This window comes from Tachyglossus aculeatus, chromosome 21, assembly GCF_015852505.1.
Source record: "Tachyglossus aculeatus isolate mTacAcu1 chromosome 21, mTacAcu1.pri, whole genome shotgun sequence".
NCBI classification, from domain to species: Eukaryota; Metazoa; Chordata; class Mammalia; order Monotremata; family Tachyglossidae; genus Tachyglossus; species Tachyglossus aculeatus.
In genome coordinates, this window is record NC_052086.1 from 576,535 (window position 1) to 647,243 (window position 70,709).

The following is a 70,709-nucleotide window of genomic DNA, read 5'->3' on the forward strand; positions in this document are numbered from 1 at the left end:
TTGTATCTACCCCAGTGCTCAGTACAGTGTCTAGCACATAGTAAGCGCTTAACAAATACCATCAACCCCACCCCGCCGACCCAAACCCAGCAGGAAATACTTCTCTTAACACAGGGTAAGCACAGGGAAACCATGTCTACAGGGAGCTCTGCAGCTGAGATAGAGGAGAGTCAGAGGTGTGCTAAGATCCGTGCTGGGTCACTGGGGGGAAGAATCAAAGATGGAGTGGAGGGAATCAGTGGTCGTTGGCTGGTCTGTGCTGGTTCACTGGGAAGAGTCGGCCATGCGTGGAGAGGGGAGTGTCAGAGATGGAGCGGGATGTTAGATGGTCCACGCTGGTTTACCTGGGGAGAGTCAGGGGTGGCGAATGGCCTGTGCTGGTTCGCTGGGGGAAGAGTCAGAGATGGAGAGGGATGTTGGATGGTCCATGCTGGTTTACCTGGGGAGAGTCAGGGGTGGTGAATGGGCTGTGCTGGTTCGCTGGGGGAAGAGTCAGAGATGGAGGGGAGAGTCGGCCGTGTGGGAAGATCCATACTGGTTCACCTGGGTAGAATCAGAGATGAAGAGTTTACAGTTCCCTCATCAGTCAAATGGGGATTAAGACTGTGAGCCCCCCGTGGGACAACCTGATCACCCTGTAACCTCTCCAGCGCTTAGAACAGTGCTTTGCACCTAGTAAGCGCTTAATAAATGCCATAAAAAAGAGGCCTCAGAGACTCAGGGGTGTGGAACGGTCCATCCCTGACCATTCAGATAGGCGTCCAGGAAGGCAACAACCACCGATTCCTCCGAGCGACGGGTTCCCCGTTGGAGACAGAGTTTTGGGTTGGCCAGGCTGTGGGATTGACTCGGGGCTGGGGTGGGGGGGACATTGCTCAAGCTCCTGAATTTACAACTGTTGGAAAAACAAGAAGTGGGAAATTACAACCCTTTAATTTAACCTCTCCCTTTTTTCCTCCTCCTCCTCCTCCTCACCGTATCTCTTCCTCCCCCGCCCCACGAACCGCGTGCCCTCCCCGAATCTATTCCCCGACTCCCCGCGTCACTCACCGGTGCTCCCCGGTTCCAGGAGAGCTCAGTGGCTGGGCTCCAGGCTGCTCCTGCTTTTCGGGGTGTCCTGGACGGCCTTCTACATCCTGATCGTGCAGCCGGCGCTGTTGGAGGGACTGATCCCCCCGCTGCTCAGCAAAGGCACGGTGTGGCGAGTGCGGGGCTTCTTCACGCCCTTCCTGCGCCTGGAGGTCGACGACCTCCTGCCATTTTAGCGCAGGGTGGCCGGCGTGAGGTGAGCCGAGACCACCCATACCCCACCTATAAGAGCGGGGCAGGTCACTTGGCCTTCCACTGACGGGGAAGCTATTCCCGCTAACTTGGTCCCTGTGCTTAAACCTCAGCCTCCTAAGGAGATGGGAACTTTTTACCCCCCTCCTTACCTCCATCCCTGCCCCTCAGGCTGTCTCCAGGGCAACCTCACCCCCTCGTTCCTCTGCTGCCCCTGATCCCTCTCCTCTCCCGGTGAGACAGTTGGGGATGGGTGAAGAGGGAAGAGTCAGGGGTGGGAGACAGCCCGCGCTGGGTCACTGGAGGAGAGAAAGGGACAAAGAGGGGAAGAGTCAGGGTTGTGGGGTGGTCCGTCCCTAGCCAGAGGATGAGGGTCCAGGGGGGCAACAAGGACATGGCTCCTCCAGGCATCCTTCGAGTCCAGGGCTGGCTGGAGCTGACGGGGATTAGGGCACCGATCAGGGTACCTCTCCTCCTTTAGATCCCCACAACGATTTAAGGTACAGGGGGGTGGTTGGGTGAGTCCGAGGATGGAGAAAGGGGCTTGACCCCTGACCCCAGCCCCTCCCTCTCTGTCTGCAGGGCCACCCGGGCGCGTGAGTCCCTGAAGACGGCACACGAGAGAGAACAGGATTATTGGGCGGAGGGGGGGTAGGAGGGGCAAGGGGGTCCCAGAGGGGAGGGTGGCCGGTCCTCGGCACCTGAACTTGGCTCTGGACCCCGGCTCACAGCCTCCCAGCAGCCTGCAGAGCAGCTGGACTGGAACATGATGGCAAAATCCACCCTCCCAGGGGACGTGGCACGTATGTGTTTGTGCGTGTGCGTGCGTGCACACGCGTAGCTACGTGTGCGTGTTCTACCGCAAACAGCCCGTAAGACTCCTGTGCTCCGGGTGGGAGTTGGGGGAGGGCAGGGGGTGGGCTTTGGGCACAGCTGTCTCCCCTCACACCCTCCCCGGCCCCTGGCCCCACTGTGTCCCGGGCGTGGTGAGGAAGGAAAGGGAGCAAAAATGGTGGAGAAGATGAGACCCCAGTGTAGAGGGAAAAGGAAGGTGGCCCAGAGAAGGCTGAGGATGGCAGCAGGAAGAAAGCTGCTGAACATGCAGTCTGAGGGATTTCCGTTAGACTCAAGCAAGGAGGTCAAGGCCACAAGGCAGGGGACTGGACCACAAGTCATCCCTCTGGAGACCCTCCAACTCCAGAGTTCCACGGCTCCATCTCGCACATCTCTCTATCCCCCCCGCCACTCCCCAACCCTCTGGGCCCGACCTGCGGCATTCGTGGCCTTCACGGGGCCGGAGGTCTGGCCTGGGCAGAGTGAAGCCACTTAAAAACCCTGTCCCCCCGCCGCCGTCCCCCTTTCCCGGCAGCCTGTGCATTCTGTCCTCCCCCCATCCCACCGTGGATAAGCCCCACCTGGAGGGAGGGCAAAAGAAGCCATGGAGGTAAAACACCAGAAATTTATTGGGAGGGGAAGAGGGAAGGCCTTAGAAAAATACGCTTATAGAACAATATAATCGTTTGTTTTAAAAAAAAATGGGAGGGGGGCGTTCCAACAGCAACCGGGATATATTTTCTCCAAGGACTTGGTCTTTGAAAGAGGGGGCCGCTCTGCTTCGACACAAGTGAAAATAAATAGATTTGGCTTTTCTTTTTTAAATCTCTTTACAGTTAAATAAACTCATGCAAGTTGCGGGCGCAGCCCCTTCTCCTGCACGCTCAACCTAAGGCCCCGCCGCCTCAGAGACCCCCTGTCAGGAAGACAGGGCGCAGAGGGGTCATGCGGGGGGCCGGGGTGGGGGTCGGAGGCCCATCCTGCAGGGAAGGGGGTGGGAAACACGACAGGGGGAAGTGATCAGATGGGGCAGGGAGCACCCCAAGGTGCAGGACCCGGTGGGCCCCTCCCTACCCACTACCCAGACCCCCGGTCAGACCGGGCAACATGGGAACTGCTCAGGGCCACAGGCAGTGCAAGGAGTCTCACAGGCCCCACTGGAGATCCAGAAAGTCCGGTCCCGTTGGCATTTATCGTCTGTCTCTTCCCCTCGCCTCCACCCCTCTGGGGTGGGCAGCGGTTGGCAGGGGAGAAGGGGGAATGTGACCCGGGAAGATCCCAAGGGATCTTGGGCTCTTCGACTTCCGAGCACACGAGCGGTAAGGGGCCCGCCGGTGTAACCACGTACCATCTCTCGTGCTTGGCCGGGCAGTGATGGAGTTTGGGGGAGAGGGGCAGGAGGGAGGTGGGGAGAGAAGCAGGATGGAGCTGGGGGAGAGGCGGGATGGAGGTGGGGAGGAGAGAGGCGGGATGAGGGGGTGGAGAGAGACAGGATGAAGCGGGGGAGGGACAGGATGGAGGGCGAAGTGGGGAGTGGGAGAGTCCATCCTTCATCATGAGGGTGAACCCCCCTGGCCGCGCTTTCGGGGACAGAGTTCCGGCTGGAGGTGTGGGACGACACAGAACCGCTACCCGCCCCACACAATCCAGCCCCCGACCCAAGTCCGGGCCCTTGGCCGGGCCGGGCCTCTCCATCGGGACGGGGCCACGACGCTCCATTGTCTTCCCTGGGCGGTGGGAAGAAGCGGCCGGCCCTGACCTGTGGGCCCTCACCTGTGACCAGGCCCTGTCCCCCGCCTCCCAAGAGGGTGGACAAGGGAGGGTGATCCGGGCTGCTCTGCGGGACCTCCTGCCGAGCCCTCCCTAGGGTGGGTCGGGGGCGTCCCGGGACCGGAGCTGGGCCGAACCGCCAGGCCCGGGCCGGGTCCTCGCCTTCCGGGTGGACGTGCCGGCCCCCGGCGAGCCGCGGTCACTTGGAGTCCCGGTCCGACCACGAGAGGCTCGGAAAGAGGCTGGAGGCGACCGAGTGCAGGCGGCACACCGCGGCCAGCTGGGGGGCCGCCACCGGCGGGCAGGGGCCGGAGGCCGTCAGGCGGGCGGCGCCGTCGGGGTGGGGGCGGCACGGGGGGACTCCGGGGGGCCGGGCGCCCACCGGACCTCCAACGCCACATCCTCGGCTGCAGGCCCCCGTCCGCCCTCTGGGCAACGGTCAGCAGAGGAGAAACAAATGGAGGAGAAGGAAGTCAACCTGGGATGCCCCCAGGGACCACCGCCCCGTACCCCTCCTGGGATAGATCCATACCTCCGCCCCCCTCCCCTAGCCTCACCTCTCCCCTGGGGACACCTTCTCCCCCAAGTCAGGGGGGACCCTCCGCCCTCCACTCAGGGCAGGAGTGACTGAGAGCCCAGGGGTTGGGGGAGGCCCAGACCCCAAACCCACCCGAGCCCTACTCTGGTCACCCCCACCAAATGCACATCACCTGGGCGGGGGGACCCGCAGGCCGGGGAAAGGGAGTGAGCAACACCCCTGGGCTCATAAATAAATACGATTGATGATGATGATGATAACCCAGGAGGGGGGCCACCCCCACGCTCCCGCTGCTCCCGTCTGACGAGCGCGAAGACCCTCCCTCTCCCCCATCCTCCCCGCCGATCCCCAGCGCACATGGCTCCAACAGGCCAGGAAAGGAGAGCAGGGGGTGGGGGAGGGCTTTTTCTGCATGTTTTTTTAATAAAACTTATAAAAATAACCCGAAGCACACGGCGGCGGCAGCGGAGATGGGGGCGGGTGCTGGTTTTCACACCTCTCCCCGTTGCCAAGCGCGCAGGGCCACCTGGGAGCCACCTCCAGGCCCTAACCCCTGCCGGGTGGAGGGAGAAACTGGCCAGCCCCGGGGGCCGGGGTCACGCCCGGCAGGGCCTGAGATATTCCGAGAACAACACAACCCGACTCGCTGACCACCAGTTCTGAGTCCACGAGCCCCGCCACGTCCTGCTCCGAGAAATGCGGGGGGCAGCGAGAGCCTCGGCGCAAGAGAGGGTTCCTCACGGGGATCCGGTCCCCCGTGAGTCCGAGATGTCTGGGAGCCACGCTCGACGGCGGAAGGGCGCCGTCCGGGGTAGACCGTCCCCACGGCACAAGAGAACGAGAACCGAACTACCGCTCATTCCTCCTGGCCCGCGGAGCCCAAAGCCCGAGATGGACAGAGGAGGGGCTGACCCAGTGGGCGCCGCCGCTCAGGCTGAGCTGTCGGAAGAGTTGAGACCGATCCATGGGTGGGCATCCACGCTGGGTCACTGGGAGATGGGGAGTCAGAGCGGAGAAGGGACAGTCAGGAGCTCGGGATGGTCCGTGCTAGGTCACTGGGGGAGAGTCTGGGATGGAGAGGGGAGACAGTCAGTAGTGTGGGGTGGTCTGTGCCGGGTCAATGGGGGAGAGAGTCAGCGATGGAGAGGGGAGAGTCGGGGACGGAGAGGGGAGACTCAAGGACGGAGGAGGGAGAGGCAGGGGTGTGGAATGGTCCGTGCTGGGTCACCGGCGGAGAGTAAGAGATGCAGAGGGGAGAGTCAGAAGTGTTGGCTGGTTCATGCTGGGTTACTGGGGGAGAGTCAGGATTGGAGAGGAGAGAATCAGGGGCACTGGACGGTCCATGGTAGGTCATCATCGGGGGAGATTCAGGGGCCCTGGATGGTCTGTGGGGTCACTGGAGGACAGCCAGGGGCCCTGGATGGTCCATACGGGTCACTGGGGGAGGGTCAGGGGGTGTTGGACGATCCATCCCCGACCAGGAGAATGGGTTACCAGGAGGGCATAGGGTGATTGAGCCAGGCTCTCTGGTTCCCAAACAAGAAAGATCGCAATGTCCCACCAATGAACTTTCATCGGAAAGCGTTATGCCTTCCTTCTAAAACGACACCAAGAGAACTGAAAAATCAAATGGAAACCTTGCGCGGTTTGGAGCTCGACCCGTTCCTGATAACCCAGAGTCTCAGGCTGGGGATTTCTGGGTAGCTCCTGATGAGTGGCATCTTTCCCTCCACCGCAGGAGCGCCCTGCTATAGACGTCTCATGGAGGTCCACCCCTTCCCTCTCCTCATCTGATTAGGGACGTCAGGTTGACTCAATTTTGACCTCCCAAATGTCCGGGGGTCCGCAGGCTCCTCAGGTTTGGGGCTGGCGGGGGGTGGCGTGTAGAGTGGGACATTCTGGGGATGGGGGGGAGGACGCTGGTAGCAATAAAAACAGGTTCTGCTCGGGAATCCCCCCAGCCCGATGAAACTCCCCGCCTGCGCGGCCCTCGCTGCTTCCCCTTTCAGCGGTTTTGGGGTTCCAGGGTGGGAGCTCTCTTCCAGGGGTAGCCCGAAGAGCCCGGTGAGTCCCCACACCCTACCCTTCTCCGGCCGACAACAAATACCCGCTCCACACAGCGGTGGGGGGATTCACACGGACGGCAGCTGGGAAACGGACACCATCAACGTCCACCTGACCTAGCCCAGGGCCCGCGTGGAAGCGGCATTACAGTGGGGCAGAAGGAGGAGAGACGGGGAAGGGAGAAGGGGAGACGAGAGAGGGTTAAAGAGGACAAGGAGGGGAAGATGAGGAAAGGAGGGAGGGGATAAGGAAAGGGACGGAAAGGAGGGCGAGGAGGAAAAAGGGGGAAGGGGGGAGGAAGAGCTGGGAAGGGGAAAGGGGGAGGAGAAAAGCGGAGAAAGGGAGAGGGAAGGCGGGGGGGAATATTGGCAGTTATCCCTTTCAGTGCAGAAACCACTCCCGTCCTGCGTTTCCCATTCCAGTCCTTCCCTTAAACCACTGACTGTGAAAGAGACCACTGGATTTGGGGATGGTGGAAACGGTGGGGTATAAACTCCCCCCTCCAGCTTAGAAACCGGACCTCCCTTTCCTCTTGGGGGGATCAGAGACCCTCTCACCCCCCCGCCTCAAATGGAGCGCGTGGGGAAATGCCACGACACACGCACAGAGACGGATGGACGGACGGACGGACGGACGGACAGACGGACTCCCCCCGACCTGGGAGGAGGTGCGAGTGGGGACCGCCCCCTTCCTCGACACTCCCGGGGCCACTGTGGCCCCCGGACGCCGGGGCGGGGAAGCTCAGGGTCCGAGGTCACGATTGCGGTCGCAGACGGGGGCGCCCGGTCTGCTCCGCCTCCCTCCAGTGCTCTCCGCAGGCCTCCGACCACCTAGCCCGGATCTCCGCGTCTCAATATGACAATCGCTAAGTATTTATAGGCACTTACTCTGTGCTAAGCTCTGGGGAGGCTACGGGCCAGCCTCCCGACCACTGCGCGACTCTCGGCCCCTCCGCGCCTCCCGGTGACACTAATTACGGTATCAACGGAAGCCTCGCTCTGCGCTACGCGCCGGGGAGGCCAGGAGACCATCGGTCTCCCCAACCCTCGGTCTGTCGAGGTGGGTCTCCTCCTCGACGGGCAGACCGCGCCCCCGCCCCCCCGTGCGTCTGTAGTCCCCGACCGGGCCGTTCGGGCCGGGAGGCGGCCTGGGAAGGGGTTGGGGGTGGTGGGGGGCACGGGTCGGAGGAGATGGGGCGGAGAGACCCTCGCCCCCGGTGTCCTCGGTCTTCGCGGCGCGCGCGCGCGCCGCACGTGCAGCCTCCGCGTGGGGCCCGGGCGGCTCTTCACACGGAGATTTCATACGTGGTCCCGCCCACGCCGGACACCTTCTTGACGCTGGAGGGCCTGGCCGGGCTGGCCGGCGGCCCGGGGGCGCCGGACGCCGACCCCAGCCGGGCAACGCCCTTCGGCTGGCCGTTTAATTTACCGAGGGCCGTCTTCGGCGGCAGGCCGTCCCTGCATCGGAAACAAACACACACACGGATACACGCACGCAGGCACACACGGACAAGCGCGGGTAGCAAGTGCATACGCACGGAAACACGCGTGCAAACGTACGGATACGAGGATGCACGCACGCACACGCACACGGATGCACGTGAACGGACAGATCGGGGCCACGGGCCACAAACGGCGCCCCAGGCCTGACCCCTGTTCCACGTCAAGGCCGCCCGGCGCCGCTCGCTTTCTCTCTCTCTCTCTTTGCCTCCCTCCCACTCCCACTCCGACGCCTAGTCGGGCCCCCGCTCCGAGGCCGCCCCCTCCGCCTCTCCATCCCCTTCCCGGCAAGGGCCCCCGTCCCCAAACGCAGACACGACACGGGATGGAGAGAAGAACCGGACACCGGTCAGGGGTCGGAGAGCCGCTGCCGCTCGCCCACAGCATCGGGGGTGAAGGGGACCCGACATCCCCACTCCCCATCCCCGCTGCCGTGAAGTAGGAGCGAACCGGCGTCCGCCCCCAAAACCCCAAATCCCCCCCAGATAGCGACCGTTCCCCCGCGGTCGGGTGGAGCCGAGGGAGCGGCTGCCGGCTCCGGTATTTCTCGGACCGTTCGCCACGAGCGGAGCCACCCTGCCATGCGAGGCCCGCTGCTGGCTACCGTTTTTCTCAGACCGTCCGCAACCGGGGGGCCGCCCTGCCACCGTAGACCTCGGGACCCTCCACAAACGCAGGAGAAGCCCCACCGTGCGAGGCCTGCCGCTCGCTACCGTACTTCTGCTACCGAGCCCCGCCACCGTTATCTCTCAGACGGTCCGCAACCAGCGGGGCCGCCCTAACATGCGAGGCCAGCAGCCCGCGACCGTGTTTCTCAGATCTCCGAGCCGAGGGGCCCCGCGAGTCCGTTTCCTGCGCTGCTGGGGGTGGGCGCCAGAAGCGGAGGGGAGGCCCCGGGGATGAGGAGGAAGGGATGGGGGGCATCAAAGGTACAATAAGTAGGGGCAGGGGAGACCCCGGGGATGGGGAAGTGGGAGGGACGGGCGCCGGAGGGACGAGAGCTTTTAGTCCCTTTTAGACTGTGAGCCCACTGTTGGGTAGGGACCGTCTCTATAGGTTGCCAACTTGGACTTCCCAAGCACTTAGTACAGGGCTCTGCACACAGTAAGCGCTCAATAAATACGATTGATTGATTGACTGATCGAGAGGAGACCCCAGTTCCGGGGGAGGGGAAGGAGGGGGTACCCGAGGACGGACAAGGGGGAAGAGGAGGCCCAAGGAGGGAGGATTCAAGGTGGCCCGGGATGGCGCTCTGATCCGGGGTCAGTGCCCCGCGAGAAGCCCCCTACCCCTCCCCATCGCCCCGGCAGAGGCGGAGGCCAGCGCCCTTACCTCTGGGCCCCGAGGGGCTGGGGCTCGGTGGCATCCACGGTGCTGACGAAGGAGACGGTCTGGGCGGGCCCGAAGGCCGGGGAGCGGGGCCCGCCGGGCGGGGACGGCGGGATCGGGGGCCCGGGCGCCGGGCAGCCGCCGTTCCTCAGGCGGCCCTGGAGCGCCGGGTGGGCGCGGACCAGTCCGGCCGCCAGCTCGGCCTGCAGGGTCCGGGGGCCCGGGCCCGAGAGCGGGGCCAGCGAGGCCGGGGGCAGGGGGCACCGGGCGGCGAAGCCGGCGGCCGCCAGCAAGCTGTCGCGGGACGTGGCGGGGCGCAGGGCGAGGCCCCGGGGGGGCTCGGGGGGGCGGGGGCGAGAGGGGCCGCAGGCCATAGGGGCCCGGCGCCTCAAACGCCCCCGGGTCGCTGAACAGGGAGTCCGTGTGCGAGCGCAGCAGCCTCTCCCGCTCCTCGCGGTCCTTGCGCTCCTGGATGGAGGCCATGATGGTCTGGGACAAGTTGTCGTAGCGCACGGGCGAGGGGTCGCGGGGGGCCGCGGCCGCGGCCGAGGCGGGGCGGGAGGGCACGGGGCTGAAGGTCCGCCGCAGCTCGCCCGCCCCGCCCAGGCGGCAGGCCCTGGCCGTCGGGTAAGGCGAGCGGTGGCCCGGGCCGAGCCCGCAGCCCACGCGGCCCGCCGGCGAGGCGGGGTTCAGCAGGCTGTCGTAGGAGAGGCTGCCGCCTCGGCCGGTCAGCGGGGCGGAGGCGAAGCCGCGGTGGGCCGGGGTGGCGGGGGCCCCGTCCGACGGGGGCGCGGGGCCCAGCGGCGGGCCCGGGTGGTCCCCGCCCCGGCGGCCGGCCGACTTGAGGCTCAGGGAGCGCGAGTTGCCGGCGAAGGGGCCCGCGTGCGGTGGCGAGGGCCCGGGCGGGCCGCGGGGCCGGTAGTCGGGGAGGTCCAGGCTCAGCTCCGACTGCGAGTCGAAGCTTCGCCCGCGGGGTCCGCCCAGCGCCGTCTCCTGGACCGTCACCTGGGGAGGGAGGAGGCGGCCGTCCGGAGCGGGGACCGGCCCGGGCGCGGGCTACCGCGGGACGGGGAGGTGAGGGACGGGAACCGACGGGATCCCTCGCTGCACAGGCGGGCCGGACAAATCAGCCCCCGGAGCAGAGACCCACCTGGTCCCCTGCGGCGTGGTAATGGACCAGAGAGGAATTCCCGAAGCCCGGACGGTGCTTGTACATGGCTGGTGTTGGGGGGCTGGTCAGCTGGGGGTGCAGACAGCTCTCTGTAAGCAACAACAACAATAACATCATCATCAATCGTATTTATTGAGCGCTTACTGCGTGCAGAGCACTGTTCTAAGCGCTTGGGAAGTCCAAGTTGGCAACATATAGAGACGGTCCCTACCCGGCAGTGGGCTCACAGTCTAAAAACAGTACAATAACGATAATAGTAACGGTACTAAGGGCTTAGAAGCAGCGGGGCTAAGCGGAAAGACCCCGGGCTTTGGAGTCGGGGGTCACGGGTTCCTTTCCCGGCTCCGCCAGTCGTCAGCTGGGTGACTTTGGGCAAGTCGACTTCACTTCTCTGGGCCTCGTTTCCCTCATCTGGGAAATGGGGATGAAGACTGGGAGCCCCAGGTGGGACAACCTGATCACTCTGTAACCGCTCCAGCGCTTAGAACAGTGCTTTGCACATAGTAAGCACTTAATAAATGGCATTATTATTATTATTATTATTATTATTATTGTACACAGTTATCAGGTTGGACTCGATCCCTGTCCCACGTGGGGCTTAGAGTCTTCATCCCCATTTTACAGAGGAGGGAACTGAGGCCCAGAGAAGGGAAATGACTTGCTCAAGGTCATACAGCAGGCAAGTGACAGAGCAGGGATTAGAACCCGGGTCCTTCTGACTCTCACGCCTCTGTTCGACCCTCTAGGCCGGGACGCTTCCCCGGAGACCCCTGCTCAGGAATTCCCGGTCCACCCCACGCAGGTCTTTGTCCCCCATCAGCGATATGGGGGAGCCAGGAGGAACCGGGGGCTGGTTGCCCTCCTGGACACCGGAGCACTTACTGGGTGAAGAGCACTGTACGAAGCACTTGGGAGAGTACGATATAACAGAGTTGGTAGACGAATCCCCAGACCACAGTCAACTTACAGTCCAGAGGGGGTTACAGACATTAATAAAAAAAAATTTGTGGATATGAGGATGGTATTTGTTAAGTGCTTACTCCGTGCCAAGCGCTGTTCTAAGCGCTGGGGGTGGGGGGGTACAAGGTAATCAGGTTGTCCCACGAGGGACTTAAGCGCTTGGTACAGTGCTCTGCACACAGTAAGCGCTCAATAAATATGACTGAATGAATCCCCATTTTCCAGACGAGGTAACCGAGGCCCAGAGGAGTTAAGCGACTTGCCCAAAGTCACACGGCAGACCAAGTGGTGGAGGCAGGATTCGATCCCACAACCTCTGACTCCCAAGCCCGGGCTCTTTCCGCTGTCACCCTTACTTTTCCCGTTTGGGTGTTAATCAATCAATCAATCAATCGTATTTATTGAGCGCTTACTGTGTGCAGAGCACTGTACTAAGCACCACACGGCAGACCAAGTGGTGGAGGCGGGATTCGATCCCACAACCTCTGACTCCCAAGCCCGGGCTCTTTCCGCTGTCACCCTTACTTTTCCCGTTTGGGTGTTAATCAATCAATCAATCAATCGTATTTATTGAGCGCTTACTGTGTGCAGAGCACTGTACTAAGCACAAGTTGACAAGTACAGTGTCAACACTGGGAGCCCACAGAGGTTATCCTTAAATAACCACTGTTCCAAAGAACAGTGCTTTGCACATAGTAAGCACTTAATAAATGCCATTATTATTATTATTATTGTTATTATCCCACTTTCCAAGTTGCCCCAGCGTAATGGTGGGTGGCAGGTCTCCTGGGACGTTCAAATAATTGTGGTATTTGTTACGTGCTTACGACGTGCAAAACACCGTACTGAGAGTTGGGGAGCAGATACCATCATCAGGCCCTCCATGGAGCTCACGGTCCAAGTAGGAGAGCAAACAGGTACCGAATCCCCATTTTCCAGATGAGGGAACTGAGGCCCAGAGAAGTAGTGGTATTTGCTAAGCGCTTTTGTCTGTCTCCCCCTTCTAGACTGTGAGCCCGCTGTCGGGTAGGGACCGTCTCTATATGTTGCCAACTTGGACTTCCCAAGCGCTCAGTACAGTGCTCTGCACACAGTAAGCGCTCAATAAATACGACCGAATGAATGAATGAATGCTAGGCACTGCACTAAGCGCTGGGGTGGATACAGGCAAATCGGGTCGGACGCAGTCCCCGTCCCCCGTGGGGCTCACGGGCTCAATCCCCATTTTCCGGATGAGGTAACTGAGGCCCAGAGAAGTGAAGTGACTTGCCCAAGGTCACACAGCAGACAAGTAATACCCACAACGATGACTTTGGATAAAGTGCTGTGGGAGGGGAGAATAAAGGGGGAAAATCCAAGGGCGACGGTGACGCCGAAGGGGGTGGGAAAAGAGGAAACCAAGGCTTAGTCGAGGAAGGCCTTTTGGAGGAGACGTGCTTTCAATCAATCAATCAAGTCGTATTTATTGAGCGCTTACTGTGTGCAGAGCACTGTACTAAGCGCTTGGGAAGCACAAGTTGGCAACATATAGAGACAGTCCCTACCCACCAGTGGGCTCACAGTCTAGAAGTCAATACGGCTTTGAAGGTAAGAATAAGAATAATAATAATGATGGCATTTGTTAAGCGCTTACTATGTGCAGAGCACTGTTCTAAGCGCTGGGGGGGATACAAGGTGATCAAGTTGCCCCACGTGGGGCTCACGATCAATCCCCATTTTGCAGATGAGGTAAGTGAGGCTCAGAGAAGTTAAGTGACTTGCCCAAGGTCACACAGCCGTCACGCGGTGGAGTCGGGAGCCGTAGAGAGTGATCGTCTCTTGGATACGCGGGCAGGTTGTGGGCCAGGGGTTGGTGATGAAATAGGACAAGATCAAGGTATAGTGAATAATTAAAATAATAACTGCGGTATTTAAGTGCTTACCCTGTGCCGGGCACTGTACTAAACCCCAAGGTGGACTCAAGGAAATCAGGTTGGACCCAGCTCCTGTCTCACCTTCACTCATTCACTCGTTCAATCGTATTTATTGCGCGCTTACTGTGTGCGGAGCACTGTACTAAGCGCTTGGGAAGTACAATACAGCAATAGAGAGAGACGATCCCTGCCCACCCCGGGCTCACAGTCTAGTGGGGCTCCAGGTCTTAATCCCCATTTTAGAGATGAGGGAACTGAGGCACAGAGGCGTGAAGTGACTTGCCCAAGGTCACATTCATTCATTCATTCATATTTATTATTAATAATAATAATAATGACGACAGCATTTATTAAGCACTTCTTATGTGTAAAGCACTGTTCTAAGCGCTGGGGAGGTTAACAAGGTGATCAGGTTGTCCCACGGGGGGCTTACGGTCTTCCTCCCCATTTTCCAGATGAGGGAACTGAGGCCCAGAGAAGTGAGGTGACTTGCCCTAGGTCACATTCATCCATTCATTCAATCGTATTTATTAATAATAAGAATAATGACAGCATTTATTAAGCGCTTCCTCTGTGCGAAGCACTGTTCTAAGCGCTGGGGAGGTTAACAGGGTGATCAGGTTGTCCCACGGGGGGCTTACGGTCTTCCTCCCCATTTTCCAGATGAGGGAACTGAGGCCCAGAGAAGTGACTTAAGTCACCCAGTTGATAAGTGGTGGAGCCGGGATTAGAGCCCGTGACCTCTGACTCCAAAGCCCGCGCGCTTTCCACGGAGCCACCCTGCTTCTCCGAGCGCTTTATTGAGCGCTTACGGTGTGCTGAGCGCTTGAAGACTAGGGGCTGGGCTGGGATTAGAGAACCAACCGTCGTGGTTAAGGCTAAACACCACACATCCCGTAGGTCCCCTCTCCGTCCGTGACTCCCCCCAGCGCGGCCCACCCCAAATCCCCCTCCATCCCTGCCTCTCCCGCCTGTGACCCAGCAGTAGCCACCCCACACCCCCCCAATTCTGTCTCTTCTCCATCCCCGACTCTCCCCGGGTGAAGCGGGGGAGCGGCGAGCTTACCGTCACTGCTCCCCAGCTGGGCGATGAGCTCGCTGTACTGGCGGGGGTCTCCCTTGGGGGGCAGGGGGGGCTGCAGGTCCAGGGCCTCATCTTCCAGCCCATCCAAGCTGGTCCTGGACTGAAGGAAGCACAGCGCCGACCGTCACTCACCCCTGCGTCTGGCCCCACCGGCCACCCACACCGGCCCAGTGAGGGAACAGCTGCTGGTCCGCGTGGGTGGCCTCATAATGATGGCGTTTATTAAGCGCTTACTATGTGCAAAGCACTGTTTTAAGTGCTGGGGAGGTTACAACGTGATCAGGTGGTCCCACAGGGGGCTCACAGTCTTCATCCCAACTTCTATGTTGCCAACTAGCGCTCAGTACAGTGCTCTGCACACAGTAAGCGCTCAATAAATATGATTGACTGATGGATTGATTCATCCCCATTTTCCAGATGAGGGAACAGAGAAGTGACTTGCCCAAAGTCACTGGCGGAGCTGGGATTTGAACCCACGACCTCTGCCTCCAAAGCCCGGGCTCTTTCCACTGAGCCACGCTGCTTCTCATGTGGCCTGTACACGTGTGCACACACATATAGGTTTATGTGCGCATAGTGGGTGCATGCGTGAGCGATCCCCGACCCCGCTGGGCAGGCGTTCCCTCCCGTGACCGGCCCGGGCCTCTCACCTTGCTGCGGCTCATCTGGGCCTCGATTCCATTGTCGGCCCTCTTCCCGACGGCAGGCCGGTCCGGGGGCTCGGGGCGGAAGAAGGGGGGCCCCAGGCCGGCCGCCAGCTGCTGCCTCAGCGGTGACGGCTCGGCCATGTAGCGGGGACCCAGGGGGCTGCACAGCACTCGCTCCACGTTCCCGCAGCAGCCGCGCGTGAAGGGGTTAACGCCCCCACGGAACTTCCCCGTCACCTGAACACGCAAACCGCGGGTGGGGAAAGAGTCGCCGCCGCCAGTGAGCGGCCTGACTCGGCCCCCCTTCCCACCGTGGGGACCCCCCACCCCTCCGCAGCCCTCCTTTCTCCCCTGGACCGCGGGGTTGGGGGTCAAGAGTAGGGGGAGGGTGCCCGGAGTGGGAGGTGGGGGGCCGGAGGCGTTACCTGCTCGTTGGTGGTCCGGCCCCGGGCCACCAGCACGATGTGGAAGCCGGTGAGGCCGATGACGGGGATGAAGAAGAGACTGGCCACACACATGACACCCATCCTAGAGGGTGGAGTCAAGGCGAGCAGGAGAAGAGAGAGGGGTTGGGAACGGCGGGAACGGTGGGCTTGGCGGGAGTCAGCGGCCCAGGACCCCCAACCTCTAGCCTCTCTGTTCACCACGGCAGCCCGGGGAGGAGCGCCGCGGGTAACGTCCCTGCCCTGCCCCGGACAGACCGGGCCCGGCTTCCCGGTAGACGCACTGGGGACGGCCTATCTTGGACTGTCCGGCCACGGGCTGCCACTGGTCAGACCTGGTGGGCATGGGACGGGGGGCTGTGGGGTGTCTGGAGGTGCCTGGACTTTAAATACAGGACTCAAGATGGGCGCTCCTTCAGTCCTTCAAAGCCCCAGCGATCTGCACTCAACACCGGTTGCAAAGGCAGAAAGTAGGGGGACGGGAGAGGAGGGGGCCGGAGGACAGCGGGGGGGGACGGGGGGCTCCCCCCGGGAAGGATACGTGATGGTGGCGTGCACGGCCCCCAGTTTCCCCAGGTGGTGGAGGACGTGGAACAGGCCGAAGGCAAAGACGTCCACCATGTGGAGGCTGAGGGACAGCAGGAACAGGAAGAAGTAGCGGTAATTCCTACGGCCGATGCAGTTGTTCACCCATGGGCAGTGGTGGTCGAAGTCCTTGGGGCAGAAGGTGAGCAGGGGAGTGAGGGGCAGGGCAGGAAGGAGGGGAAGGGAGAGAAGAAGCGCAGGAGGGAGAGAAGAAGGGGAAAGAGAAGAAGCAGAGAGAGAGGAGGAGGAAGGGGAGAGAGAAGGAAGAAGGGGAGAAAGAAAGAAGGAGGAGAGAGAAGAAAGGGGGAGAGATGGCCACTGACTGCCCAGCATTGGGGGCCAGACTGGGAGCTGACCCCTCTCTTCTTGAAGGCAATATGCCATGCCATAGAGAAGCAGCGTGGCTCAGTGGAAAGAGCCCGGGTTTGGGAGTCAGAGGTCACGCGTTGTTCAAATCCCGGCTCCACCACTTGTCAGCTGTGTGACTTGGGGCAAGTCACTTCACTTCGCTGGGCCTCAGTTCCCTCATCTGTCAAATGGCGATTAAGACCGTAAGCCCCCCCGGGGGACAACCTGATCGCCTTGTATCCTCCCCAGCGCTTAGAAGTGTGCTACGCACCTAGTAAGCGCTTAATAAATGCCATCGTTATTATTGTATCCCCCCCAGCGCTTAGAACAGTGCTTTGCACATAGTAAGCGCTTAACAAATGCCAACATTATTATTATTATGCTGGTTTCTCTCCAGCAACTGACTCCCGGTTTTCAGCTGTGATTGCCACCTCCTTCTGGCTAAATCCGGCGGCTTCTATTCCATCCTAATCCTCCTCTACGCCTCGGGTGCCTCCACCACTGCAGACCACCCCCTTCTCCTGGACACCGTATCCCACCTCGGCTGCACCGACCCTGTCCTCTCCTGGTTCCCCTCCTCTCTCTTCGGCTGCTCCTCCTCAGTTTCTTTCACTCCTGCTCCTCCTCGGCCTCCCTCCCCCTAAAAGCGGGGGGTCCCTCAAGGCTCGGTTCTGGGTCCCCTTCTATCCTCCATCTACGCCCGCGCCCTTGGAGAATCCGTTCGCTCCCGTGGCTTCAACTATCATATCCATGCGGATGATTCTCAAATCGAAATCTCCAGCCCCGATCCCTCTCCTCTGCAGTTTCACTTTTCCCTCTGCCTTTAGGCCGTCTCACGTTACACGTCCAAAACAGAACCCCTCATCTTCCTATTCAATCGTATTTATTGAGCGCTTACTGTGTGCAGAGCACTGTGCTAAGCGCTTCCTACCCAAATCCCGCCCTGCCATCACTGTAGACGGCATTACAACCCTCCGTCAAACAAGCCCACAACCTTGGCATCATCCTCGACTCATCTCCGTGGAAGCGGCGTGGCTTCGTGGAAAGAGCCCGGGCTTGGGAGTCGGAGGTGGTGGGTTCTAATCCCGGCTCCGCCGCTTATCGGCTGGGGGACTTTGGGCAAGTCACTTCACTTCTCTGGGCCTCAGTGACCTCATCTGCGAAATGGGGATTAAGACTGTGAGCCCCAGGCGGGACAACCTGATCACCTTGCGTCTACCCCAGTTCTTAGAACAGCGCTTGGCACATAGTAAGCACTTAACACCATCATTATTATTATTTTTATCTCTATCAACTCACATATTCAGTCTATCACCAATTCGAAGCAGCGTGGCTCGGTGGAAAGAGCCCGGGCTTTGGAGTCGGAGGTCATGGGTTCTAATCCCGACTCCGCCAATTGCCAGCTGGGTGACTTTGGCCAAACCACTTCACTTCTCTGGGCCTCAGTGACCTCATCTGTAAAAGGGGGATTAAGACTCTGAGTCCCCCGTGGGACGACTTGATCACCTTGTAACCTCCCCAGCGCTTAGAACAGTGCTTTGCACATCGTGAGCGCTTACCAAATGCTATGATTATTATCACTATTAATTCTAATGGCTCTACCTTCACAATATCTCTAGAATCCACCCCTTCCTCTCCATCCAAACCGCTACCACGCTGATTGAAGCTCTTTTCCTATCCTGCCTTTATAATAATGATGGCATTTACTGCATCTGCCTCTTTGCTGACCCCCCTTGCCTCCTATCTCCCCCAACTGCGGTCATTACTTCACTGTTGCCTGGCTCATTTTTCTAAAAAACATGTTCAGTCCTCACCTCCCCACTCCTCAAGAACCTCCCTTGGTCGCCCGTCCACCTCCACATCAAACAGAAACTCCTCACCGTCGGCTTTAAGGCACTTAGTCAGCTCTCCCTCTCCTACCTAACCTCCCAATCTTCCACTCCGGCCCAGCCCTCAGACTTGGCTGCTCGAACACCAACCTACTCTCTGTGTTTCGATCTCATCTGTCGCGCAGCCAACCCCTTGCCGACGTCCTGCTTCTGTCCTCGAACTCCCTTCTCCCTCATATCGGACAGATTTCCACTCTCATTAAAATCACATCCCTTCCAAGAGGTCGTCCCCGGCTAGGCCCTCTTTTTCCCTACTCTCTCCTAAATCCCCCTTGCACCCTTGAAGTACTTGATGTGCACCCCACCCTGAGCCCCGAAGAACTTACGTCCACATCCTTTCACTCTGCAGCTTCCTCTATTTGCGATTCATTTTAATGTCTGTCTCCTCCCCACTCCGAACCGAACTCCTTGAGGGCAGGGATCGCATCTACTAGCTCTTTTGAACAGTATTCTCCCAAGTGCTAAGTATAGCGCTCGGCATACAGTAGATGCTCAACAAGCGCTTAGTACAGTAAGCGCTTGGGAAGTACAAGTCGGCAACATATAGAGACGGTTTCTGCCCAACAACGGGCTCACAGTCTAGAAGGGGGAGACAGACAACAAAACAAAACATGTGAATGAATGAACCCTCCTTAATTACGGGTCTCTTCCTTTGCACAACTATCTGTAGCGTTCTTGAACATATTGAATTATATTCCCTATAAAGTACTCACCCATCTACCTATCCTCCTCTGCTCCTCCTCCCCACCCCATCACCCCACCCCGGGGGAGAGGCAGCCTGGCCCAGTGGAAAGAGCCCGGGCTTTGGAGTCAGAGGTCCTGGGTTCAAATCCCGGCTCCACCACTTGTCAGCTGTGTGACTTTGGGCAAGTCACTTCACTTCTCTGGGCCTCAGTTCCCTCATCTGTGAAATGGGGATTAAGACTGCGAGCCTCCCGTGGGACAATCTGATCACCTTGTAACCTCCCCAGTGCTTAGAACAGTGCTTTGCACATAGTAAGCACTTAATAAATGTCCTTATTATTATTATTATTATTATTACAGGATTAGGAGAAGCAGCGTGACTCAGTGGAAAGAGCACAGGCTTTGGAGTCAGAGGTCGTGGGTTCAAATGCCGACTCTGCCAACTGTCAGCTGTGTGATTTTGGGCAAGTCACTTAACTTCTCTGGGCCTCAGTTCCCTCATCTGAAAAATGGGGATTAAGATAGTGAGCCCCCCGGGAGCCAACCTGATCACCTTGTAACCTCCCTAGCACTTAGAACAGTGCTTTGCACTTAGTAAGCACTTAATAAATGCCATCATCACCATTATTATTATTATTATAACAGTGCTCTGCACACAGCGCTCAATAAATACGATTGAATGAATAAATGAAATTCCATAAATCGATCGACTGATTGATTCTCACTGTTGTCCAGGGGATTCCAGGGCCACTTAGTGGGGGACCCAGCCCAGCCCAGCTCTGCCACTGACTTGCGGTGTGACCTTGGACGAGTCACTGAACCTATCCGGGTCCTCATGTTCCATCTGTATAGTGGGGATCCGATTCTCACTCCTCCCTCCCTCTCACACCAGAAGCCTGGCAGGGGAGAGGAACTGGGTCCCAACTCAATCAAACGATCAATCAATGGTATTTATTGAGCACTTATGTGCAGGGCACTGTACTAAGCGCTCGGGAGAGTACACTTTAACAGAGTTGGTAGACATGCTCCCTGCCCACAACAAGCTTACAATCTAGACATGAATATAAATTATGGATATGGACATAAGCGCCTTGGGACTGAGGGAGGGGTGAAAAAATAATAATAATAATGATGGTATTTGTTAAGCGCTTACTATGTGCCAAGCACTGTTCAAAGTGCTGGGGTAGATACAAGGTAATCAGGTTGTTCCACGTGGGGCTCACAATCGTTAACGCCCATGAGAAGCAGCGGGGCTCAGTGGAAAGAGCCCGGGCTTTGGAGTCAGAGGTCGTGGGTTCAAATCCCAGCTCTGTCAACTGTCAGCTGTGGGACTTTGGGCAAGTCACTTCATTTCTCTGGGCCTCAGTTCCCTCATCTAGAAAATGGGGATTAAGACTGTGAGCCCCCCATAGGACAACCTGATCACCTTGTAACCGCCCCAGCGCTAACAACAGTGCTTTGCACCTAGCAAGCACTTAATAAATGCCATCATTATTATCATTATTACCGATAAGGTAACTGAGGCCCAGAGAAGTGAAGTGCCTTGCCCAAGGTCACACAGCAGACATGGGGGGGAGCCGGGATTAGAACCCATGACCTTCCGACTCCCAGGCCCGGGATCTTTCCACTAAGCCACGCTGCTTCTCGGGAGCAAATCCAAGGGAACAAATCCAAGTGCAAGAGGGATGCAGAAGGGCGTGGGAGAAGAGGAAATGACACCCTAATTGGGGACTGTCTCTATATGTTGCCAACTTGTACTTCCCAAGCGCTTAGTACAGTGCTCTGCATACAGTAAGCGCTCAATAAATACTATTGATTGATTGATTGGGGAAGGCCTCTTGGGGGAGATGCGCCTCCGATACGGTTTTGAAGGTGGGGAGAGTCACTGTCCGTTGGAGAAGGAGCGTGGCTCTGGGTAAAGAGCACAGGCTTTGGAGTCAGAGGTCATGGGTTCAAATCCCGACTCCGCCAATTAGCCGTGTGACTTTGGGCAAGTCACTTCACTTCTCTGGGCCTCAGTTACCTCATCTGGAAAATGGGGATGAAGACTGTGAGCCCCCCGTGGGACAACCTGATCGCCTTGTAACCTCCCCAGCGCTTAGAATAGTGTTTTGCACACAGTAAGCGCTTAATAAATGCCATTATTAGTATTATTATTGGATACGATATAGCTTCGGGTCAGAAGCTATTCTTCCGTACTGATCTCGGCGCAAAGTACAGTGCTTGGCACTCAGTGCGCTTTCGATTACCACCTTTTTTTAAAAAAAAAATGTAAGGGTAAGAGAGGGGCAGAGCTGGGAGTCCCCCAGGAAGCCACAGGGAGTAGAAGCCCCCCAGGAGCTGAGGAGGGGTGACGTGGGGACGGTGAGTAGAGACGGAGCCGTACCTCCACGCAGTTGTCGCAGACGCTGCAGTGGGAGCAGCGCGGGGGCCGGTAGAAGTGGCACGTGGAGCACCATTTCATCCGAACTTGAACTCCTTTGATGTCCACGTTCTTGTAGAGCGGAGCCCGGAAGTCATCGTCCTTGTCCTCGTCCTCGTCGGCTGCCCGGGCCGGAAACGCACCCCGCCGGCAGGTTAGCGGCCCATCCGCCCAACCCGAGCGACGGAGAGCCCACCGCCTACGGAGGGCTACACCGGGCGCTCGGGGAGACCCAAGCGAGGAAGCCCCGGGTTCCCCACCCGAGAAGCAGATAAACACCTCAGGGTCACCAAGAATCAATCAGGGAAGGCTGGTTGGAGGAGCGTGCCCTTGCTCTGCTCCCCCACCCCATGTGTCGGTCCCCCCCGTCCAAGCCCAAGCCCCCTGGAAGGCCTTCCAGGCTCGGGCAGTATCTCCCCCCTAAGGGGAAGGGATTTGGGGGGGCCCCTCTTGCCAGGAAGCTCAGAGAGTCCAGTCCCCCACCCCGCCGACGACCAGGCTGGATGGGGTGTGAGAAGCCCAGGGGTGCCACGTCCGGGACGGGTGAGGAAGGAAGTGCGGCCCCCGCAATGGGAACTGAGGCCTCGGCGCCTGCTTATTGTTATATTGTCCTCTCCCAGGTGCTCGGTACAGTGTTCCGTACACAGTAAATGCTCAATAAAGCCGATTGAATGAATGAATGAAATGCCCAGGGAGCACTGGCGGCTGGGAGCGAGGAGTCGGTCCGGAGATCACTCCCAGCTGGTCTGGGAATGTCCTTCGGGTGGGCAGGGGCCGGGCACCCGGGAGGTCCTCGCCACACCCTGGGCACAGCCACGAGGCGGGCACTGAAGCGAGATCTGTGAGCGGTCAGCGGGCAGCAGTTAGGGACCGGGACGGCCTCCCCCACTGGCCCACTGGGCCCAGAACCTGGACGGGGGGCAGGGGAGGCCCAGCCCGGGGCGGCGTGGGCAGGCAGCGAGGGGGATCCCGGGGAGCCCCCGTTACCTCGAGGAAACACGCCCGGGTCCATGAACGTAGCCATGCTGAAGTTGGCGAGCACAAAGAGGAACACGATGCCATTGTAGAGGGGCACCGCCGGGGAGACGGCTCTGGTCAGCCAAGGGCACCTGCGGGCAAAGACGGACACAGCTGGCCGCTCAGCACCCCAAATGAGAAGACCACAGGGGGCCGGACCCCCGGGGCCAGAATGCCGGTCCTTCCGCCCCTGGCCCCTCCAAGTTCAGGCACCGGGGTCACCGGGGCATTGGGAGAAACTGAGTCCCGGTTGCCCCACTAGGGGCCCACCTTCACGGTCAGCGACAGACTAGCCATCACCCCCGACTTTCCCCCATTGAGCCAGCATGGACCCTTCCATACCCCTGATTCTCTCCCGGTGACCGAGCACGATCCCCTTGAGCTTTGCCCACGGGGGGCCGTCGATCAATCAATCAATCAATCGTATTTATTGAGCGCTTACTATGTGCAGAGCACTGTACTAAGCGCTTGGGAAGTACAAATTGGCAACACATAGAGACAGTCCCTACCCAACAGTGGGCTCACAGTCTAAAAGGCATCACACCCGATGCCTTCGGGTGGCCACGAGAAGGGGGTCGAGCAGTCCTCCCCCAACCGAATACGAGGGCACTGAGCCATCGGCTTCCGGGCCCCTCGGGCGGGAGGTACAAACGGCACTAGCCTGACTTGGGCGGGCATCCAAAATAACACTAATCATTAATAAATAATTATGGTATTTGTGAAGTTCTTACTATGTGTTCTTACTATGTCTCTATATGTTGCCAACTTGTACTGCCCAAGCGCTTAGTACAGAGCTCTGCACACAGTAAGCTCTCAGTAAATACGATTGAATGAATGAATACTGATTATACTGGGCATCTGTTAAGTTCTTACTATGTGTCAAGCACTGTTATAATCACGGGGAGGGGGCAGATATTCTATTTACTATTCTATTTATTTTGTTAATGATGTGCACCTAGCTTTACTTCTCTTTATTCTGATGACTTGACACCCGTCCCCATGTTTGGTTTTGTTGTCCGTCTCCCCCTTCTAGACTGTGAGCCCCGTTGTCGGGTAGGGACCGTCTCTATATGTTGCCAACTCGTGCTTCCCAAGCGCTTAGTCCAGTGCTCTGCACACAGTAAGCGCTCAATAAATATGAATGAATGAATTCCTTCAATCGTATTTATTGAGCGCTTACTGTGTGCACAGCACTGTACTAAGCGCTTGGGGAGTACAAGTCAAGAACCGTACTAAGTATTGGGGTGGCTACAACTTAAATCAGGTCAATAATAAACAACAGTAGTAATTGCGATCTTCGCTAAGTGCGTATTACGCCCCAAGCTGGGGTACATAAAACCAGATTAGCCCGTCCCCGTACTGCACGGAACTCAGGGAGGGAGAGTGGGTATTTCGTCCCCATTTTACAGACAAAGACACCGAGGCCCAAAGAAGTTAAGCGACTCGCCCAAGTTCACACAACCAAGTGGCAGAGCTGGGATTCGAACCCAAGTTCCCCGACTTCCAGTCCTGGGCTCTATTTCTTTTATGGTATTTAATAGGCGCCTCGTATGTGCCAGCCACTGTACTAAGTGCTGCTTAGTCCATGTCTCACATGGGGCTCACAGTCTTAATCCCCCCCGTACAGACGAGGTATCCAAGGCACAGAGAAGTCAAGTGACTTGCCCACGGTCACGCATGAGACAAGTGGTGGAGGCGGAATTAGAACCCAACTCCTCTGACTCAGTCCTGGGCTGTATCTATTAGACCGCGCTGCTTTCACCCAGCACTTAGAACAGTGCTTTGGACATAGTAAGCGCTTACTAAATGCCATCATTATTATTATTATTTTTCAATGTTTTGGTTCTTGGGAATAAGAACGACGATAGTAATTGGGGGCATTTGTTAAGCACTTACTACGTGCCAAGCACAAGAAGCAGCGTGGCTCGGTGGGAAAGAGCCCGGGCTTTGGAGTCAGAGTTCATGGGTTCAAATCCCGCCTCAGCCAATTGTCAGCTGTGTGACTATGGACAAGTCACTTAACTTCTCTGTGCCTCAGTTACTCCATCTGTAAAATGGGGATTAGGACTGTGAGCCCCCCGTGGGACAACCTGATCACCCTGTAACCTCTGCAGCGCTTAGAACAGTGCTTTGCACATAGTAAGTGCTTAATAAATGCCATTATTATTATTATTATTATTATTATTAAACAAGCGGTATTAAGAAGTTAGGTGACTTACCCAGTGACGCAGCAGTCAAGTGGCAGAGCCGGGATTAGAACCCAGGTCCTCTGCCTCCTGCCTCGATTACTGCATCAGCCTCTTTGCTGACCTCCCTGCCTCCCGTCTCCTCTCACTCCGGTCCATACTGAGAGAAGCGGCGTGGCTCAGTGGAAAGAGCCCAGGCTTGGGACTTAGGGGTCATGGGTTCAAATCCCGGCTCCGCCACTTGTTAGCTGTGTGACTTTGGGCAAGTCACTTCACTTCTCTGAGCCTCAGTGACCTCATCTGGAAAATGGGGATGAAAACTGTGAGCCCTCCATGGGACAACCTGATCACCTTGTAACCTCCCCAGTGCTTAGAACAGTGCTTTACGCATAGTAAGCACTTCCAGCACTTAGAACAGTGCTTTACACATAGTAAGTGCTTAATAAATGCCATCATTATTCATTATTATTAATAAATGTCATCATTATTATTATTATTATTGCGCGTTCGGGGGCGTGAGTGAAAATGCGCTGGGGCCCCTACTATGGGGAAGCAGTGTGGCTCAATGGAAAGAGCCCGGGCTTGGGAGTCAGGGGTCATGGGTTCAAATCCCGGCTCTGCCAACTGTCAGCTGGGTGACTTTGGGCCAGTCACTTCACTTCTCTGGGCCTCAGTTCCCTCATCTGGAAAATGGGGATGAAGACTGTGAGCCCCCGGGGGGGCAACCTGACCACCTTGTAACCTCCCCAGCACTTAGAACAGTGCTTTGCGCATAGTAAACACTTCCAGTGCTTAGAACAGTGCTTTGTACATAGTAGGCGATTAATAAATGCCATCATTGTTCATTATTATTAATAAATGTCATCATTATTATTATTATTGTGCGTTTGGGGGCGTGAGCGAAAATGCGCAGGGGCCCCTACTATGGGGAAGCAGTGTGGCTCAATGGAAAGAGCCCGGGCTTGGGAGTCAGGGGTCATGGGTTCAAATCCCGGCTCTGCCAACGTCAGCTGGGTGACTTTGGGCCAGTCACTTCACTTCTCTGGGCCTCAGTTCCCTCATCTGGAAAATGGGGATGAAGACTGTGAGCCCCCCGGGGGGCAACCTGACCACCTTGTAACCTCCCCAGCACTTAGAACAGTGCTTTGCGCATAGTAAACACTTCCAGTGCTTAGAACAGTGCTTTGTATATAGTAGGCACTTAATAAATGCCATCATCATTCATTATTATTAATAAATGTCATCATCATTATTATTATTGTGCGTTTGGGGGCGTGAGCGAAAATGCGCAGGGGCCCCTACTATGGGGAAGCAGTGTGGCTCAATGGAAAGAGCCCGGGCTTGGGAGTCAGGGGTCATGGGTTCAAATCCCGGCTCTGCCAACTGTCAGCTGGGTGACTTTGGGCCAGTCACTTCACTTCTCTGGGCCTCAGTTCCCTCATCTGGAAAATGGGGATGAAGACTGTGAGCCCCCCGGGGGGCAACCTGACCACCTTGTAACCTCCCCAGCGCTTAGAACAGTGCTTTGCGCATAGTAAGCGCTTAATACATGCCATCATTATTATTATTCACTCTGCTGCCCAGATCGTCCTTCTAAAAAAAGTTCAGTCCGCATCTCCCCCCTCCTCAAAAACCTGCGGTGCTTGCCCAAGCACCTCCGCAGCAGACGCCGCTGACCATCAGCTCGAAAGAATTTGTTCAGCTTTCTCCCCCCCAAGCCTGACCTAACTGATAGAGCGGGGCCCTGGGAGTCAGAAGGACCTGGGTTCTAATCCTGCTCCGCCGCCTGTCTGCTGTGTGACCGTGGGCAAATCATTTCTCTGTGCCTCAGTTCCCTCATCTATAAAATGGGGATGAAGACTGTGAGCCCCACGTGGGACGGGGACCGTGTCCAACCCAATTTGCCTGTATTTGCGCTTTGAGTACACTGCCTGGCACATAGGAAGGGTTTACCAAATACCACAATTATTATTATTACTAGTCACTCTTTTCTCCCAGCACACCCCAGCTCGCGCAGCGTGGCTCAGTGGAAAGAGCACAGGCTTTGGAGTCAGAGGTCATGGGTTCTAATCCCGGCTCTGCCACACGGCTGCCGTGTGGACTTGGGCAAGTCGCTTAACTTCTCTGAGCCTCAGTTACCTCACCTGTAAAACGGGGATGAAGACGGTGAGCCCCACGTGGGACAATCTGATCACCTTGTATTCCCCCCAGCGCTTAGAACAGTGCTTTGCACATAGTAGGCGCTTACCAAATACCATCATTATTATTATTATTATCCTCCCAACCAAACCTACCCACTTGCCGCCCCTTCATCTCTCCCGCCACTGGCTTCCGGCTCCTGAAACTCCCTCCTGCTTCACGTCCGACCAACCATGGCTTTCCCCGTCTGAAATCACGCCTCCTCCCAGGGGCCTTCCCTGATTCACTTCTCACCTCCTCACCTTCTGTCCCCCACAACCGCCCCTTGGGCTTTTCGGCTTTACTTTGCGTAGTCACGGCTACGGGGGGGCACTTCTGCCCAGATGCCCGTCTTCTGGACCGGGAGCCCGTTGTTGGGTAGGGACGGTCTCTATATGCTGCCAACTTGGACTTCCCGAGCCTTTAGTGCAGCGCTCTGCACACAGTAAGCGCTCAATCAATCAATCAATCGTATTTATTGAGTGCTTACTATGTGCAGAGCACTGGACTAAGCGCTTGGGAAGTACAAGTCGGCAACATAGAGAGCCGGTCCCTACCCAACAGTGGGCTCACAGTCTAGAAGGGGGAGACAGAGAACAAAACCAAACGTAGTAACAAAATAAAATAAATAGAATAGATGTGTACAAGTAAAATAAATGGAGTAATAAATATGTACAAACATATATACATATATACAGGTCATCCCATATATTCTGTACATAATAAATAGAGTAATAAATATGTACAAACATATATACAGGTCATCCCATATATTCCGTACATATATTCTGGCCATCCCAGCCGGAAGCTGCCTTTGGATTGTGATGCCAATTTGTACTTCCCAAGCGCTTAGTACAGTGCTCTGCACATAGTAAGCGCTCAATAAATACGATTGATTGATTGATTGATTGATTTGGACAAATGAAGACAAAGGTCAATGAATGACTGAATGAATGTCCATCCCCCAAAACTTGAGTACTCACAAGCGCTTAGTCCAGTGCTCTGCACACAGTAAGCGCTCAGTAAATACGATTGAGTGAATCGGTGTTCCCGGCCCCTTCTCGCCTCCTCCCTTCTGCCTGTCTGGCGTCGGTCTTGCCCGCTAGATTGACCGCTCCCTGAGCTCGGGGATCAGGTCTCCCAATTCTGCCGTATTCTCCCAGGCGCCCAGTCCAGTGCTCTACCCACAGCAGGCGCTCAGTCCAGTGGCCGAGCTGGCCAGCTTGCCGGCCCAGCGCTCTGAGTAGGGCAGACGCCCAGTACAGAGCTCCGGTTCTACGTGTTGGGGTGACGGGGCCGGTGCCCCTGGATTGCAACCGTGGGGCCGCCGCACATTGAGGGGTCCCACAACTCGGTCCGCCGCCCGGCCTCACGGGTTCCGGGCTGCCGGACCCCCGGGCGGGACCGGGAGGCGGATTTGGGGTCCGGCCACTCTGGCTCCCCGGGGCCCGGCCGGCCTTGGGCGCGCGCGTGCGCTCCCACATCCACGCACATTACTGACCTTCACAGAAAGGCCACCAAGGCACCCGCCCCCGTCGCCCTAACCGCCTTCTTGTTGGCCAGGGCCGTCGCTCTCAGAAGCCTCAGTACGAGGGGGCCGGCCTCCCCATCTCTTTCCCCACCAATAATACTAATGATGGCATTTATTAAGCGCTTACTATGTGCCAAGCACTGTTCTAAGCGCTGGGGAGGTTACAAGGTGATCAGGTTGTCCCACGGGGGGCTCAGTCTTCATCCCCATTTTACAGTTGAGAGAACTGAGGCCCAGAGAAGTGAAGTGACTGGCCCAAAGTCACACGGCTGACAATTGGCGGAGCCGGGATTTGAACCCGTGACCTCTGACTCCAAAGCCCGGGCTCTTTCCACTGAGCCACGCTGCTGCAGCAAGGGCAACGGGGGCCAGCAGGCCGCCAAGCCCACCCTCAAAACACTCTCCCCCTCACCCATTACCAAGTCTAACGGCCCAGCCGTGGGAGGGCTTCCTCCAGTCTACCTTAAATCCTTCCCGCTGCACCGCAGGCCCACAGAAGGCTCGGGACAATGACAGCACTGTCTCCCTCTGGTCCCCCTTCTTTTTCCCCCACAAACAAGTGCAAAGCCATGACATCATTCCATCCTTCCCACATCCAAACCCCTGGGAGGCATGTGTCTGTGTGTGCGTAGGGACGCGCACATGCGCACGCACGTGTCTGTAATAATAATAATAATAATAACTGGGGTATTTGTTAAGCGCTTACTATATGTCAGGCACCGTACTAAGCACTGGGTCGGGCACAGTCGCTGTCCCACACGGGGCTCACAGTCGTAACCTCCATTTTTCGGATGAGGGAACTGAGGCACAGAGAAGTGATGTGACATGCCCAAGGGCACACAGCAGACAAGTGGCAGAGCCAGGATTAGAACTCGGGTCCTTCAGATTCCCACGCCTAGGCTCTATCCGCTAGGCCACGATGCCACACTAGGCCACGCTGCTTTTCTGTGTGGGCATATCTGTCATCGCTCTCCTTCAGAGAGGGAAACTCCTCCCTCTCCCAGCTCTCCTCTCCTCGCTCATTCACTCATTCATAATAATAATAATAATAATAATAATAATAATAATAATAATGGCATTTGTTAAGCGCTCACTATGTGCAAAGCACTGTTCTAAGCGCTTGGGGGGGGATACAAGGGGATCAAGTTGTCCCACGTGGGGCTCACAGTCTTAATCCCCATTTTTACAGATAAGGTAACTGAGGCTCAGAGAAGTTAAGTGACTTGCCCAAGGTCACACAGCTGATTCATGCATTCATTCAATCATATTTATTGAGCGCTTACTGTGTGCACGGCACCGTGCTAAGCGCTTGGGAAGTCCAAGTCGGCAACATCTAGAGACGGTCCCGACCCAACAACGGGCTCACAGTCTGGAAGAAGCAGCGTGGCTCAGTGGAAAAAGCCCGGGCTTTGGAGTCAGAGGTCATGGGTTCGAATCCCGGCTCCGCCACGTGTCTGCTGTGTAACCTTGGGCAAGTCACTTAACTGCTCTGAGCCTCAGTGACCTCATCTGTAAAATGGGGATGAAGACTGTGAGCCCCACGAGGGACAACCTGATCACCTTGTATCCCCCCAGCACTTAGAACAGTGCTTTGCACATAGTAAGTGCTTAATAAATGCCATCATTACTATTAGAAGGGGGAGGCAGACAACAAAACGAAACATGTAGACAGGTGTCAAAATCGTCAGAACAAACAGAATTAAAACTATATGCACATCATTAAGTCATCATCACATATGCACATCATATTTTAGACTGTGAGCCCACTGTTGGGTAGGGACTGTCTCTATATGTTGCCAACTTGTACTTCCCAAGCGCTTAGTACAGTGCTCCGCACACAATAAGCGCTCAATAAATATGATTGATGATGACGATGATTAAAAAGAATAGTAAATATGTACTAAACGTTCTCCAATGGCTGTTAACATCGTCCAAATATTTCCGAACATAGTGTTGTGATGACCCAGCCAAGAGGAAAAAGTCTCCATTGTATTTTCCATTGTATTTTCAAATATTGAAATATTGTATTTGTATTCCATTGTATTTTCAATTGTATTGATTGATTGATTGATTGATTTTCAGCACAGTCTTCTAGATGTCTTTTAAATATCTGATGCAGAAAGAAATATAACTCCCCGCCCTCGCTAGAAAGGCCACTGGCTGGTTTCTGCAGGGGGCTAGGTGGCTTGGTCAATCAATCAATCAATCGTATTTATTGAGCGCTTACTATGTGCAGAGCACTGTACTAAGCGCTTGGGAAGTACAAATTGGCAACATATAGAGACAGTCCCTACCCAACAGTGGGCTCACAGTCTAAAAGGGGGAGACAGAGAACAAAACCAAACATACTAACAAAATAAAATAAATAGAATAGATATGTACAAATAAATTAGAGTAAAAAAAATGTACATATATACATATAACATATATACATATAGTCATATGTATATATACATATGTATATATACATATGTATATATACATATGGTCAAGGCGGTGGGGGGCTCGCCAGCTCCAAAGGGGGGCCCGGGCAGGCTCCGTCGGGGGGTCCGGTGGGCGACGTCAGAGTGGTGGGGGGGGCGGGAGGTCTGTCGATTTAGACTGTGAGCCCACTGTTGGGTAGGGACTGTCTCTAGATGTTGCCAACTTGGACTTCCCAAGCGCTTAGTACAGTGCTCTGCACACAGGAAGCGCTCAATAAATACGATTGATGATGATGATTCCATCAGGGATGCGGGGGTCCGGTTGGCTCCGTCAGACCCACGGGGCTCCGGTCAGCTCGGTCCAGTTCACATGGGTCTTGGCGGTCCGGTCAGCTTAGTTCGGGTCCCAGGGGCCTGGGCAGTCCAGTCAGAGTCCCAGGGTTGAGGGCGGCTCAGTCAGGGTCGCAGGAGACTGGGGGGGGGGGGGGGGGGGGGGGGCGTCCAATAAGGAGCCCAGTCAATTTGGTCGGGATCATCGCCGTCCATTCGGAAGCCTGGTCAGGCTGTGAGCCCACTCTTCTAGACTGTGAGCCCACTGATGGGTAGGGACCGTCTCTATATGTTGCCAACGTGGACTTCCCAAGCGCTTAGTACAGTGCTCTGCACACAGTAAGCGCTCAATAAATACGACTGATTGATTGATTGACTCGTAGGACTCTGGTCAGGAGTCCGGCCACCTTAGTCAGGATCACAGGGGTCCGGGGAGTCCGGTCAGGGGTCCGGTCGGCTTGGTTGGGATCACAGGGGTCTGGGATGTCCGGTCAGGAGCCGGATCCGCTTGGATAGGGATCTGGTGGGGGGGGGGCCTGGAATGTCTGGTCACGAGCCCGGTCAGCTCAGTGAAGAACACAGGAGTCTGAGTAATATATACGCTGGCGTTTGTTAAGTGCTTACTATGTGCCAAGCACTGCTCTAAGCGCTGGGGAGGTTACAAGGTGATTAGGTTGTCCGACGGGGGGCTCACGGTCTTAATCCCCATTTTCCAGATGAGGGAACTGAGGCCCAGAGAAGTGAAGTGACTTGCCCAAAGTCACACAGCGGACAAGTGGCGGAGCTGGGATTTGAACCCATGACCTCCGACTCCAAAGCCCGGGCTCACGCTGCTTCCCTCACCCACACCAGCACAACCCGCAGAATAATAGCGACGGCATCTGTTAGGCGCTTACTACGTGCCGGGCACTGTTCTAAGCGCTGGGGGGGATAGAAGCACAGCGGTTGGACACAGTCCCCCCCGTCACACGTGGGGCTCGCGATCCCAATTCCCCATTTTACAGACGAGGTAACCGAGGCCCAGAGACGCAAGCACCGCACACATTCACCACGCGTACCCCTCGCACACACGAGACAACCCGCACCCGATCCGAAAGGCCTTGCCAAGTGGGCCCGGTGCCAAGGACCACGCCTGGCTAAAGAAACCTGGAGGGTGGCAACATCCCGCAGCCGGGAAGCCACCCACCAACTATAATTTCCATCAGCCACCGCGATCGCCGCCCTCCCCCCGGACTCTGCCCTCCGGGGAGACGCTCTCCCACCCGCCCAGAGAGACGGGGGCTCCCAAACCACCACCAACCAGGCTTTGAGCCCACAGCGAGCGCTCAATAAATACGACTGAATGACTGAATCGCGCCGGTGGCCGAGGGACGGAGCCCGGCCGCAGCAGGGTGACCGACTCCACCCCGGGGTCCCGGAACACTCTGCGGGACCGAAAAAGTGCTCACGGCACCCTTCCCGGGACTGAGAAAGTGCTCAAACTTCCTCCTCGGGACTGACACAGTGCTCACGGTGCCCACCCCAGGACTGACGACTTCTGTGTTCGGACGACTTGACACACGTTTCGTTGTCCGTCTCCCCCGTCTAGACCGTGAGCCCGTCGTCGGGTAGGGACCGCCTCTCTGTTCCCGACTTGGACTTCCCAAGCGCTTAGTACAGTGCCCCGCACACAGTAAGCGCTCAATAAATACGACTGAATGAGTGGATGAACTGACACGGTGTTTGTGGTGCCCTTCCCAGGGCAGACACGGTGTCCACGCCACCCTCCAAGGGTCTGCTACGATACTCGCACTCCCCTCCCGGGGACTGACCACAGTGCTCACTCAGTCCTCCCTGAGACCGACAGAGTGCTCCCGCCACAAGGCCTCCACGCAAGCCTAACTCTCGATCCTCTGACCTCTCGCTCCCCTCAGTGACACCGATCCTTCACAACGCGGCCCTCCCACCTCCTCAAGGAAGCCTTCCCAATCGCCTCCCAACACCCCCCAAGTCGTTCATTCAATCGTATTTATTGAGCGCTTACTGTGTCTCAACAGAACAGCCTCCCGTAGCCCTCAACCATCCTCAGTGCTGATTCATGCACATATAGAGAGCGATACAACTTATATATTCAATTACCTATTCAGTTAATCCGTCCTTGTTGTTCCTTCGGCTCCCTCATTTGGAAAATAACTACTGTTGGCCCATCTGCCTCCTCCCTAGACTAGAAGCATCGTGAAGGCCTCCCGCGAGAGGCCGCGGCGCGGAGGGTTTATCGGAGCGGAGTCCGGGGACGGACGACCGGACAATCGACTTTCCGTGTCGTCCCAGAGAAGCAGCGTGGCTCGGTGGGAAGAGCCCGGGCTCGGGAGTCAGAGGCCGTGGGTTCAAATCCCGGCTCCGCCAACTGTCAGCTGTGTGACTTTGCGCAAGTCACTTCACTCTCTGTATTTCAGTTCCCTCATCTGGAAAATGGGGATTAAGGCCGTGGGTCACCCGTGGGACAACCTGGTCACCCTGGAACAGTGCTTTGCACGTAGTAAGCGCTTAATAAATGCCATCATCATTATTATTATTCTCCCAGGCAATGATGCCGGGTGGGAGAGCAGTCCTCGCTACGACCTGGCTGAACGACCCAGCGGCTCGTGGGGGATGATTCCTGCCCGCAGTGACCCAGAACCGGCCAACCCACACCCCAGAGACTCCCCAGTGACCCAACACCAGTCATCCCACGCTCCTGACTCTCCCCTCCCCATCTCTGACTCCCCCCCAGTGACCCGGCATGGACCAATCAATCAATCAATCAATCGTATTTATTGAGCGCTTACTGTGTGCAGAGCACTGTACTAAGCGCTTGGGAAGTACAAGTTGGCAACATACAGAGACAGTCCCTACCCAACAGTGGGCTCAATCCACACCCCTGAATCTCCCCTCCATCCCTAACTCATCCCAGTGATCCATGATGGACCATCCCACACCCTTGACACACACACACACCTGCTGGAAACACACAGACACACAAACACACACACACCTGCACACGTATCTTCAACAACTCCTCTTCCTCAAGCCAACCTCAGCTTCCAGACACTCCGTCATTTAACCCTCTCCTCCACCTGACTTTCCCATCACCGTTGACATCACAGGTCTCCCTGCCTCGCAAACTCCGTCATCATTATCCTTGACTCGTGTCTCTCCCTTAACCCGCATAAATCAGTCACCAAATCTTTTAGGCTTTACCTTTTTTTTAAAATGCTCTTAAGCACTTTCTTTGTCCCAGGCACTGTACTAAGCACTACGGCTGATGAGCGCCTCCAGAATCCGCCCTCCTTCTCCATCCCAACCGCCACCACAATGGAGTAAGCACTTGTCATTTCCCACCTCGACTATTAATCAATCGCGTTTGTTGAGGACTTACGATGTGCCGAGCACTGTACTGAGCGCTTGGCAGACCACGATACAACAGAACTAGCAGTCGCGTTCCCTGCTGATAACGTGCTCACAATCTAGAGGGCAGATGGACATTGAGACGAATAAATAAGTAATTTATAATATATAATTGAAAGATGTGTATGTAAGTTCTGTGAGGTTGGGGGTGGGTCCATACTGCCCCTTGCTGCCCGGATCATTTTTCCAAAATTTTTCCATTTCCGTGCCCGTCTTCCCATTCAAACACCAAAAGTCGGGGGTTTTCCAGCCATCTCCGCATTAGGCAGAGACCCCCCCCAGCACCGGCTTTAAGGCCCTCAATCCCCTCTCTCCCTGACCTAGCCTCATTCCCGTCACACTGCATCCCAGTTGGCACACTTCGCTCTTCCCAAGTCAACCCTGGGGGTCTCCCTCTTTCTCACGGACCCTTTCTTCACGTCCGTCCACCGGCTTGCAACTCCCTCCCCCTTCCCATCCGACCGCACTGTTCTCTCCATCTCCAGTGCCCTTCTGAAATCAATCAATCAATCAATCAATCGTATTTATTGAGCACTTACTATGTGCAGAGCACTGTACTAAGCGCTTGGGAAGTACAAGTCGGCAACACATAGAGACAGTCCCTACCCAACAGCGGGCTCACAGTCTAGAAGGGGGAGACAGAGAACAAAACCAAACATACTAACAAAAAATAAATAGAATAGATATGTACAAGATAAATAGAGTAATAAATATGTACAAACATATACATATATACAGGTGCTGTGGGGAAGGGAAGGAGATAAGATGGGGGGATGGAGAGGGGGGTGAGGGGGAGAGGAAGGAAGGGGCTCAGTCTGGGAAGGCCTCCTGGAGGAGGTGAGCTCTCAGCAGGGCCTTGAAGGAAGGCAGAAAGCATCTCTTCCACGGGGCTTTTCATTCATTCATTCGTTCAACTGTATTTACTGAGCGCCTACTCTGTGCAGAGCACTGTACTAAGCACTTGGGAAGTACAAGTTGGCAACATCTAGAGACGGTCCCTACCCAACAATGGGCTCACGGTCTAGAAGGGGGAGACAGAGAACAAAACAAAACATATTAACAAAATAAAACAGAATAAATATGTAAAAATAAAATAAATAAATTAATTAATAAATAAATAAACAGAGTAATATTTCCCTCCTAATTTCTCATCTCCCCACCTCAAGTCCCACTTCAGCAGCTCTGCCTCACCCTAAACACTTGGGGGTTTAATCCATCTCCAACCCCGTACGGCTTACGAACCAATTTTTATCCTTTTCTGTTTCCTCCTCTCTGAAACTTATTTCAGTGTCCGTCTCACAAAACTGACCGTAAGCTCCATGAGGGCAGGGATAGTGTCTACAAGCAGCGAAGCAGCTTAGAGAAGCAGCGTGGCTCAGTGGAAAAGAGCCCGGGCTTTGGAGTCGGAGGTCCTGGGTTCAAATCCCAGCTCAGCCGATTGTCAGCAGTGTGACTTTGGGCAAGTCACTTCACTTCTCGGCTCAGTGGAAAGAGCACGGGCTTTGGAGTCAGAGGTCAGGGGTTCAAATCCCGGCTCTGCCACGTGTCTGCTGTGTGACCTTGGGCAGGTCGCTTAACTTCTCTGAGCCTCAGTTACCTCATCTGTAAAATGGGGATTAAGACTGTGAGCCCTACATGGGACAACTTGATCACCTTGTATCCCCCCAGCATTTAGAACAGTGCTTTGCACATAGTAAGCGCTTAACAAATGCCATCATTATTATTATTATTATTCTCTGGGCCTCAGTTCCCTCCTCAGGAAAACGGGGATGAAGACTGTGAGCCCCCCGTGGGACAACCTGATCACCTCGTAATCTCCCCAGAGCTTAGAACTGTGCTTTGCACATAGTAAGAGCTTAATAAATGCCATCGTTATTATTACAAGCGCTACTGTCCTTTCCTCGGTGCTCAGTCCCACGCTCTGCACACCGAAGACGGAGGGCAGAGACCGTGTCTAATAATAAACGCTATCGTCCTCAATCTGGGGCTCAATACAGGTGCTTTAGGGACCCAGAATACCCTTATAAAGAACAGTAGTAGTATTAAAGCACTTACGCCGTGCAAAGCCCGGTAGTAAGTGCTGGGGAAGAGCGTACGGGTGGGAACGAGACACGATTCACGCGGTCCGAGGGCACGCGGTGAACCACCGATGGGCTCACACCCGCTCCGGCCTCGCTTATCCCGGGCTCCGGCCAGATCTGAGGCAGAAACATCCCAAACCGTCTCTGTCTGGCCCTTTCCCTTTACGCCCTGGACCCCGCGACTGGGCCGCCCGCCCCCCAGGGCGTGCTGAAATTAGGCACGGGAAGGGAAAAAGGAAAGAGGGGGTGCGGGACCCCCAAACGGGACGGGAGAAGGGGGACCGGGGCGGAGAGGGGGAATCCAATTCTGTTGGGGCTCGGTTTTAAGGGTGCACACACATACACACACATACACACAGAGGTACCACCCCTCAAAGACCCCAAACCGGAGAAACAGCTTCTAGACGCCAACGGGCAGAGAGACGTAAAACTCCCACCCGGGACCCTCGTGGGAGCTGGAGGGTGGCGGTGTGGCTGAGTTCCGGGAATCCATTCCCACTGGGAAAGAGTAGGTGGGGGGGTGGAGGTGGGGGGCGGAGGTGGAGGAGGGGACAAGGCCCAAGTTGTGTGTCTGCGCTAAATAACGTCGCTATTTATTAAGCGTCTGCTCCGTGCGAGCATTCTGCTGAGCGCTGAGGTCTCCAGGATAACCAGGTGGGGCTCAGTGCTTCCGGGGGTGGGGGGTAAGAACGGGATGGGTTTCGGGAGACTCCAACCAAAGACGACCCCCGGTCGCGGTGGGGGTCGCACTGGCCCATTTCCAAGAGGCCCAAATAATAATAATAATAATAATAATGGCATTTATTAAGCGCTTACTATGTGCAAAGCACTGTTCTAAGCGCTGAGCCGGACACCCGGCCACCGGCAGGGAAGGGTCAGTCCGTCTCCGGCCACCGGCGATCGCCAGGCCTGGACCACTCCTGCGTGGGCATCTACACCCGGGCAAGCGTGACCACACACGTACGGCCTCATGTGTTCCGTCCTAAACGTGTATCAGCCGGGCGCGGCACTGGGCGGTCACGGATGGACACGGGTGAAGTTGAACAGATTCCAAGAGATGGGCACGAAAACAGGCCGTCAGGGAGAGGGATGGACGGATGGACCCCACCATTCAGTCATTCATTCAATCGTATTTATTGAGCCAACTTGGACTTCCCAAGCACTTAGTACAGTGCTCTGCATTCATTCATTCATTCAATCGTATTTATTGAGCGCTTACTGTGTGCAGAGCGCTGGACTAAGCGCTTCGGATGTACAAGCCGGCGACATATAGAGACGGTCCCTAGCCAACAGTGGGCTCACAGTCTAGAAGGGGAGGACAGACAGCAAAACATATTAACAAAATAAAATAAATAGAATAGTAAATACGTACTATACGATTGAATGACTCTATCATAATCACCATCACAAAAATAACGGCATTTGCTAAGCACTTACTATGTGACAAGCAATGTCCTAAATCTAACAGTACATAGAAAATAATCAGGTCCTACATGGGGCTCACGGTTTAAGACAGTACACAGGTACTGAGCCCCCATGTTACAGATGAAAAAACTGAGGCGCAGAAGTTAGGTGACTTCTCAGGTCGCACAGTCTTCTAGACTGGGAGCCCACTCTTGGATAGGGACCGTCTCTGTATGTTGCCAACTTGGACTTCCCAAGCGCTTAGTACAGTGCCCTGCACACAGTAAGCGCTCAATAAAAACGATTGAATGAATGAAAGAGGTGCAGAAGTTAGGTGACTTCTCAGGTCACACAGTCTTCTAGACTGTGAGCCCACTGTTGGATAGGGACCGTCTCTATATGTTGCCAACTTGGACTTCCCAAGCGCTTAGTACAGTGCTCTGCACACAGTAAGTGCTCAATAAATACGATTGAATGAATGAATGAATGAAAATAAAACATGTGGACAGGGGTCAAGTCATCAGAATAAACAGAATTAAAGCTAAATGCACCGCATTCACAAAATAGAATAGCAAATAGGTACAAGTAAAATAAATAGGGTAATAAATCTGTGCAGACATATACAGAGAAGCAGCGTGGCTCAGTGGAAAGAGCCTGGGCATTGGAGTCAGAGGTCAGGGGTTCGAATCCCGGCTCCGCCACTTGTCAGCTGGGTGACTCTGGGCAAGTCACTTCACTTCTCTGGGCCTCAGTTATTTCATCCGTAAAACGGGGATGAAGACCGTGAGCCCCCCGTGGGCCAACCTGATCACCTTGTAACCTCCCCAGCGCTTAGAACAGTGCTTGGCATATAGTAAGCGCTTAATAAATGCCATTATTATTATTATTATTATTATTATTATATACAGGTGATGTGGGGAGGGGAAGGAGGAAGGGCAGGGGGGATGGGGAGGAGGAGAGGAAAAAGGGAGTGCAGGGAGTATCCCAGACTGCCTTGCGGGGAGGTCAGGGGGCCAGAGGGCCTAAGGGGGGGGTCACCAGGGGTACCAGGGGGAATTGATGACACCTGTCCCCAACACCTGTCCCCATGTTTTGTTTCGTTGTCCATCTCCCCCTTCTAGCCTGTGAGCCCGTTGTCGGGTAGGGACCGTCTCTCTACGTTGCCAACTTGGACTTCCCAAGCGCTTAGTCCAGTGCTCTGCACACCGTAAGCGCTCAATAAATACGACTGACTGAATGAATGTCCACATGTTTTGTTTTGTTGTCCGTCTCCCCCTTCTAGACTGGGAGCCCGTTGTCAGGTAGGGACCGTCTCTATATGTTGCCAACTTGGACTTCCCAAGCGCTTAGTACAGTGCTCTGCACACCATAAGCCACTCAATAAATACGACTGAATGAATGAATGTCCACATGTTTTGTTTTGTTGTCCGTCTCCCCCTTCTAGACTGGGAGCCCGCTGTTGGGTAGGGACCGTCTCTATACGTTGCCGACTTGGACTTTCCCAAGCGCTTAGTCCAGTGCTCTGCACCCAGCAGGCGCTCAATAAATACAATTGAATGAATGAATAAATGTCCACATGCTTTGTTTTGCTGTCTGTGTCCCCCTTCTAGACTGGGAGGCCATTGTTGGGTAGGGACCGTCGCTATATGTTGCCAACTTGTACTTCCCAAGTGCTTAGTACAGTGCTCTGCACACAGTAAGCGCTCAGTAAATACGATTGAATAAATAAATGTCCACATGTTTTGTTTTGCTGTTTCCCCCTTCATTCATTCATTCAATCGTATTTATTGAGCACTTACTGTGCGCAGAGCACTTCTAGACTGTGAGCCCGTTGTTGGGCAGGGACTGTCTCTGTCGCTGCCTTGGACTTCCCAAGTGCTTAGTACAGTGCTCTGCACCCAGTAAGCGCTCAGTAAATATGACTGAATAAATGCATGTCCACATGTTTTGTTTTGCTGTCTGTTTCCCCCTTCATTCATTCAATCATATTTATTGAGCGCTTACTGTGTGCAGAGCACTTCTAGACTGTGAGCCCGTTGTTGGGCAGGGACCATCTCTGTCACCAACTTGGACTTTCCAAGCGCTTAGTCCAGTGCTCTGCACACAATCGTATTTATTGAGCGCTTACTGTGTGCACAGCACTTCTAGACTGCGAGCCCATTGTTGGGCAGGGACCGTCTCTGTTGCCGACTTGGACTTTCCAAGCGTTTAGTCCAGTGCTCTGTATCCAGGAGGTGCTCAATAAATATGACTGAATTCAATCGTGGAGTGTGAGCCTGCTGTTGGGTAGGGATCGTCTCTATATATTGCTAACTTGTACTTCCCAAGCGCTTAGTCCAGTGCTCTGCACACAGTAAGTGCTCAATAAATATGACTGAATGAATGAATGAATCGTATTTATTGAGCGCTTACTGTGTGCAGAGCACTTCTAGACTGTGAGCCCGTTGCTGGGCAGGGACCGTCTCTGTCGCCGACTTGGCCTTCCCAAGCGCTTAGTCCAGTGCTCTGCACCCAGGAGGCAGCGTGGCTCAGTGGAAAGAACGTGGGCTTTGGAGTCATGGGTCATGGGTTCGAATCCCAGCTCTGCCAATTGTCAGCTGTGTGACTTTGGACCGGTCAATTCACTTCTCTGGGCCTCAGTTCCCTCATCTGGAAAATGGGGATGAAGACCGTGAGCCCCCTCGTAGGACAACCTGATCTCCTTGTGACCTCCCCAGAGGTGAGAACAGTGCTTTGTACAGAGTAAGCGCTTAATAACTAGACTGTGAGCCCGCTGTTGGGTAGGGACCGTCTCTCTATGTTGCCAACTTGTACTTCCCAAGCGCTCAGTCCAGTGCTCTGCACACAGTAAGCGCTCAATAAATACCATTGATTGATTGATTGATTGGTAGAGGGGGAGACAGTCCTCCGGGGCGGAGGCAGGGGAAGGACCGGCTAACCAGTCCCTGGCCTGTGCCCTCATCGGGGGGCATCACCGCTGAGCCCCCCTCCCACACACAGACACACACAGACAGACACACACACACACACACACAGACACAGAGAGACACAGACACACACACACACACAGACACACACACACACACACACACACACACACACACACACACACACACACACACACACACACACAGGGCCCTCCGGCCAGGCCGGTGGCCACCGGGCCCGACGGCTCGCCGGGGCCGTCGGGGATTCATTCATTCATTCATTCAGTCGTATTTACTGAGCGCTTACTGTGTGCAGGGCACTGTACTAAGCGCTTGGGAAGTCCAAGTCGGCAACATCTAGAGACGGTCCCTACCCAACGGCGGGCTCACAGGCTAGAAGGGGGAGACAGTCCTCCGGGGCGGAGGCCGAGGAAGTCATCATCGGGGGGCAACACCGCTGAGCCCCCCTCCCACACACAGACAGGCACACACACACACACACAGACACACAGAAACACACACAAAGACACACAGAAACACACACAGACACACACAGAAACACACCGACAGCCACAGACACACACAGAAACACACCGACAGACACAGAGACACACACACAGAAACACACCGACAGACAAACACACACACAGAAGCACACCGACCGACACACACAGAAACACACCGACAGACACACACAGAAACACACCGACAGACACAGAGACACACACAGAGAAACACACCGACAGACACAGACACACACAGAAACACACCGACAGACACAGAGACACACACAGACACACACAGACACACACAGAAACACACCGACAGCCACAGACACACACAGAAACACACCGACAGACACAGAGACACACACACAGAAACACACCGACAGACACACACACAGAAGCACACCGACCGACACACACAGAAACACACCGACCGACACACACAGAAACACACCGACAGACACAGAGACACACACACACAGAAACACACCGACAGACACAGAGACACACACACAGAAACACACCGACAGACAGACACACACACAGAAGCACACCGACCGACACACACAGAAACACACCGACAGACACACACAGAAACACACCGACAGACACAGAGACACACACAGAGAAACACACCGACAGACACAGAGACACACACAGACACACACAGAAACACACCGACAGACACAGAGACACACACAGACACGCACAGAAACACACCGACAGACACAGACACACACAGACACACACCGACACACAGACACACACAGACACGCACAGAAACACAGACAGACACACACAGAAACACACCGACAGCCACAGAGACACACACAGACACACACCGACAGCCACAGAGACACACACAGACACGCACAGAAACACACCGACAGACACAGAGACACACACAGACACGCACAGAAACACAGAGACAGACACACACACCAACAGGCACAGACAGAAGCACAGAGACGCACAAACAGGCACAGACAGAAACACACACACAGACACACAGAAACATACACAGAGACACACAGGCACAGATGGAGAGCCCCACACACGGGGACAGACACACACAGAAACACACCGACAGACACACACCCAGACACGCACAGAAACACAGAGCCAGACACACACACACACAAACAGGCACAGACAGAAGCACAGAGACGCACAGACAGAAACACATACACAGAGACACACAGGGCCACACAGACCCAGCTAGAGACACACACACGGACAGGGAGGGGGGGGGGTCCCCGTGGGTGGGCCGGGCCGGGGGTCACTCACGTGAACACGAAGAACAGGGTGCTGGAGCCGACGAGCAGGGCGGCGGCGGTGGCCACGGGCAAGTACTTGACCGGCTTAAACCTGGGCCCGCTGCGATGGGGCATCCTGTGGCCCGCACATCCCGGGCTAACGCCACCGGCGGGGGGGGACCAGGCCGGACCGACCGACGGAGGGAGGAGGAGCAGGAGGAGGAGGAGCAGGAGGAGCAGGAGCAGGAGGAGCAGGAGGCCCGGGGATGGCAAACAGCTGACCCACGCTCAGGAAATCCCGCCCAGGCAGCCCTGACGTCACTAGCCTTAAGGTAGCCCCGCTAGCCGGGGGCCTCGGCCCACCCCCTCCCTGCGGACCCCCGGGAGGGGAAGGGCGACGGTGCCTTTTGGCAAGCAGGCGCTCACAGTCCTCTAAGCGCTGCGGGGATAAGGGCTCATCAGGTTGGCCCACGTGGGCCCTCGACCCCCATAAGGAGGAGAAGAAGGCTGTTTGCTAAGCGCTCACTCTGCTCTCAGGTTGGCCCACGTGGGCCCTCGCTGCTAACCCCCTTTATAAGAAGAAGAACGATGGTATCCGTAGGCTCTGACTATGTTCTGAGCCCTGGGGGGGTGCGAAGTCATCAGGTTGGCCCGCGTGGGCCCTCACTGCTAACCCCCATAAGAAGAGGAATAATGGTATTTGTTAAGCGCTTACTATGCTCTAAGGTTGGCCCACGTGGGCCATCACTGCTAACCCCCGTAATAATAAGAAGAAGAAGAAGAATGATGGTATTTGTTAAGCGCTGACTATGTTCTAAGCCCTGGGGGGGTGCGAAGTCATCAGGTTGGCCCACGTGGGCCCTCACTGCTAACCCCCATAAGAAGAGGAATAACGGTATTTGTTAAGCGCTTACTATGTTCTAAGGTTGGCCCACGTGGGCCCTCACTGCTAACCCCCTTTATAAGAAGAAGAAGAAGAATGATGGTATTTGTTAAGCGCCGACTGTGTTCTAAGCCCTGGGGGGATACGAAGTCATCAGGTTGGCCCACCTGGGCCCTCACTGCCAACCCCCATAAGAAGAAGAAGAATGCTATTTGATTCTGTTCTAAGGTTGGCCCACGTGGGCCCTCAATGCTAACCCCCTTTATAAGAAGAAGAATGATGGTATCTGTAGGCTCTGACTATGTTCTGAGCCCTGGGGGGGTGCGAAGTCATCAGGTTGGCCCACGTGGGCCCTCACTGCTAACCCCCATAAGAAGAGGAATGACGGTATTTGTTAAGCGCTTACTATGTTCTAAGGTTGGCCCACGTGGGCCCTCACTGCTAACCCCCTTTATAAGAAGAAGAAGAAGAATGATGGTATTTGTTAAGCGCCGACTATGTTCTAAGCCCTGGGGGGATACGAAGTCATCAGGTTGGCCCACCTGGGCCCTCACTGCTAACCCCCATAAGAAGAAGAAGAGTGCTATTAAGCATTTACTATGTTCTAAGGTTGGCCCACGTGGGCCCTCACTCCTAACCCCCTTAGAAGAAGAAGAATGATGGTATTTGTTAAGCGCTGACTATGTTCTAAGCCCTGGGGGGATACGAAGTCATCAGGTTGGCCCACGTGGGCCCTCACTGCTAACCCCCATAAGAAGAAGAATAATGGTATTTGTTAAGCACTGACTATATTCTAAGCACTGGGAGGATACGAGGTGATCAGGTTGGCCCACATGGGCCCTCATTGCTAACCCCCATAATAAGAAGAATAATGGTATTTGTTAAGCACTGACTATGTTCTAAGCCCTGGGGGGATACGAAGTCATCAGGTTGGCCCACGTGGGCCCTCACTGCTAACCCCCATAATAAGAAGAATAATGGTATTTGTTAAGCGCTTACTATGTTCTAAGTGCTGGGGGGATACAAGGTGATCAGGTTGGCCCACGTGGGTCCTCACTGCTAACCCCCATAAGAAGAAGAATAATGGTATTTGTTAAGCGCTTACTATGTTATAAGGTTGGCCCACGTGGGCCCTCACTGCTAACCCCCATAATAATAATAAGAAGAAGAAGAAGAATGATGGTATTTGTTAAGCACTGACTATGTTCCAAGCACTGGGGGGGATACAAGGTGATCAGGTTGGCCCACGTGGGCCCTCACTGCTAACCCCCATAAGAAGAAGAATAATGGTATTTGTTAGCGCTTACTATGTTCTAAGTGCTGGGGGATACGAGGTGATCAGGTTGGCCCACATGGGCCCTCAATGCAAACCCCCATAATAAGAAGAATAATGGTAGTTGTTAAGCGCTTACTATGTTCTAAGGTTGGCCCTCATGGGCCCTCACTGCTAACCCCCATAAGAAGAAGAAGAAGAATGATGGTATTTGTTAAGCACTTACTATGTTCTAAGCGCTGGGGGGATACAAGGTGATCAGGTTGGCCCACGTGGGCCCTTACTGCCAACCCCCATAATAATAAGAAGAATGATAGTATTTGTTAAGCACTGACTATGTTCTAAGCCCTGGGGGGGATACGAAGTCATCAGGTTGGCCCACGTGGGCCCTCACTGCTAACCCCCATAATAAGAAGAATAATGGTATTTGTTAAGCGCTTACTATGTTCTAAGTGCTGGGGGGATGCGAGGTGATCAGGTTGGCCCACATGGGCCCTCAATGCAAACCCCCATAATAAGAAGAATAATGGTATTTGTTAAGCACTTACTATGTTCTAAGCTTGGCCCTCATGGGCCCTCACTGCTAACCCCCATTAGAAGAAGAATAAGAATGATGGTATTTGTTAAGCACTGACTATGTTCTAAGCACTGGGGGGATACAAGGTGATCAGGTGGGCCACATGTGGGCCCTCACTGCTAATTCCATAATAATAATAAAAATAATAATGATGGTATTTGTTAAGCGCTTACTATGGTCTAAGCGCTGGGGGGATACAAGGTGACCAGGTTGGCCCATGTGGGCCCTCACTGCTAACCCCCATAACAATAATAATAAGAATAAGAATGATGTTATTTGTTAAGCGCTTACTATGTTCTAAGCGCTGGGGGGATGCAAGGTGACCAGGTTGGCCCATGTGGGCCCTCACTACTAACCCCCATAACAATAATAATAAGAATAAGAATGATGGTATTTGTTAAGCGCTTACTATGTTCTAAGCGCTGGGGGGATACGAGGTGATCAGGTTGGCCCACGTCAGGCGCGCGTGGGCCCTCACTGCTAACTCCCATAATAATAAGAAGAAGAATAATGATGGTGTTTGTTAAGCGCTTACTACGTTCTAAGTGCTGGGGAGTTACCAGGTTATCGGGTTGGCCCACGCGCGGGCCCTCACTGCTAGCTCCCATAATAACAATAATAATAATAATAATAATAATAATAATAATAATAATAATAATAATGATAATAATAATGGTATTTGTTAAGCGCTATGTGCAAAGCACTGTTCTAAGCGCTGGGGGGATACAAGGTGATTAGGCTGCTAACCCCCATAATAATAATAATAATAATGATGGTATTTGTTAAGCGCTTACTATGTGCCAAGCACTGTTCTAAGCACTGGGGGAATACGAGGTGATCAGGTTGTCCCACGTGGGGCAAGCGCGGGCCCTCACTGCTAACCCCCATAATAAGAATAATAAGAATAATAAGAATAATAGTATTTGTTAAGTGCTTACTATGTTCTAAATGCTGGGGGGATTCAAGGTGATCAGGTTGGCCCCCGTGGGGCACGTGCAGGCCCTCACTGCTAACCCCCATAACAATAATAATAATAATATTTGTTAAGTGCTTACTATGGTGCCAAGCACTGTTCTAAACACTGGGGGGATACAAGGTGATCAGATTGTCCCACGTGGGGCACATGCGGGCCCTCACTGCTAACCCCCATAATAATAATAATAATAATAATGGTATTTGTTAAGCGCTATGTGCAAAGCACTGTTCTAAGCACTGGGGAGGTTACAAGGTGATCAGGTTGTCCCACGTGGGGGGCTCAGAGTCTTCATCCCCATTTTACAGATGAGGGAACTGAGGCACAGAGAAGTGAAGTGATTGGCCCAAAGTCACACAGCTGACAATAATAATAATAATAATGACGGCATTTATTAAGCGCTGACTATGTGCAAAGCACTGTTCTAAGCGCTGGGGAGGTTACAAGGCGATCAGGTTGTCCCACGTGGGGCTCACAGTCTTCATCCCCATTTTACAGATGAGGCCCAGAGAAGTGAAATGACTTGCCCAAAGTCACACAGCTGACAATTGGCGGAGTTGGGATTTGAACCCCTGACCTCTGACTCCAAAGCCTGTGCTCTTTCCATTGAGCCACGCTGCTTCCCCACAGTAGACGCCGCTGCGCATTTTCATTCACGCCCCCAATGCACAATAATAATAATAATGATGGCATTTATTAATAATAATGAATAATGATGGCATTTATTACGCGCTTACTATGTGCAAAGCACTATTCTAAGCGCTGGGGAGGTTACAAGGTGATCAGGTTGTCCCTCGGGGGGCTCATAGTCTTCATCCCCATTTTCCAGATGAGGTCACTGAGGCACAGGGAAGTGAAGTGACTGGCCCAAAGCCACCCAGCTGACAACTGGCGGAGCCGGGGTTGGAACCCATGACCTCTGACTCCCAAGCCCGGGCTCTTTCCACTGAGCCACGCTGCAAGCATCCTCACACTCGGTCCCACACGCGTGGACAACCGGACGTCCTCCCGCGGACCCACGGTTCCTACATGACGAAGGGAACCAAATTTGGAAACCCAAGATGGAAACTTTCCCAACAGGCCGAAGAGGCCCCCCACCTGCCCCCGCCCCCAAATAGTAATGATGGCATTTATTAAGCGCTTACTATGTGCAAAGCACCGTTCTAAGCGCTGGGGAGGTTACAAGGTGATCAGGTTGTCCCACATGGGGCTCACAGTCTTCATCCCCATTTTACAGATGAGGGAACTGAGGCATGGAGAAGTGAAGTGACTTGCCCAAGGTCACACAGCTGACAAGGGGCGGAGCCGGGATTTGAACTCATGACCTCTGACTCCAAAGCCCGGGCTCTTTCCACTGAGCCACGCTGCTTCTCCCCAAATCACACAAGACCCACACGGCACACCAAAGCTCGGAGGTTGTCCCTCTGGCCCACCAGCTCCCTGGAATCGATCGATCGGATAATAATAATGGCATTTGTTAAGCACTTACTATGTGCAAAGCACTGTTCTAAGCCCTGGGGGGGATACACGGTGATCAGGTTGTCCCACGTGGGGCTCACAGTCTTCATCCCCATTTGACAGATGGGGTAACTGAGGCACCGAGAAGTGACTTACCCACAGTCACACAGCTGACAAGCGGTGGAGCCGGGATTTGAACTCATGACCTCTGACTCCCGAGCCCGGGCTCCTTCCACTGAGTCACGCCGCTTCTTGGATCGGTATTTACGTGCGCAGAGCACTGCACTATATGCTCGGCAGAGCGCAATACTACGGGATGGTCACGCCCCGGCCCAGGAGGAGGAGGAGGAGGAAGGGAAGGGAGAGTGGCCGTCTGCACAGAGTGATGCCCGCTGCGGGCTGGGTACTCTACTCATTCCAGTCCTATTTAGTGAGCTCTTACTGCGCGCAAAGCACCATGCTAATAATAATAATAATAATGTTGGTATTTGTTAAGCGCTTACTATGTGCAAACCACTGTTCTAAGCGCTGATAATAATGACGGTATTTGTTAAGCGCTTACTATATGCAAAGCACTGTTGTAAGCGTTGGGGGGATACAAGGTGATCAGGTTGTCCCACGTGGGGCTCACAGTCCTCATCCCCATTTTCCAGATGAGGTCACTGAGGCCCAGAGAAGTTAAGTGGCTTGCCCAAGGTCACACAGCAGACACGTGGCGGAGCTGGGATAAGCCCCTGGGAGAGTATAATATAACAGTAAACGGACACATTCCCTGCCCACAACGAGCTCAACGCCTAGAGGGGAAGACAGACATTCATCATCATCATCATCAATTGTATTTATTGAGCACTTACTATGTGCAGAGCACTGGACTAAGCGCTTGGGAAGTCCAAATTGGCAAAATAGAGAGACAGTCCCTACCCAACAGTGGGCTCACAGTCGTAAAGGGGGAGACAGAGAACAAAACCAAACATACTAACAAAATAAAATAAATAGAATAGATATGTACAAGTAAACTAGAGTAATAAATAAGTACAAACCTTATACATATATACAGTTCATATAAATAAATAAATGACAGCTACGTACATAAGCGCTGTGGGGCTGGGAGGGGAGGATGGAGAAAGGGAGCAAGTCAGGATGACTCAGAAGGGAGTGGGAGAAGAGGGAAGGGGAGCTCTTGGAGGAGCTGTGCCTTCAATATGGCTTTGAAGAGGTGGGGAAAGTCACTGTCGGCTGATCGAAGGAGGGAGGGCATTCGAGGCCAGAGGCAGGATGGGGACTCCGAACGCGGGACACAGCCCAGGCCCCCAGAGAGCTTCCACTCCGTTCGGCCGGAGAGAATCACACACGGAAAAAGCGCCAATTGCGGATGCCAGAGGCCCAGGACCTGCCCGGGAGATGATCCGCCAGCCCGAAGGCTCCGCTTCGTCTCCTCGTTAGGATCCTGCCTGTGGGCAGGCTCAAAGACACCCCCGTTGGTCCAACCCTCATAGCATGGGGGCCCGTGGCTACTTGGGACCAAGACTAGAAGCCCCAGCCACTCGAGAACCCGTGGCAACCCGGGACCACTCGGTCTGAACCAGAACCAGAATCCCCAGAATTCACACAATAAGCGCTCAATAAGTACGACTGAATGAAAAGAGGAGCTCTTCTGCCCACTTTTCAAACCATCCCCTCTGACCCCTTCCCTCCTCACCCCGGAAGATAAATAATAATAATAATAATAATAATGATGGCATTTATTAAGGGCTTACTACGTGCAAAGCACTGTTCTAAGCACTGGGGTAGATACAAGGTGATCATGTTGTCCCACATGGGGCTTACAGACTTGATCCTCATTTTCCAAATGAGGTAACCGAGGCACAGAGAAGTTAAGTGACTTGCCCAAAGTCACACAGCTGACAAGGGGCAGAGCTGGGAAGATGCCTGCTCTCCCTCTCCTTCCCTCCCTAACCATCATCTTCCTCCATTCTCTCTCTCTGTTGGCTCCCATCCCTCTGCAGTAGCCCGCATTCACCTTCTACTAAAAGAACTCCCGAGCTCACTGCCTCTTTCAACAAAAAATAACGTGGTATTTGTGAAATGTGTACCAGTCATTCAGTCGATCCTATTTACTGAGCGCCTCCAGTGTGCAGAGCACTGGACTAAGCGCTTGGAAAGTACAATTCAGCAACGGAGAGAGACAATCCCTGCTCACAGTCTAAAAGGGGGGAAGCAGAAGTCAAAAAAAGTAAAGAGGCAGCCCGGGGGGGCGGCTGCAGGAATAGCAGCAGCGAAAGGAGGCGGCGGACACTGGAAAGCAGCGTGGTGTAGTGGTTAGAGCACAGGCCTGATGGTCAGATCCCGGTTCCACCACTTCATATTATTAATAATAATCATCATATCTATTAATAATAATAATAATAATAATGTCATTTATTAAGCGCTTACTATGTGCCCAGCACTGTTCTAAGCATCGACTGAGTGCTTATTGTGTGCAAGGCACTGTACTAAGCGCTGGGGAGAACACGATAATAATAATAAATACGGTATTTGTCAAGCGTTATGTGCCCAAGCACTGTTCTAAGCACTGGGGTCGAGACAACGTCATCAGGTTGTCGCACTGGACTGGTGCTGGAGCAGATATAAGCTAATAAGCTTGGCCACACGACACGTCCCACAGGGGGCTGACAGTCTTAATGCCCATTTTACAGATGAGGGAACTGAGGCCCAGGGATGTTAAGTGGCTTTTCCAAGGTCACAAGGCAGACGTGTGGAGTGGCCAGGATTAGAACCCAGGTCCTTGGACTTCCAGGCCTGTGCTCTTTCCACTAGGCCACATTGTTTATCCCCTCCTCCCCCTCTCCATACCTCCTTCCCTTCCCCACAGCACCTGTATATATGTATATATGTGTGCACGTATTTATTACTCTATTTATTTATTTTACTTGTACATATTTATTCTATTTATTTTATTTTGTTCATATGTTTTGTTTTGTTGTCTGTCTCCCCCTTCTAGACTGTGAGCCCACTGTTGGGTAGGGACCGTCTCTATATGTTGCCAACTTGGACTTCCCAAGCGCTTAGTCCAGTGCTCTGCACACAGTAAGCGCTCAATAAGTACGATTGATTGATTGATTGATAGGAGACAGAGAACAAAACAAAACATATTAACAAAATAAAATAGATGTGTACAAGTAAAATACATACGTCGGATTTAAAACCCTCCATCACTTTGCCCCCCACCACCTCACCTCGCTGCTCTCCTCCTAAAACTCAGCCTGGACATTTCGCCCCACTGCCGCTAACCTTCTCACTCTGCCTCGATCTCGTCAATCTCGCTGGCAACCGAACAATAACAATTACGGCGCTCGGGCGCTTACCGTGTGCCAAGCACTGTCCTAAGCGCTAAGGTAGGTACAAGTTAATCAGGTCGGATACAGTCCCCGTCCCGCACAGGGCTCACGTTCCTCATCCCCATTTCACAGACGAGGTTACCGAGGCATGGAAAAGTGAAGTGGCTTACCCAAGGTCACACAGCAGACAAACGACGGAGGCAGAATTAGAACCCAGGGCCTTCCGACTACCGGGGACGTGCTACAGCCAGCGCTTAGAGCAGTGCTTTGCACATAGTAAGAGCTTAACAAATGCCAATTATTATTATTATTATATCCACTAAGCCACACCGCTTCGGCCTCTCGCCCGCATCCTGCTCCGGCCCGGAATGCCCGTCCCCTCCTCATATCTGACAAACACTCTCCCCGGCTTCAAAGCCTTATGGAAGGCGTATCTCCTCCGAGATTAATCCTTCCCTGATTAAGCCCTCCTTTTCTCTTCTCCCGCTCCCTTCTGTTCACCCTGACATGCTCCCTGTATTCATCCTCCCTTCCAGTCCCACAGGATTTATTTATATTCATGTCCGTCTCCTCCCCTAGACTGTAAACTTGTTCCTTCATTCATTCAGTCGTATTTATCGAGCGCTTACCGTGTGCGGAGCACTGGACTAAGCGCTTGGGAAGTCCAAGTTGGCAACATAGACGGTCCCTACCCAACAACAGTCTAGAAGGGGGAGACAGACAGCGGAGTCAAAATAAAGCAGCAAATAGTACACCTCCCTCCAGCCAAAATCTCATTACTAATTTGTCCCTGGGTGGAATGAAAATTAGGCATTTTTTAAATGGTATTTGGTAAGTGCTTACTATGTGTCGGGGGCACTGTACTAAGCACTGGGGTAGATGCAAGCCAGTCAGATGGAGCAGTCCCTCATGGGGCCCGCAGTTCTAATCCCCATTTTGCAGAATGAAAATTATGCATTTTTTTTAATGGTATTTGTTAAGTGCTTACTATGTGCCGGGGGCACTGTACTAAGCACTGGGGTAGATGCAAGCCAATCGGAGCAGTCTCGTGTGGGGCCCGCAGTTCTAATCCCCATTTTGCAGATGAGGCACAGAGAAGTGAAGTGACTTGCCCAAGGTCACACAGCAGACAAGTGGCAGAGTCAGGATTAGAACCCACGTCCTCTGAGTCCCAGGCCAGTGCTCTAATAATAATAATAATGATAGCATTTATTAAGCGCTTACTATGTGCAAAGCACTCTTCTAAGCGCTGAATAATAATGATGGCATTTATTAGGCGTTTACCATGTGCAAAGCACTGTTCTAAGTGCTGGGGAGGTTACAAGGTGATCAGGTGGTCCCACAGGGGGCTCACAGTCTTCATCCCCATTTTACAGATGAGGTAACTGAGGCACAGAGAAGTTAAGTGACTTGCCCAAAGTCTAGCCACTAGGCCACACTCCTTCTTCCTCAAGAATCCTTAGACAATTTGGGTTCTTAGACATTAGGGATTCTGGATATTCTGGACGGTGACGATCCACCAGGCTCTTGGTGCTAATGGCTCTCAAATCCCCATTTCAGGAAACCGGAGACTACAGTTTCCAGTCTCCTGGAATTCCTGACCCCCGCTCCCGGACAAATCTCCAGTTCTTTCACTTTCAGATCACAGTTCAAAATTCATCTCTGTAAGTGAGTTTGCCCAATTGGATTGAGTGCACTTTCTATTCTTAACTTTTGGATTTTTTTTTTATGTTGCGGACAGGGAATGTGTGTCTGGTATACCAGGAATACATTCCCTGGTATACCAGTCCCTGGTGTACCAGGGAATGTGTCTGGTATTGTACTCTGGTATTGTAACGCGAAGCAGTGTGGCTCAGTGGAAAGAGCCTGGGCTTTGGAGTCAGAGGTCAGGGGTTCAAATCCCCGCTCTGCCAACTGTCAGCTGTGTGACTTTGGACAAGTCACTTCCCCACATCACCTGTATATATGTTTGTACATATTTATTACTCTATTTATTGATTTATTTTACTTGTACATATCTATTCTATTTATTTTATTTTGTAAGTATGTTTGGTTTTGTTCTATGTCTCCCCCTTTTAGACTGTGAGCCCACTGTTGGGTAGGGACTGTATATGTTGCCAACTTGTACTTTCCAAGCGCTTAGTACAGTGCTCTGCACACAGTAAGCGCTCCACTGATTGATTGATTCTCTGAGCCTCAGTTCCCTCATCTGTAAAACGGGGATTAAGACTGTGAGCCCCACGTGGGACAACCTGATCACCTTGTAACTTCCCCAGCGCTTAGAACAGTGCTTTGCACATAGTAAGCGCTTAATAAACGCCATCATCATTGTACTCTCCCAAGCACTTACCCCAGTGCTCTGCACACAGTAAGTTGCTCAATAAATACAACTGGCCGACTGCCTGATAGACTCACCTGAACCTCGCTTATTTTCTCTTCCAGTTGGCCCCGATTCCCAGATCCACACTCCAGCCCAACTTCCCTCCTCCTCTGCACCCTCCCACCTGCCGCCTCCGGGACAGTTTTACCTGCCCAAACCACTGGCACTTCGACCTCTTCTAATCAACAACTCTTCTTCCCCTTTCCCATCTCGGATTACTTTCTTTTTTTATTTTATTAAATAACGGAATATGTTTGAAGTCCTCACTATGTGCCAGGTACTGTACTAAGAAGCGCTGGGGTAAACACAAGGTTGTCGGATTGGACACGGTCCGTGTCATTCATTCATACAATTGTATTTATTGAGCACTTACTGTGTGCCGAGCACTGTAATAATAATGATGATGGCATTTATTAAGCGCTTACTATGTGCAAAGCACTGTTCTAAGCGCTGGGGAGGTTACAGGTTGATCAGGCTGTCCCACGGCAGGGCTCACAGTCTTAATCCCCATTTTACAGATGAGGGAACTGAGGCCCAGAGAAGTGAAGTGACTGGTCCAAAGTCACACAGCCAGCAGTTGGTGGAGCTAGGATTTGAACCCATGACCTCTGACTCCAAAGCCCGGGCTCTTTCCATTGAGCCACGCTGCTTCTCTTCGATAAATCATGTACTAAGCACTTGGGAGAGTACCACAATAAACAGCCACATTCCCTGCCCACAACAAACTTACAGTCTAGAGGGGAGCAGACAGAAGCGAATGCAAATAAATAAGATTATAGATGTGTACATAAAGTACTGAAACTTAAAGTACTTAAAAACTTAACATAAACTTAAACATAAAGTACTGGGGCTGGAAAGGGGGAAGAGCAAAGGGAACAAGACAGAGCGACACAGAAGGGAGTGGAAAAGTGGGGCTTCTTCTTGGGAAGGCCTCTTGGAGGAGAGATATGCCCAGCGCTTAGAACAGTGCTTTGCACATAGTAAGTGCTTAATAAATGCCATCATTATTATTTCATTATTATTATTATATGCCTTCAATCAGGCTTTGAAGGGGGAGAGAATCATTGACTGTCAGATTTGAAGAAGAGAAAGGGCGCTCCCGGCCAGAGGCAGGAAGTGGGGTAGAGATCAGTAGCAAGACAGGAGAGATCAAGGTGCTGTGAGAAGGATAATAATAATAATAATAATAATGGCATTTATTAAGCGCTTACTATGTGCAAAGCACTGTTCTAACAATAATAATGGCATTTATTAAGCGCTTACTATGTGCAAAGCACTGTTCTAAGCGCTGGGGAGGTTACAAGGTGATCAGGTTGTCCCTCGGGCGGCTCGCAGTCTTCATCCCCATTTTACCAGATGAGGCAACTGAGGCCCAGAGAAGTGAAGTGGCCGGCCCCAAGTCCCACAGCCGACAGCTGGCGGAGCCGGGATTTGAACCCCTGACCTCTGACTCCCAAGCCCGGGCTCTCTCCACCGAGCCACGCTGCTTCTCTAGGATAGCACTAGAGGAGCGAATTGGGGAGGGTCTGGGTTGTAGAAGGAGAGTGGCGAGGTGAGGGAGGAGGGGGCAAGGTCGTGGACTGTTTTAAAGCCAAGAGTAAGGAGTTTTTGTTTGATGCGGAGGTGGATCAATCAATCAATCGTATTTATTGAGCGCTTACTGTGTGCAGAGCACTGTACTAAGCGCTTGGGAAGTACAAGTTGGCAACAACTTGTGGATGGGTAACAACTGGAGTTTTTTGAGGAGTGGCATGTCCCACCTGGGGCTTAAAGTCTTAATTGCCATTTAACGGATGAGAGAACTCAAGTACGTTGCCAACTTGTACTTCCCAAGCGCTTAGTACAGTGCTCTGCACACAGTAAGCGCTCAATAAATACGATTGAATGAATGACGTATTTAGAAGTAAAAGTGACTTGTCCAAGGTCACTAAGCAAACAATGGGGAGAGTCAGGATTAGAACCCAGGTCCTCGACTTCATTTATTCATTCAATCGTATTTATTGAGCGCTCACTGAGTGCAGAGCACTGTACCAAGCGCTTGGGAAGTACAAGTCGGCAACATCTAGAGACAGTCCCTACCCAACAACAGGCTCACGGTCTAGAAGGGGGAGACAGGCAACGAAACAAAACACATAGACGGGTGTCAAAATCGTCAGAACAAATAGAATTAAAACTATATTCATTCATTCAATCGTATTTATTGAGCGCTTACTGTGTGCAGAGCACTGGACTAAGCGCTTGGGAAGTAAAACATCTTCTAGACTGTGAGCCCACTGTTGGGTAGGGACCGTCTCTATATGTTGCCAACTTGGACTTCCCAAGCGCTCTGCACACAGTAAGTGCTCAATAAATACGATTGAATGAATGAATGAATGAGCAAAATAAATAGAATAGTAACTATGTACAAGTAAAATAAATAGTCTTGCACTATCCCAGTACTTGGCACATCAAGAGTACCTAGCAGATATCATCATCCTTACTGCCGTTCTTCCTCCACAACATTTCCCAGATCCGCCACCACGCCGGCTCCGGGTGCTCATCGCATCCTGTTTGGACTTCTGCAGCAGCCTTTTGGCTAATCTCCCGGCCTCCAACCTCTCCAGTCCGGACTTACCTCAACTCCTGGATCGTTTTCCTAAAAAAAATGGTCCCACACGCTTCTCCCTGCTGCATCCGGCACCTCAAAGGAAGGAATGGGGAGCCCGGGGGCGGGCAGCGGGGATGGGGGATTCAGAGGGTCTGTTGGGGGACCCTCAGGGAGGGGAGAATAGGGGACCCGGAGTAGGGCAGAGACTCCGCTTTCCGCACACTAGAGCGCTGGCAACGCATCTCTTCTTCTACCGAGTGTCCCCACACCACGCGGGCTCGGCTCCCGAAGCCCCCGGGCCGCTCCGGCCACCCTAGCTGACGTTTGCCCTCAGAACGCTCTCCCTCCGGTCAGAGACCACAAGCTTTACCTCGATCGAAGCACGTTTTTCCTCTCCTGGTGGGGCTTTCCCGCGAAGTGTAGCCATTTCGACGGTGTAACAGTGGCCTTTTAGCATGGATAACAGTGGCTCTCCACTGTCACCTTCCTCCTGACGTGGAAAAAAAAATGATTGGTGGTTGGCACAAAACACTTGCTCCAAACCCCCTCGCTGGCTGACATTTCTACGACTATTGAATGCAGTAGCCAGATGACACCTTTTCCATGTTGGGCAATCATCATCATCATCAATCGTATTTATTGAGCGCTTACTATGTGCAGAGCGCTGTACTAAGCGCTTGGGAAGTACAAATTGGCAACATATAGAGACGGTCCCTACCCAACAACGGGCTCACGGTCTAGAAGGGGGAGACAGACGGCAAAAGAAAACATGTAGACGGGTATCAAGTCATCAAAATAAATAGAAATAAAGCTAGATGCACATCATTAACAAAATAAATAGAATAGTCAATATGTACAAGTAAAATAGAGTAATAAATCTGTACAAACATATATACAGGTGCTGTGGAGAGGGGAAGGAGGTAGGGTGGGGTAGATGGGGAGCAGGAGAGGAAAAAGGCCCTCCTCTAAATTTGGTTTCCTGTAGCGTTCTGCCTATCGACCTATTTTGACTCCCACCGTGGCAGCACTTCGAGACCTCAAACTGCCCCCACCCTTATTGAGCGCTTACTGTGTGCAGACCACTGTACTAAGTGCTTGGGAAGTGCAAGTTGGCAACATATAGACGGTCCCTACCCAACAGCAGGTTCACAGTCTAGATACTTCAATAACTAATTCTAAACCAATAGATACTAACAATAGTGGTAGCGGTAATCGTGCGAAATGCTTGCTACACGCCAAGCGCTGTGCTAAATACTGGGATAGACACAATCGGGTCAAACCATCCCTGTTTTGTCCCCGCCTCTGGCTCAGCGGCCGGCACGGGTCCCGGGCCTCAAGTCTCTGCTGGAGGCCGCTGCCCACGCTACGGGACTCGGCCTGGCCTGCCCTTCTCCGCTCCCGGTCGGCCCAATCCTCAGGGAAGCCCCCACCATTTTCCCCAAGTCCCCAGTGGGGAAGGAATCCAGATTGGGTAGGGACCGTCTCTATATATTGCCAACTTGTCCTTCCCAAGCGCTTAGTACAGTGCTCTGCACACAGTAAGCGCTCGATAAATACGATTGAATGAATGAATGAATGAAACCTTTGGCGACTCCCCACCACAGCACCAAAAGCATGGCCTATTGGTTACAGCCTGGGCCCGGGAGTTAGGTTGTGGGTTCTAATCACACCTCCACCCTGTGTCTGCTGTGTGACCTCGGGCAAGTCACTTCACTGGGCCTCAGCTACCTCATCTGCAAAATGAGGACTGAGATGGTGAGCCCCACGTGGGACAGGGATGTTTGGTTTTGTTCTCTGTCTCCCCCTTTTAGACTGTGAGCCCACTGTTGGGTAGGGACTGTCTCTATATGTTGCCAACTTGTACTTCCCAAGCGCTTAGTACAGTGCTCTGCACACAGTAAGTGCTCAATAAATACGATTGATGATGATGATTTGTCGCTCGGAGGAGCGGAGCTCGCCAGGCGTTGAGTGAAGGGGGGCTGCGCGGTCCGGCCCTGCGCCCCTTCCCCAGCAGACTGTGAACCCGCTGTCGGGTAGGGACCGTCTCTATAAGTTGCCAACTTGGACTTCCCAAGCGCTTAGTACAGTGCTCTGCGCACAATGCTTCGTCGCCGATAAACTTCACCAGTCCCACCTGAGCTCTCCAGGGAGCCCGCCACGGTTCGACATGTCCAAGTACAAACTGGTTATGTTAAGGCATGGGGAAGGAGCTTGGAAAAAGGAGAATCGCTTTCGCAGCTGGGTGGATCAGAAGCTCAACAGCGACGGCGTCAGGGAGGCCCAGAACTGTGGGAAACAACTCGGAGCCCTGAACTTTGAGTTCGACCTGGTGTTCACCTCAGTCCTCGACCGGTCCATCCACACGGCCTGGCTGGGGTTGGAGGAAATGGGGCAAGAATGGGTCCCCGCGGAGAGCTCGTGGCGGTTGAATGAGCGTCACTACGGGACCCTCATCGGCCTCGACGGGGAGAAGATGGCGCTGAACCAAGGCGAAGAGCAGGTGAGGATCTGGAGAAGAACCTACGATGTGACCCCACCTCCCATCGACGAATCATCATCATCAATCGTATTTATTGAGCGCTTACTATGTGCAGAGCACTGTACTAAGCGCTTGGGAAGTACAAATTGGCAACTTATAGAGACGGTCCCTACCCAACAGTGGGCTCACAGTCTAAAAGGGGGAGACGGAGAACAAAGCCAAACATACTAACAAAATAAAATAAAAAGAATAGATATGTACAAATAAAATGAATAGAGTGATAAATATGTACAAACATACATACATATATACAGGTGCTGTGGGGAAGGGAAGGAGGTAAGATGAGGGGGACGAGGGGGAGAGGAAGGAAGGGGCTCAGTCTGGGAAGGCCTCCTGGAGGAGGTGAGCTCTCAGCAGGGCCTTGAAGGGAAGAAGAGAGGGTGGGAGAGAATCCCACCCATACTATCACGAGATCTACAATGACCGCCGCTATAAATGCTGTGACGCGTCGGTGGATAAACTGCCCCGCTCCGAAAGCCTAAAGGAGGTGTTGGATAGACTCCTGCCCTTTTGGACCGAGAGGATCGCACCCGCGCTGAAAAGCGGCAAAACCATTCTCATCTCCGCCCATGGGAACAGCAGCAGGGCGCTACTGAAGCATCTGGAAGAGGGAAGGTGTGACCGTTTCCCCCCACTTCACAGAGGAAGAACTTATAATAATAATAATAATAATAATAATAATAATGGCACTTATCAAGTGCTTACTATGTGCAAAGCACTGTTCTAAGCGCTGGGGAGGTTACAAGGTGATCAGGTTGTCCCACGTGGGGCTCACAGTCTTCATCCCCATTTGACAGATGAGGGAACGGAGGCCCAGAGAAGTGAAGTGACTTGCCCAAAGTCACACAGCTGACAATTGGCGGAGCCGGGATTTGAACCCACGAACTCTGACTCCAAAGCCCGGGCTCTTTCCAGCGAGCCACGCTGCTTCTCAAGCACAGCAACTTATCCAAGGTCGTACTTTCAGCTGCCGAAGCGGACTGGAACCGGAATCTCAATCAGAATCTCGGGAACCCCCCGCCCCGAATCTCAATCAGAGCTCTATCAATAGAGGATTGCTGGTCACTTTTACACATTTTCAAAGCCTGAGCTAGGCAAGAAAGTATGGACGTCACTTTAAGCGCTTAATTACATGCGTTTGGCTCCGGGTATGTTTTTAATTGTAAATACTTGCGTGGGAGATGAAATCTTATTAAAAAAAAAGAAAATCGGAGTAATAAGGGAGGACCAAAAGGAACTTGGTTGGCGTGGGTTGTCTGGAACCCGGGGAGGGGTGGGGTGGGATGGAGGTAGGAAGGAGGGGGCCTTTTGTAGCCCTTTAGGGGTCCCTGCCCCTCAGGAAAGGGGCAAAGGACTTCCTATCACCCAGATTCTTCAGGAGCACCCAAACTTTGAAGTCTGAGACCTAAAGCCTCCACTTGGGGAACTGAAATAGCTCTCCATGTTCTAAACGCTTTAACTCTGGGATGATCGTTCCCAGAAGCACCTTAAATTTTGGCTTCTCCCTTTACTTCTCTTTCTGTCCCCCCTCCCCCCGACACTCCTTGGGGGTCGGCAGAGTTACATCCCGCCACTGCAGGGAAGCCCCCAAACTTACCGACGTTTTACTGGCCCGTGCGTAAAAGAAGAAATTACCGGTGGAGGTGCCGTGTAGAAAGCGTAGTCACGGTGATGACGGGACACTCACTCTACTGGTGGTTCATCATCATCAATCGTATTTACTGAGCGCTTACTATGTGCAGAGCACTGGACTAAGCGCTTGGGAAGTACAAATTGGCAACATATAGAGACAGTCCCTACCCAACAGTGGGCTCACAGTCTAAACTGGTGGTTGGAAAAGCAGTCACTTTTGGGGGTGAAGGTGGTAACTAGGATGGCCAATTGTCCAGTCTTTTGAGTCAATATCTTCTACCTGGTTTGAACTCGGTACTGAGCCCCTTTATAATATTTTCAGGGCCTTCATTTATTTATTTTCCTTGTACATATCTATTCTATTTATTTTATTAATATGTTTGGTTTTGTTCTGTCTCCCCCTTCTAGACTGTGAGCCCGCTGTTGGGTAGGGACTGTCTCTATATGTTGCCAACTTGTACTTCCCAAGCGCTTAGTACAGTGCTCTGCACACAGTAAGCGCTCAATACAATTGATTGATTGATTTACAAGGTGATCAGGTTGTCCCTCGTGGGGCTCACAATCTTCATCCCCATTTTACAGTTGAGGTCACTGAGGCTCAGAGAAGTTAAGTGACTTGCCCAAGGTCACACAGCAGACGTGTGGCGGAGCCGGGGTTCGAACCCATGACCTCTGACTCCAAAGCCCGGGCTCTTTCCACTGAGCCACGCTGCTTCTTCTAGACTGTGAGCTCGTTGTTGGGTAGGAACCGTTTCTAGACATTGCTGAATTGGACTTCCCAAGCGCTTAGCACGGTGCTGTGCACACAGTAAGCGCTTAATAAATATGATTGAATGAATGAATCAGCTGTGTGACCTTGGGCAAGTCACTTAACTTCTCTGAGCCTCAGTTACCTCATCTGTAAAAATGGGGATTAAGACTGTGAGCCCCACGTGGGACAACTTGATCCCGCTGTATCCCCCCCCCAGCGCTTAGAACAGTGCTTTGCACATAGTAAGCGCTTAACAAATGCCATTATAATTATTATTATTTGCTTGTATCCACCCCAGCACTTAGTAGAGTCCGACGTGGGGCCGGACCATTTGTTCCCCCAGAGAAGAACGGCTCACCCGAGGTCACGGAGCAGGAAAGCGGGGGCGCGGGACGCGGCTCTCTGTACCAGGTCGCACCACTTACCGCCTATTCACACCTCGGACGTTCACTCACCGGTTGGCATCCGGACCCGGGAGCGGGGCGGGGAAAGTCGGTGGTCAGGGCTCTGGGGGAACGGCGTGCTCACGGACGGCCCGGACGGCTTCCGAGTGAGTGGGACTGGGCGGAGCAAGATCCGAAGCTCTGCAATGGACCTGAGGAGGAGGGGAAAGGGTCTCTACTGATCGAACGCCCCTTCCTGGCTGCCACCCTGGCCTCTTGGCTGTGACCTCTCTGGCCACGACGGCCTAAGGGCCATCAGATCGCGCGCCCTGCGACGGAACCGGGCCCTCTGGGAGAAACTGGTGGGCCCCCGGCGAGTGCCAGTCTCCCGCGGGGGGCACCTCGGCATCCTGACGGGTGGCAGCGTTCGCCCCCAACTCCACCCCCTCGTCCACTGCGGGGCCGCCTTGGGGCTTGGCAGTTCTGGCTCCCAGCCCCGTGTCCTCCGGGAGTCCAAGGGAATCAATCAATCAATCAATCATATTTATTGAGCGCTTGCTATGTGCAGAGCACTGTACTAAGCGCTTGGGAAGTACAAATTGGCAACATATAGAGACAGTCCCTACCCAACAGCGGGCTCACAGTCTAAAAGGGGGAGACAGAGAACAAAACCAAACATACTAACAAAATAAAATAAATAGAATAGATATGTACAAGTAAAATAGAGTAATAAATATGTACAAACATATATACATATATACAGGTGCTGTGGGGAAGGGAAGGAGGTAAGATGGGGGGGATGGAGAGGGGGACGAGGGGGAGAGGAAGGAAGGGGCTCAGTGTGGGAAGGCCTCTTGGAGGAGGTGAGCTCTCAGCAGGGCCTTGAAGGGAGCTAGCTTGGCGGATGGGCGGAGGGAGGGCATTCCAGGCCCGGGGGATGAGGTGGGCCGGGGGTCGATGGCAGGACGGGCGAGAACAAGGTAGCGTGAGGAGATTAGCGGCGGAGGAGCGGAGGGTGCGGGCTGGGCTGGAGAAGGAGAGAAGGGAGGTGAGGTAGGAGGGGGCGAGGTGATGGACAGCCTTGAAGCCCAGGGTGAGGGGTTTCTGCCTGATGGGAAGGGAAGAGGCGAGAGACCCGAGTTCCAGGGCCAGCTCTACCCATCGGCAGCCAACGTGGGTGAAGATGACGCTGGGGTTTCAGCACGTACAGTGCCAGCCGCCGGCCGGCACGTCACGGACCCCCGGCGCGGGTCCCGGCCCTCAAGTCTCCGCCGGATGCCGCTCGGCCACCCTCGCCCGCCCACCTCCCCTCCCGGCCGGCCCAATCCCCAGGGAAGCACGGTGGGGAAGGAATCGACAACGTCCAGAAACCGAAACCTTCCGTGACTCCCCACCACGGCACTAAAAGCACGGCACGGCGGCTAGAGCCTGGGCCCGGGGAATCGGGCCCTGAGTCCTATTCACAGCTCCACCCCGTGTCTGCTGGGTGACCTTGGTCAAGTCACTTCACTGGGCCTCAGTTACCTCATCTGTAAAATGAGGACTGAGTCGGCGAGCCCCATTTGGGACCGGGACTGTGACCAACCCGATTCGCTCGTATCCACCCCGGCGCTCACTACGGTGCCCGGCCCACAGTAAGCGCTTAACGAATACCACAAAACTGGAGGTGCCACAACCACCCCCAACCCGAAGGTCCCTGGCCACCGGCAGCCCGGAACCCCGGGGGGCCGGGGACCGTGAGACCAGTTTCTCAGACAAGCTGGAGACGGAGGACTGAGTTTCCACATTGTAGCATTTATTCTCTCTCGGAACACAAAGTTACAGGAAGCGACGACAGAAGTTCACTCATCAGGGTGGGGGGAAGCCTTTTCACACACTTCACTGGAAACAACGCATGGAAACGGGAGCCCCCTCCAGCCCTCCCCCCACCCCCCACCCCGCGGGGGGAACGCGAGGCGTCAGACGGCAAGATCCGAGGATTCCCCCTCCCGCTTCTTCCCGCGTGACGGCTCGTTCCGGCCCAACCGCATCCGTGTGAGCGCCGCCCCCCCCGCCCACCGTCCTCAGCCCCCCGGCCCCCGGCCCGGCCGCTCACCGAGCATCACGAGACCCAACGCGCACACATACATGCACACTCGCGCGCGCGCGCCCACACTCCCACGCACACAGGACACGAGTCGGAACGGTCGAACGGCTGAAGAAAGAAGTCTTCGGTTTGGTTCTGAGCAAGTCCCCTCTCCCTCGGGAAACGGGCGCATCCGGCGGAGACCCCGGGCCGAGCCCGAGGCACGGGCGTCCACCGGAGAGCACGGCGTCGGGGCCGGTGGGCTTTCAACGCTCTTGAACGGCCCCCGCTCCCCCGGGAGCCGAGCCGCCGTAGCCTCGGGGGTCTCCTCGGCACCTCCGCCGCGTCTGGGGGTCACGGGGTGGGACGAGGCCGACCGCTGGTCCACGCGTCCGACCGGAGTCGGGGCTTCCCGCTGCTCCGCCCGCCTGGGTGTGGGTGTCCGCTCGGGGCAGGGGCCGCTCGCCACCGAGAGACCCCAACCCCTCACCGGATCCTCTTTCTGGGGGCGACGACAACGGGGGGGGAAGGGTGGGACGCCGGCCTCAAGCGCGACCCAAGCACCATCTCTTCCGGCAGCTCCCGGGTCCCCGGCTGCGGAAGGGAGGGGCCGGACGGGGGAAGACTCCGGCGGGGCCATCCGGCATTCCCGGAGCGGGCCGGGTGCCACGTGCCCGCCCAGAGACCTTGAGAGACCCCTGAAAGGAACCGCCCCCGCCCCGAGGACCGAGCCCGGGGCGGCCGGGGTCCCGTGGGCCGGGGCTCACACAACTCAGGCCCGCCGTGGCCACGCTGCTCAAATTGGTTTTATTTGCTCTTTTGGATGACTATAAATAAGTGTTTCCACTGTGGAAAAGAAAGTGAGCGCAGTACATTTTCATGACTGGGAATATGGATTTTTCTGAAGACATCTTCCAAAGGACAAAAGCTTAGAAAAAACATGGAATTCATTCTTTGTATAAAGTCCCTTGTGTATTAAAAAAAACAACGACAACAACAACGAAAAAAACAAGATCCGGAGGAAGGAAAAAAAAAAAACAAAACCCAAAAACGTAAGGTGAGGAAAGACTGCGCAGCCCAAGATGACTTATCCCACCTCTTCAGTTTTTCTCCTGGCTTTTCTCCTCCTCCTTCTCTCCCTCCTCCTCAGCCGCTGCTTTGCTCTCTTCCTTGACAGAGAGCTCCTCCAGTTTCTCGGCCACATCGTCGGGGTCGGCGCCGCTCTTGCCCGAGCCTGCCGGGAGACAGCCGGGCTACTCAACGGGGCCCGGGGCCGGTCCGGGACAGGGATGCCGGGACGCGCCCAGAGACCCGGGGCGGGCGGGAAGCGCGTGGAGGGATGCGACTGCGGTCCACCGCAGTCAAGCCCAGACCTGGCCAATCCCCCCAGGCACGGTCCAGTCCTCCCCCGTCGGCATCCCGCACCCGTCCCCGGATGGCAGAAAGCCGGGCAGCCGCCCCACGGGAGCCGCCGCCCCGTGGACCGGCCGAGGCGGCAGACGTGACCCCCCGCCAGCCGCCACGGCCCCCCGTCACCCGAAGTGCCGGCAGCGGCCCGGGGAATTTCTCTGGCAGGCGGAAAAAGCGCCAAGGCCGAGGAGCGCGGCCGGGGGCACGGTGAGCCTGCGTGAAGGTCGACCGGGACCGCGGCCGCCGGAGGCCCTACCTTTCTTTTCCTTTTCCTCGATCTCGCTCCGGCATTCTTCAAACTTGACCTTGAATTTCTGCGCGTCTGTCGGCAGAGGGGAAGGGGAAAAGGCTCGGTGGTGACTGTGGCAGGGAGCTGGGCCGCGGGTCAAGCCCCGCGGGCCGGCGCCACGCTCGCACCCACGGCTGGAAGGCTCGCCGTCTCCGCGTGCCCGACGTGCCCGGTCCCCGAGGGGATGGCGGTTGGGGGTACGGGCCCCCGGGCCGTTGACACGCGAATAACGGGGGCTGTCAGGACTCCAGAGGACCCAGCTGACGAGGGCCACACTACCCGACGAGAGCACAGGTCTGCAGCCGGGGGCCTGCCGCGGCCGGTTGGGCCACAAACCCAAGGCCCCTGCCCGGAGGCCACCTCCAAACCCTCCAGACTGTCACCTTACTGTGGCAGGGGACGCGCCAACCGTTTCATCGAACTCTCCCAAGCTCTCGGCACAGTGCTCCACACACAGTAAGCACCCGATAAACACCGCCGATCGACAGTAATAATAATGATGGTATTTGTTAAGCGCTTACCATGTGCAAAGCACTGTTCTAAGCGCTGGGGAGGTTACAAGGTGATCAGGTTGCCCCACGGGGGGCTCACGGTCTTAATCCCCATTTTACAGATGAGGGAACTGAGGCCCAGAGAAGTGAAGTGACTGCCCAAAGCCACACAACTGACAGTTGGCGGAGCCGGGATTTGAACCTATGACCTCTGACTCCAAAGCCCGGGCTCTTTCCACTGAGCCACGCTGCTTCTATCTATCGATCCCAAGACCCCCGTAACCGTGGGCACGTCCCGGACCGCGCCAGCCTCGCCCCTCGGCTCCCCTAGCCCCCGCTCGCCCGCCCAAGCCCCGTCGCTTACTTTCTGCATTTAAAAACCGGATGGCCAAGAGTTCGGGCTTGGGGCTCTCGTCGGCGAAGTCTGCGTGTGTGTTCCAGACCCAGGCCCGGTCGCTGCCGGCATTGGGCTTCAGGTCCATCAGAGGGGTGACTGCAAGAGAGACCCCGGTTCCCAGTCAGGCCCAACACCCAAGGGGGACGGAGGGGCGCCCGGTGCCCCCGACTCCTTCTCTTCCCGTTCTACGACCGGGCGCCGCCCCCTCCCAACGACGTGACACTTGGGCTCACGTCTCACGGCCGGGTAAACCCCACAAACCACAAGGGATGTCCCCTCCTCCCGCCCCCCCATAACCTCATGCCCCTTTGGGTGGCTTGGGCCTGAGCCTAAGGAGAGGTGGAGGGTGGGCATGGAGCCCCAGGGACAAATGTCCCCAGCAGGAATAATCATTCCATCTCTCCCAGCAGGGGAGAGACGAGGAGGACACCACACTTGGGGACACGTTTGGAACCCGTGGAATGGGCTTCCACCCGGGCAGGCGGGCTCGGGGGCCAACTTTCGAATGAGCCACCGAACAAGCCACCCACCCGCTGGCTCCCAAGGCTCCCCAACTGCGAAGCAGCATGGCCTAGTGGCAAGAGCACAGGCTTGGGGGTCAGAGGCGCTTAGTACAGTACACTGCACACAGTAAGCGCTCAGTAAATACGACTGAATGTATAATAATAGTAATGGCATTTATTAAACACTCACTGTGTGCAAAGCACTGTTCTAAGCACTGGGGAGGTTACAAGTTGGTCAGGTTGTCCCACGGGGGGCTCACAGTCTTCATCCCCATTTTACAGATGAGGGAACAGGCACAGAGAAGTTAAGTGACTCGCCCAAAGTCACACAGCTGACAATTGGCCGAGCTGGGAATGATGCGGGTTCTACCACCTGTGTGACCTCGGGTGGGTCACTTGACTTCTCTGTGATTCAGTCACCTCGTCTGTAAAACGGGGATTAAGACTGTGGGCCCGAAGAGGGACGGGGTTCAACCTGATTTCCTTACATCTACCCCAAATGCTTAGAACAGCGCTTGGCACACAAGTGCTTAACAAATGCCACCGTAATAATATGTTAACTGCTTTCTCCGCTGCCAGTGCCAGGGGGGCAGAGGGGCTCCCCGGGGGGCGTTAGGACAGGGACCGGGCCCGGCCTCCGCCGTCCCCTAACTCTAATAGTCCCTTTCGGGTGCCGTGGCAGGGGGCTGCGAGGACCACGTACTGTAGTGATTGGCGCAGATCTTGAGCGTCTTGTCGCGCCGCATGAGGAGGCGGATGGTTCCTTTCTCCTTGTGCCGCAGCAGCTTCACGTCGCCGGTTCCTCGCTCCTTCCACTCCGGGAGCTCGCTCTCCGACGCGAACCGGAATAGCTTGGCTCGCCTTTGACAAGAGACGGGGGCCCACTCTGGCACACCGGGCACGGGGGACCCTCCGTGCGCCCGATCTTCCCACCCCACCTGGCCCGAATTATTCCAGCGGCTCACCGGCCCCCACCGGGAGGGTGGCACTTTTCTGCAGACCCGACCGGGCGGCAGGGGAGGGTTGACAAAGCCCCGGCCGAGAACCCGGAGGGGACCCGGGCTAAGGAGAGGAGAGCCCTCGACCCCCACCCCAGCAGGGCTCAGGGCCGGAACGGGGCTGCCCCGCTGGGAGGACTGAGGGAGCCGCGTGCGGAGCCTCGCCCGATGCCATCCGGGTAGGGGGACGGCACGGGGCTCCTCCTAGGTGCCCACTGTGGGCCGAGCGCCATTCGGACCCCGGAGGGGAGGTGTGCCCTGCTTCTGAGCAGCCTCAGAACGGGCTCTGAAGCTAGGGGGTTGGCTGGGAGATTTACCGACCGACACGGTGACCAACAGTCTGCCCTTCCCCGGGGGGAACACCGAGCATTAAATCTACCCGGGCATCTCTCCTTCTTCCCCACTGGCCAGGCACACGTTCATTCATTCTTATTGAGCGCTTACTGTGCACAGAGCACCGTACTAAGCGCTTGGAAAGGACAATTCGGCAACAAACATCTCCGCTCCCTCGGGACCCGTGGCCGGTGAAGGAGAGGAAGAGACGAGGAACGTCACGGACACCACTCAATCTCAACGCCCCCCAAAGAGGCACCGATTCAGGGGCTCTCCTCAAAGGCTCCCTCAGGGAGGTAACCGGGGGAGACGGCCCACTGGGGCTCGGGTCTCCCACTTCCCCAACCCTGTGAAGTGCCAAGCCTCCCCTCGTCTCCCATTTCGGCCCCTGCTTCGGGACGCGTGGAAACCGTGGACACCGGTCCCGGAGCCCCCGCCCACCACGTGCAAAAGTGGGCCCGCCGCTCACATCTTAAAGAGTTCCTCCTCGTCCTCTTCAAGCGTCTTGATCTCCTGCTCCGGAAGGGAAACTATGGGCTCAAACTGGGGGTCGTGGTTGGAATCGTCTGCGTTTTCGGTGGAGGTGTCGTGCTCCTCTGGAGTTTCCTGCGGCGGGGAGAGGGAAGAGGATCCACAGGAATTGAGCGTTTCCTCGGAGCTGCTCCGAGAGCCCAAGGCGCTTGCCCACAACCAGTTCTTCCCCTCCTACCTGACGTCGCTCACCTCCCGCTACGGCCCAGCGGACACACTTTGTCCTCTACCACCCTCCTTACTCAACTCCTACCCCTTTCCCGTCGGACAGACCACCGCTCTCCCCATCTTCGGAGCCCTCCCCAAGTCAAATCTCCTCCATGAAACCTTTCCTAAGGCAATGAAAGAATATAAAGAGGCGCCAACCGGGTTCCACCCCCTCTCTGCCGGGGGACCCTGGGCAAGCCCCTCAACTTCTCATTCACTTATGAGTTCAATCGTACTTATTCATTCATTCATTCAATCGTATTTATTGAGCGCTTACTGTGGGCACAGCACTGTACTAAGCGCTTAGGAAGGACAAGTTGGCGACATATAGAGACGGTCCCTACCCGACAACAGGCTCACAGTCTGGAAAGGCTGAGAGGCAGCGTGGCTGGGTGTTGAAAAGAGCCCGGGCTTTGGAGTCAGTGGCCATGGGTTCAAATCCCGGCTCCACCAATTGCCAGCTGTGTGACTTTGGACAAGTCTGTGCCTCAGTCACCTCATCTGTAAAATGGGGATGAAGACTATGATCCCCCCAGTGGGACAACCTGATCAACTGGTAACTTCCCCAGCGCTTAGAACAGTGCTTTGCACATAGTATGCGCTTAATAAACGCCATCAATATTATTCTCTGGGCCTCGGTTCCCTCATCTGTAAAAATGGGGACTGAGGCTGTGAGCCCCTCGGGGGACAACCTCATCACTTTGTATCCTCCCCAACTCTTAGAACAGTGCTTTGCACATAGTAAGCCTTTAATAAACTCCATCATTATTATTATTATTATTATTATTATTATTGTCCGCTCTCTCATTCACCCCTCACATCCAAGCCGTCACCAAAACCTGCCGGTCTCAGCTCCGCAACATTGCCAAGATCCGCCCTTTCCTCTCCATCCAAACCGCTACCCTGCTAATTCAAGCTCTCATCCTATCCCGTCTGGACTACTGCACTAGCCTTCTCTCTGATCTCCCATCCTCCTGTCTCTCTCCACTTCAATCCATACTTCATGCTGCTGCCCGGATTATCTTTGTCCAGAAACGCTCTGGACATATCACTCCCCTCCTCAAAAACCTCCAATGGCTACCGATCAATCTGCGCATCAGGCAGAAACTCCTCACCCTGGGCTTCAAGGCTCTCCATCCCCTCGCCCCCTCCTACCTCACCTCCCTTCTCTCCTTCTACTGCCCAGCCCGCACCCTCCGCTCCTCCACCACTAATCTCCTCACTGTACCTCGCTCTCGCCTGTCCCGCCATCGACCCCCGGCCCACGTCATCCCCCGGGCCTGGAATGGCCTCCCTCTGCCCATCCGCCAAGCTAGCTCTCTTCCTCCCTTCAAGGCCCTGCTGAGAGCTCACCTCCTCCAGGAGGCCTTCCCAGATTGAGCCCCTTCTTTCCTCTCCCCCTCGTCCCCTTCTCCATCCCCCCGCCTTACCGCCTTCCCCTCCCCACAGCACCTGTATATATGTATATATGGTTGTACATATTTATTACTCTGTTTATTTATTTATTTATTTATTTTACTTGTACATTTCTATCCTACTTATTTTATTTTGTTGGTATGTTTGGTTCTGTTCTCTGTCTCCCCCTTTTAGACTGTGAGCCCACTATCGGGTAGGGACTGTCTCTATGTGATGCCAATTTGTACTTCCCAAGCGCTTAGTACAGTGCTCTGCACATAGTAAGCGCTCAATAAATACGATTGATTGATTGATTGATTGATTCTGTGGGCCTCAGTTCCCTCATCTGTAAGTGGGGATTGAGGCTGAGACCCCCGTGGGACAACCTGATCACCGTGTAACCTCCCCAGCGCTTAGAACAGTGCTTTGCACATAGTAAGCACTTAATAAACACCATTATTCTTCTTCTCTGGGCCTCAGTTCCCTCATCTGCAAAAATAGGGATGGAGGCTGTGAGCCCCCGTGGGACAACCTGATCACCTTGTAACCTCCCCAGCGCTTAGAACAGTGCTTTGCACATAGTAAGCGCT

The 70,709-nt window shown here is 54.6% G+C and overlaps 4 protein-coding genes and 1 non-coding gene across 5 annotated transcripts in view; 2 read left to right on the forward strand and 3 right to left on the reverse strand.

The window, feature by feature from the left end:
• Positions 1–1,265, forward strand: part of CCDC188 (coiled-coil domain containing 188) — a 14,286-nt gene extending 13,021 nt beyond the window's left edge. The window contains exon 10 of the mRNA XM_038762304.1: positions 1,070–1,265. Coding sequence (XP_038618232.1) covers positions 1,070–1,265 — 196 coding nt within the window. The remainder of the gene's footprint in view (positions 1–1,069) is intronic.
• A 5,520-nt stretch (positions 1,266–6,785) lies between these two features.
• ZDHHC8 (zinc finger DHHC-type palmitoyltransferase 8) lies at positions 6,786–42,903 on the reverse strand. Its single transcript, XM_038763533.1, is given in 11 exon segments — positions 6,786–7,944; positions 9,319–9,663; positions 9,665–10,320; positions 10,466–10,575; positions 14,426–14,543; positions 15,094–15,327; positions 15,516–15,618; positions 16,075–16,247; positions 21,426–21,583; positions 22,449–22,570; positions 42,758–42,903. Coding segments are annotated over 11 exon segments (2,295 nt in total). The 5' UTR covers positions 42,862–42,903; the 3' UTR covers positions 6,786–7,772.
• Positions 42,904–58,362: 15,459 nt separating this feature from the next.
• On the forward strand, positions 58,363–61,742 carry LOC119941805 (bisphosphoglycerate mutase-like). Its single transcript, XM_038762306.1, has 3 exons — positions 58,363–58,742; positions 59,122–59,349; positions 61,529–61,742. Exons 1-3 carry the CDS (start codon positions 58,363–58,365, stop codon positions 61,740–61,742), a joined length of 822 nt encoding a protein of 273 aa, XP_038618234.1.
• Positions 61,743–64,353: 2,611 nt separating this feature from the next.
• RANBP1 (RAN binding protein 1) overlaps positions 64,354–70,709 on the reverse strand; it is a 9,669-nt gene continuing 3,313 nt past the window's right edge. The window contains exons 2-6 of the mRNA XM_038763231.1: positions 68,456–68,592; positions 67,359–67,516; positions 66,120–66,248; positions 65,232–65,297; positions 64,354–64,799 (exon numbers count right to left, since the gene is read on the reverse strand). Coding sequence (XP_038619159.1) covers positions 64,666–64,799; positions 65,232–65,297; positions 66,120–66,248; positions 67,359–67,516; positions 68,456–68,592 — 624 coding nt within the window. The 3' untranslated portion in view covers positions 64,354–64,665. The remainder of the gene's footprint in view (positions 64,800–65,231; positions 65,298–66,119; positions 66,249–67,358; positions 67,517–68,455; positions 68,593–70,709) is intronic.
• LOC119943150 lies at positions 65,063–65,192 on the reverse strand. The gene has a single exon (XR_005455626.1). It is a non-coding gene; the product is annotated as a small nucleolar RNA SNORA77 (small nucleolar RNA).

What these genes read in the sequence shown, in the direction of transcription:
- LOC119941805 (XM_038762306.1), top strand. Translation starts at nt 58,363, where the DNA reads ATGTCCAAGTACAAACTGGTTATGTTAAGGCATGGGGAAGGAGCTTGG. An exon ending in GTGACCCCACCTCCCATCGA is followed by an intron (nt 58,743 to 59,121) that starts CGAATCATCATC and finishes AGAGGGTGGGAG; the next exon opens with AGAATCCCACCCATACTATC. An exon ending in AAGCATCTGGAAGAGGGAAG is followed by an intron (nt 59,350 to 61,528) that starts GTGTGACCGTTT and finishes TCTCTGTACCAG; the next exon opens with GTCGCACCACTTACCGCCTA.